Here is a 72,089-nt window from a genome sequence, read left to right as displayed (position 1 = left end):
TGTGGACTACTATGCGGGGTATCATCAGATCTTAATGAACGAAGAAAATGCGGAGAAGACGGCTTTCATTACGCCGTGGGGAACTTACTGTTACCAGGTGATGCCATTCGGATTGAAGAATGTTGGGGCAACGTACATGAGAGCAATGACTACTGTGTTCCATGACATGATACACAAAGAAATCGAGGTGTACGTAGATGATGTGATCATAAAGTCCTGGCATCAGGAAGACCATGTAGCGAACCTAAGGAAGTTCTTTCAAAGACTTCGAAGGTATGATATTAAGCTCAACCCGGCCAAATGTGCTTTTGGGGTTCCATCAGGAAAGCTATTAGGATTCATCGTCAGTCGACGGGGTATTGAGTTGGACCCATCCAAGATCAAATCCATCCAGGATTTGCCATCGCCAAAGAACAAAATGGAGGTGATGAGTCTGTTAGGGAGACTAAATTATATCAGAAGGTTCATCGCTCAACTCACGCCGACTTGTGAACCCATATTTCGGCTGTTGAAGAAAGATGTTGCAGTAGAGTGGATGGCGGAATGTCAAGAAGCATTCGACCAAATCAAGGGGTATCTGTCAAATCCACCTGTGTTGGTCCCGCCTAAGCCGGGGAGACCATTAATTCTTTATCTGACGGTCTTGGAGAATTCGTTTGGCTGCGTGTTGGGGCAACACGACATTACAGGAAGGAAGGAGCAGGCCATTTATTATATTAGCAAGAAGTTTACAGTATATGAGGTCAAGTACACTCAACTCGAGAGGACATGTTGCGCCCCAACTTGGGTGGCTCAGAAGTTGAAGCACTATTTGTCCTCATATACTACTTATCTCATTTCCGGTTTGGATCCATTAAAGTACATTTTCCAGAAACCTATGCCTACAGGGAGGTTAGCGAAATGGCAAATTTTGCTCACAGAGTTTGATATCGTCTATGTGACGAGGACGACCATGAAAGCCTAAGCGCTGGCCGATCACTTGGCTAAGAATCCCGTTGATGAAGAATACGAGCCATTGAGGACGTATTTTCCGGACGAGGAAGTAACACATATAGGTGAGCTGGAATTACCCGAGGAACCAAGTTGGAAGTTTTTCTTTGATGGAGCCGCAAACGCGAAAGGGGTTGGAATAGGAGCGGTACTCATTTCTGAAATAGGACGTCACTATCCTGTTACAGCTCAGCTACATTTCTATTGTACCAACAACATGGCCGAGTATGAAGCATGCATTTTGGGTCTGCAACTAGCTGCAGACATGGATGTCCAGGACGTTTTGGTCTTGGGAGACTCGGACCTCCTGGTGCATCAGATTCAGGGTGAATGGGAAACACGGGATTTGAAACTCATACCATATCGACAATGTTTGCACGATCTGAGCAAGCGATTTCGATAAGTGGAATTCAGACACATCCCAAGAGTTCACAATGAGGTTGCCGATGCATTGGCCACCTTAGCATCAATGCGACACCACCCCGATAAAATTCATGTTGACCCATTGCACATTCAGGTTCGTGATCAGCATGCTTATTGCAACATGGTAGAGGAGGAAGTGGATGGCGAGCCATGGTTTTATGACATAAAGGAGTACCTCAAGATGGGAATATACCCGGAGCAGGCCACCGGAGACCAAAAAAGAGCCATTCGGCGTTTGTCAAATGGTTTCTTCCTCAGTGGAGGAGTGTTGTACAGAAGAACCCCAGACTTGGGATTGCTAAGATGTATAGACGTCGGTCAAGCCACGATAGTTATGGCAGAGGTGCATGCTGGAGTTTGTGGGCCACATATGAGCGGATATGTATTGGCAAAGAAGATTCCTCGAGCAGGGTACTATTGGCTCACTATGGAGCATGATTGTATCGATTTCGTGTGGAAATGCCATCAATGTCAGATACACGGAGATCTGATTCATTCTCCGCCGACAGAATTGCATACAATGTCAGCGCCATGGCCATTTGTCGCATGGGGCATGGATGTCATTGGGCCTATTGAGCCGGTAGCGACCAACGGCCATAGGTTCATTCTGGTGACCATCGACTACTTCACCAAGTGGGTTGAAGCTAAAACTTTCATGTCGGTAACCAAGAAGGCAATGGTGGATTTTGTTCACTCCTATATCATCTGCAGATTTGGGGTCCCAAAAGTGATCATCACGGATAATGGGGAAAATCTTAACAGCAATTTGATGAGGGAGGTATGTCAACAGTTTAAGATTGCACACCGTAATTCCACCCCATATCGTCCCAAGGCGAATGGAGCAGTTGAAGCAGACAATAAGAACATCAAGAAGATACTGAGGAAGATGGTAGAAGGATCTAGACAATGACATGAGAAATTACCCTTTGCCTTGTTAGGTTATCGCACTACAGTCCGGACTTCCGTAGGTGCAACTCCTTATTTATTGGTATACGGAACTGAAGCAGTAATACCAGCAGAGGTCGAAATTCCGTCCCTCTAAATTGTCGCTGAAACCGGGATTGACGACGATAAATGGATCAAAACTCGACTGGAGCAATTGAACTTAATAGATGAAAAAAGATTGGCAGCAGTATGTCATGGCCAGTTGTATCAGAAGAGGATGGCAAGGGCATACAATAAGAAGGTGCGCCCCAGAAAATTCGAAGTAGGGCAACAAGTATTGAAACGGATCCTCCCACATCAGATCGAAGCAAAAGGCAAGTTCGCCCCAAATTGGCAAGGGCCTTATGTTGTGACCAGAGTGTTATCCAACGGCGCTTTATGTCTAACAGATATCGAAGGAAGATGCGTCGACATGGCTATCAATTCTGATGCAGTCAAAAGATATTATGCGTAATTTCTTTGATTATGATAGTTATTGGTTCGTTTGTTTGTACTTGGTACTTATTGGATAATGAAATGACGGAGGCAATTCTTTCTTCTATCCAAACACTTTTAACCTTTGCTTCCCCCTTTGAGCCTTATTTATTCTTTCATACCCCTCTTTTGGAGTCACTAATGAAAAAATATATGAAAAAAAAAGAAGAAAAGAAAAATGAAAACAAGATAAAGGTCATAAGAAAAACAAAGGAATCGTTGGGAACTACGTTTGTCCTGATTCCTCAAAGAAGGATACGTAGGCGCCTCACGGCTCGGTCATAGTGTAACAAAAAATAAAAATCCCCCAAGCAAGAAAATTGGGGCAGAAGTTATGTTTTAAAGTTTCAAAAGAGGTTTTATTCCAAGAGTTGTAATGTTTCACTCATCAAAGTTATTTCTGAATTTTGCTAGCCTTTTCTTTTAACCCCACACAAAAACCTACATGTGATGTCCAAAAAGACCTCCCGATCAGTATCTGAGAGGTGCCAAGTCAGGCAAATAAAAGCCGAGAATAATACACTGATCCCCAGCAAAGAAGAGGATCATAAACTGGAAATGAATTGATAGCCGAAAAGAATCTCCAAGAAGAGAGAGTCATATCGGAAACACTCCAATCCCCCGCTGAAAAAATAAAATAAAATGAGAGAGTTTTATCGGTGAAAACCTTCACGGGCACCATAAGGCGACGAAAGATGAGAGAAATAAAACGAGAGAGTCTTATAGGTGAAAACCTTCACAGGCACCATAAGGCGATGGGAGCTGAGAGAAACGAGAGAGTCTTATTAGTGAAAACCCCTCGAAGGGCACTATGAGGCGACAAGCTGAGATCGACAGAAAGAATCCGCATATGGCAAAAATTAGGCGTCTGGTCATTCCCGGCAAATAAGGCCATCAGGAAGATTGATTGATACAAATAGACTGGGTCGATTAATCCGTGATGCACGACATGATCATTGGGACCAGTCATACCGTCTAGATAAGTTCTTTCCTTTTCTTTTCCTCCAGCATTTGTTCAGAAAGATTTTTCTCTTTTTCTATCTTTTCATTTCTTTATCTAAAAAGACTTTTTCCAGAAATTTGTTTTGAGAAGGATTTTTTCAGAGTTTACTACCAGTGGCCAAAATGGTACAAAGCAAAATGCGAAGGGGACAGGCCAAAGACAAGGCAATAAGACAAAAGGCGTTTGTTGCAAGACCAAATGACAAACTGGCCTAGAAAGTTAAGGGGAACATGGAGAAAAGCGGAAAACAACGGTTGAGGAACTTATGGACCAAGTTCTAAAAGGATCCCCAGCAGAACTTCGATAGATCACTGACCAAGTTCTAGGGTGGTTAGACAACACAGAAAGGGGGAAGGAGAAAGAGAGAATTGATCCGCAGCAAAATAACCCCAACAGTCATATCCTCAATAAACGTTATCCCCAGATGATAACATTTTATCCCCTGCAGTACTGAGAGAAAATAAACTTTTAAGGGAGTAGTTTTGGAGTTGAGAAGACTCCCCCAGCATGTTTTGAAACAAAAAGCAGGGAAGGGATAAATGGAAAAACCATCCCCAGCAGAAATATCATCCCCAGCAAGTAACGTTATCCCCAACCAGTTTTGGGAGCACAGAGCAAGGGAGAGGGAATGAAAAAAAACAATCCCCAGCGGGAGTGACATGACCACTCACCGTGTTTTAAACTAACAAGATTTTTCTTTGATTCTACAGGAAAATAAAGGATGACGATGGCATAAAGACACGCCACAAGGAAGATCACCAAAACGGGAGCAGAAAATTTTCTGCCATTTGTCAAAAAATTTCGGAGGAGAGGAATACTTTTCATGTTTTTAGATAGATAGGCGCCCACCTGTATAACAAGAGGAATACTTCTCATGTTTTTAGATAGATAGGTGCCCACCTGTATAACGAGAGGAATATTTTCATATTTTTAGATAAATAGGCTCTCACCTGTATAACGAGAGGAATATTTTCATGACTTAGATAAATAGGCGCCCACCTGTATAACAAGAGGAATACTTTTCATGTTCTTAAATAGATAGGCGCCCACCTGCATAACAAGAGGAATACTTTTCATGTTCTTAGATAGATAGGCGCCCACCTGTATAACAAGAGGAATACTTTTCATATTTTTAGATAGATAGACGCCCACCTGTATAACAAAAGGAATACTTTTCATGTTCTTAGATAGATAGGCGCCCACCTGTATAACAAGAGGAATACTTTTCATGTTTTTAGATAGATAGGCGCCCACCTGTATAACAAGAGGAATACTTTTCATGTTCTTAGATAAATAGGCGCCCACCTGTATAACGTGAGGAATATTTCCATGTTTTTAGATGAATAGGCGCCCACCTGTATAACAAGAGGAATATTTTCATGTTTTTAGATAAATAGGCGTCCACCTGTATAACGAGAGGAATATTTTCATGTCTTAGATAAATAGGCGCACACCTGTATAACGAGAGGAATATTTTCATGTTTTTAGATGAGTAGGCGCCCACCTGCATAACGAGAGGAATATTTTCATGTTTTTAGATAAATAGGCGCCCACCTGCATAATCAGAGGAATATTTTCATGACTTAGATAAATAGACGCCCACCTGTATAACAAGAGGAATACTTTTCATGTTTTTAGATAGATAGGCGCCCACCTGTATAACAAGAGGAATACTTTTCATGTTCTTAGATAAATAGCCGCCCACCTGTATAACGAGAGGAATATTTTCATGTCTTAGATAAATAGGCGCCCACCTGTATAACGAGAGGAATATTTTCATGTTTTTAGATAAATAGGCGCTCACCTGCATAATCAGAGGAATATTTTCATGTTTTTAGATAAATAGGCGCCCACCTGTATAACGAGAGGAATATTTTCATGTTTTTAGATAAATAGGCGCCCACCTGTATAACGAGAGGAATATTTTCATGTCTTAGATAAATAGGCGCCCACCTATATAACGAGAGGAATATTTTCATGTTTTTAGATGAATAGGCGCCCACCTGCATAACGAGAGGAATATTTTCATGTTTTTAGATAAATAGGCGCCCACCTGCATAACGAGAGAAATATTTTCATGTTTTTAGATAAATAGGCGCCCACCTGTATAACGAGAGGAATATTTTCATGTTTTTAGATAAATAGGCGCCCACCTGTATAACAAGCGGAATATTTTTTTAGTCCTTACATTTCAGGTCTTGAAACCAGCAACGCACCAGAAAACAGAAGGTTGCAACAAGAGATCCCAGCGCAAATTCAAGCGCATGAGCCAAAAGGGAGATAAGAAAAATATCGAGAGGAGCGGCTTTTGAACATCAAATTATTCCCAGCATAACGAAAGATTAATGAAGGAAGCCATATCCCCAGCGGACAGAACCAGATAGTGAGAATTGGTATTCAGAGAAGCAAAAGGCCGGTATCATCCCCGTCAGTTCTCGGAAGAAAGAAGTACTGGAATAGATGCAAGCCAACAAGAGAGCAAGGCATCAAGAACAAATAGAAAATAGATGGGATCTTGTAATCCGTTGTCTAGCCTAGCTTCTTGATTTTTCTTTTAAGCACGGTGTAATAAGGAGATCGGTAAGCAGTAGTAACAGCATGCAGCAGCAGTAACAGCAAATTGTATTCCCATGGTAGTCCCAGCTACCAAAACTTCCCGAACTACATTAACCTGATTCCCCTTTAGCCAGAGATATATAGGAAACTTTTGAAGCAAAGGTTAGGTTAAATCTTTTTCTCAAAAAAAATGCTTCACACGGAGTACTCCAACAGGGCAAAATCGCTCATATCCGCTCACTTTATCTTAGCACGAAAGCTCTTTGTGCTTTCGGACAAAGAGGGGCAGCTGTGAGCACGTGATTTTTGCTTCACAGAAACTACTCCAAAAGAAATCGAAAAAGAAATAAAACAAGTTACCTTCGGGTACAATTTTGAGAATTCGCGTGACATTTTGATAATTGTTTTGTCCCTAAATGCTCGCCTTGCTATAGTTAAAAATGCAAAAATACATGTTGCATGCATTTAGGAATAAATGGTACATTTAGGAATTAATTAACCATAATTTGGTTTTAAAAGCGAAAATCACAAAAAATATGCATTTTATTCTATTTGTTGTCATGGTAATTTTATTAAATGTTTTAATTCGTGCGATAATTGTTGTTAGGTGTTAATTAATATTTGTGTAGTTTAATTTTGGTTTTTAGGAATTTTTGTTTAATTATAAGGAAAGAAAATACCGGATTTGGGCCAAAAATTCAATTGAAAATCAGGCCCAATCCATTGCATTGATCCAGTCCAATCACCTGACCCCTCAGATGCATCAAACGATGCCGTTTTGGCGCCTCAATCTGAGCCGTGGATTTGTTTCAATCAGACGGTCCAGTGCAGCCCCTGCTAAGTTGAAATGACGCCGTTTAGGCGAGTTGATCTGCGTCGTTCATCTACATTGATCCAACGGCTCAGATCACATCTTCCTTACCCATTCCCTAAACCCGACCCGTTACCCAGTTCACACCGACCCCCCTACTTAAACCAAACGATGCCGTGTTGGTTAACTCCCCTAATCCTGGCCATCGATCTTGATAGATCCAGCGGCCAGGATTAAACCACCCACCCCGTATATAAGACCCAATCCATCACCCCACGCCCCAAACCAAACCCCCTCGCCTACTGTTCATCCTCGTCCCCAGAAACCCCCCCCCTCACAAACCCTAGCCGCCTTAGGATTCCCCCACCGTAAACCCGGAAACCACGACTCCGATGACTACCAAAATAACACCCCTGATGCACTTAACCACCCTCGTTCCAAATTCGTTAACCATTTACCTCGAATCACCCTACAACTTCTCGAATCTTCAATCGAAGATTCGAGCAAAAACCTAACTCACCCCAACCAAGCCCAAATTCACACTGTTCATCTTCCTGACCTTCCTCACCCCCTGAATGACCTTAGTTCTGTTCGAATCTAACTAGAAAGGCTCGAACCCCTAATTCGAGCCCCAAGAACCCTAGAACTCAAATCTATGGGGGTCTGTCCAAATCAACAAAAGGGTCGGGGTCTAATAGACTTTAACGAGGTGTTCTCAGTTGAGAACACTTCGATTAAAGTCCATTCGACCCTAAAAATGGTCGAGCCCGAGTTTGAGCTTGGGTCAGTATTGATTTCGAATCCCTGAGGTAAATTTTTCCCTTTCTTTTGTTCCCTTATGAATTCTATCTGTTTTTCATGTTTTGTTTAGTTTGTTTTGATTTTTCAATCAAGTCTGTGAATCCTGAGGTAATGTTTAGTTTATTTTGTGTGTTTTATTGATTGTTTGCTGTCTATTATAGCTTGTATAGTCGTTTAAATAAGTATCGTCAATTAATTTGTTTGAAAATTAGAGGAAATAGGACAGTAGCTCATTAATACCCTCCATGTATGTTTGCCAGCACCACATCTGTATGCTAACTTATAATGAACCTATTGAATATGTTCAGTTTTGTCTTCGAACTAGACTACTCATTCGTTCAGTAACCTCATGATCTTCATAGTCTACTATGGAAGCCTGTTCATTACTGCTTTGGCCTTAGCTTGTTGATTGTTGACCTGTTTGCATTCTAGTTTTGAGTTGGTCAGGATTGGCTCCTAATATGACCAACTCATACCATTTGATTGGCACCCTTGTTTGATTGAGTTTGAATCATTGGTTGAACTTAGGCTGCGAATTGGGTATAACTGTAGAAGTTTAACAGATCAACCTGAAATCAGTGTTAGGCTTAAGTTGATACAGTCAGTTCAGTGATTAGCTAAATTCAGAGGGGTTTATATACTGACTATTAAGAGTTAGGGTAATACAGTAATATGCAAGGGTTAAGGGGTAATTTTGGGAGTTTAGTAGCATGTTAACAGGCTGTAAAGCTGAGGACTGCCTAGGGGTCATTTGTTAAACTTAGTTTAATTGTCAGTGGGGTATATAACATAAGGGCATGGGTTTATTTGAATACTATAACCCCTCCCATGACTCTTGATTAAAACAAATAGGACAAGCATGGGGAACAATATAGTGGGCATCAAGAAAAGACATTTAGGCATGAGCATTGTTGAATAGTTTAAAGGGGTATGGGCAGAGGGGAAAGGCAGCCTGGGGGGGCTTGCCATTTCTGGCTTATAAATAGGTTGATTTAGAGTTAAGAAGGGGCTGGACAGTTTTAAGTTTGGACAGAGAAAAGAAAAGCAAAAACAAGGATGGTTTTTCAACCTTTAGAGGACAGTCTATTTTCAGAGTAATAGAGAGTTAAGAGTTGCTGGATTTTGAACATAACAATCAGAGGCTACTGCTTTTGCATCTGTTTCCTTCTCTTCCTTGCCTGTATTTGTTTTGGGGTGCTGCTGGGCTGCAAACTGGGTTCCCTGTTTTGATTTTAAAAAATCGGACTGCTGGGTTGTGTTGCTGCTGATTGCTGCTTTCTTGTTGCTGTTGTTGCTGTGTATGCTACTGCTTCCACTGATCATTCCTCTTCTTCTCTTGCTTTCCCAAATACCAGGTACACCACTAATACACTGTCAATGTAAGCTGGAAGTTGAAACATGAATACAGAAATGAAGAGCTGAAGTTGTTTTTTTTCGAATCTGTTTCAGTCTGTATATTGAACATTAAAGTTGTATATATAATAGTTCATATCTTCTATTAGGATAATGAAGGCAGTCATCATGTATAATTAGACATCACGTATGGCTACTTAGTATCACCTTATGTATGTATGTTGGTAGATAGAAAAGAAGTGAGAATGTAGTAAACAATATCTGGAATTTTAGCTGTGTTTGTGATTAGCATATCTTCTAACGCATGTTAAGTGTTAAACTGACTGTTGCTAGTTAATCTCACTTCATTTAGCGGGCTGCCTCACTATAACTTGCAACAATACCATTAGAATAAAATAACACCAGTTTCCATTTCAGCCTTATAAATGCTGGGCCTGAGTCGAATGAACTAACAGACCCTTATAGGAAAAGGAATGGCCCAGGTCCAATCCATACAGTGTGTGCTGGGCCTGGGCCCATAATATCTAAACGACTGCCCAGGCACGCGTTCATGTTTTGGATTTGGCAAATCATATTCAGAACCCGACTATAACTAACTTGTAGGCATGTAAATAAAGTTGGACCGTTCTTCTTCTTTCATTATTAGAGACAAACTCAATAGAAAACATAACCACTATAGGACGACCTTTTAAATAAAAAATGAGACGAGCCTCGCCAAATAAATCACACATCGCTGGGGCCCTCAATAAATACATAACCATTGACTAGACTTTGGAGTTGGCCATTTAGTGAATTTTTCACGGCCTTTTTCTAAAACAACAATACGTAGTTTCTTTAGGATGCGTCTTAATTAATCTTACCTTCTTAAATACGGGTGTGCATTTATGTGACCCAAATCCAAATCTCAATGGAGTCGAAATGTGTCTCTAATCACGAGTACATTGATTGTGACGTGGCTCGAGATGCGTTTTCACAACATTGCAAATTCCGCAAATTCCCCCAATAATAATAATAATAATAATAATAATAAATAACGAATGAGACGAGCCTCGACAAACAAGAATACCCAAAGTGCGGGGCCCTCAACGGATAGTTATTTCGAGTACTTAGATTCCGGGACAGGCCGTTTAGCAAATTTCACGGCCCTACCCAAAATAATGATACACTAGTCGCTTTAGGCGCGTATTTAATAATGTTATCTTCTTAAACTCGGGTGCATATTTATGTGACCCAAATCCAAATCTCAACAGAGTTGAAATGTGCCAACAACCATGGGTGCATTGATGTGACGTGGTTCGAGACGTGTTTCCACGATGTTGCAATTCTTGATAAAAATAATAGTAATGATAAAAGCGGTTAAAAGTTAAAATTCGCACATAGGTTCAACATGTATTAAATCAGATAATTAAGCCAAATATGACAGTTGAGCGACCGTGCTAGAACCACGGAACTCGGGAATGCCTAACACCTTCTCCCGGGTTAACAGAATTCCTTATCCGGATTTCTGGTTCGCGGACTGTTAAACATAGTCATTCTTTTCCTCGATTCGAGATTAAACCGGTGACTTGGGACACCCTAAATCTCCCAAGTGGCGACTCTGAAATAAATAAACAAATCCCGTTTCGATTGTCCTTTAATTGGAAAAAACTCCTTCACCCTCGCGGGCGCGCAAAAAGGAGGTGTGACAGCTCTCATTCATCAAGGATGTAGAGATAACCAAATAAGTATCCTTTACCAATAACCTATTTTGTTGTAAGATCTAGAAACAAATAATGATCGGGAAAGAATGCAACACAACAATTAAGGTCTTTGGTGATTTTACTAATAGAAATCAAGTTAAAGGCCAAGTTTAGTAGACTTAATATAGATGAGAGGGTAATAGAGGAAGTTGGTTTAACAGTCCTAGATCCAATACTACTACAAGTTGATCCATCAGCTACAGTAACTGGAGAGGGTGCTTTATGTGAGCGAAAGCTAGAAAAAATATTTGGATTACCTGTCATGTGATTTGTGGCACCTGAATCGATCACCCATTTATTGGAAGAGGTGATAAGACATGTTTTATCTAACCAACAAAGGCAGTCCTTAACTGATTTATTATTTTGAAGAAATTTTAGAAACTCATCTGAAACCAAGATTGCTGGACTAGGAGTTGTTGCACTATTATTCTTTACCATCATTTTTTTCTTTGAATAACAAACAGATTAAATTAACAGAGGTTCCCCAAAGCTAAAAGATACCAAAACAAATCTCTGATAAACACGAAGTCAACAATCTATTTAACAGAACTCCACTCCAATAGTCCACTCAACTAAATCAGAGAAGCAAACAAATCTGTCCCCAAATCAAATAAAATCAGAGACCAACAAAGTTTCTCGTAAGGGAAAACCCAATAGATAATATCAAGTCTCAAATTGTAACAAATCGTCTTACAAGGAAGACTCAACAAATACCAATTCACAAGACAAACAATCAAATGCAAGAATATTGTTCCATGACTACTTCAGTATCCAAAAAACAAATCAAACAATAGAAGAACTCAAACCTGACCAAAATTGGTGTAATACAACCTTGTCCGAGTCTGTTCTTCACGAAAATAAGGTTATGTTATCAAAGGATAACCAACAATCGAAAATATCAAGCTGATCTCGGAGAACAAAGCTGGACAGAGAATGGACCACACACGCACCTCACGTGTCTGCCGGAAAGTGTAGGTCAACTCCGGCGAAGCCACAGATGTGGCTCTGATACCATGTAATTAACAAGGTACGGAAGAATCAAATTGGTATATTATTCTATGTAGTGATACATATATATACATGTACAATCAGGTGCTAACTATATATATATATATATACACACACATTAACATCAGGTGCTAACTAAGGAAAGAAAATAAAAGAGATTCCTACAAATCCGTTATCTATATATGAGTTATGTACACTACTAAGAAACAATCTATGTTCATTGTGTAAATTGTCTAGGTTCATTCTGTAACAGTCCTTTTAGTTGATCAAAAGTTTGATTGCCCTCGCCATTTCTAATCTGATCACCTTATCTTTCGTTGAAAATCTTATCAATTTATAATCATACAAGAAGATATTTAGCTAGTGTTTGGACATAGATTTGATTTGAACTTGAAAAAGAGATTTTGAAGTTATGTTGAAAAATAATTTTTGAAAATTGAAGTTGTGTTTGGATATGCAATTTTATTTTAAGAAAAGTTGAAGTTTTGTGAGTGGAAGAAAAATTGAAAAACTTACACAAATGTCCCAAATAAATCTTAACCTACCACCTCTATCAATTAGTCATAGACTTACCAAAATTAGTCAAGCACATATAAAAATTAAAAAATCAAATAAATAAGGTTCTTTCTCTCAAAGAATCATGTGCAAAAATTACATTTTATGTTTTTAAGCGTGATTAGCAATATTAGATACAAGACGAAAAGGAAATTTTACGGATGAGGTAGCAAATAAGGTGATGAAATACAAAAAACAATATATAATATTCTAAAAATCTAAGCAAAAAAGAAACTTTTTCAATTGGTATAGTTGAAATGTATTGAAAACATATAAAATAAGTCAATATACAAAATTTGAGGAAGATTGGAAGTGATTTGGACTGGTTTCGTATCAAAATTCGTAATTAAATCGCGTTCAAAAAATTCTTCTGCGACACATGTATCAAATAGGTATACATGGATATATATGTGATACACAATTAATACAAATATGATACATATGTGATACACACTGTAATACACATATCATTTTTTTTTCATGTTCATTTTTTATTTCGAATTGTCACATCAAACTGCCTCAAAACTTCACCAAATCATCCCAAAACTGAGATTCAAGTTCCTTAAAATGTACTCAATCTATTCTAATAACATCTACTCAAAAGAAAGCAAAAACTAGACTTTTTTTTTGCTACATATAGCTAATTGGCTAATATCAGTAATATTTGGCTAATATTAATAATATTTTATGAATTGATCAATTTTTATAATGAGCTACTTATAAATGAATATAGCTGGTAGTTTTCCAGAAAATTTTCACCCAAAAACTGTCCTAAACTAGTTTTTGGAAACTTAAACTTTTTTTTTTCAAAAACATGATCATATTTTGATTAAGGGGTGCTTCTTATTGTATCTGTGGTGTGCCCCATTGCCCTAAATCTAAGCGATAGAAGCCTCCCTATCTTTGTATGCTTTCGCCGCCCGTTATCATTAAAACTGTGATTAGGATTTCTAGATGTGGGAGTGTTAACGCCGAGTGTCGCGCGGGCCTTCATTCTTGAAAGGGCTAAAAGTAGTGTTTCATAATCTTGTTTTCAATTTTTATTTTTTTTGAAAAAATGTAGTCAAAATTTATGGTCAAACATGAGCTTATAGATTCAACTCAATTAGACGAATATGATGATCAAGATAATGCTTTTAAAAAGGTTGAAGACAGTTTTAAAGATGTTCGTTGGAAATTTCAGAATTTTCTGAGTTTCCTCCCTTTGGGTGTATAAGGATATGTATAATAAGGTAATATCATTTATCTATTTTTTCTTGTAATGTTATTCCTATTGCATATTTATTGGGAAAATAACCTCTTTTAAAATTTTAGTATATATATATATATATATATATATATATATATATATATATATATATATATATATATATATATATATATATATATATATATATATATTTTATATGTTATATACAAAAATTATATAAATTTTATACACTTTTTCAGCTACCAAATATAAATAGTTTCTAGCGCGGGCTAAAAATGAAAAAAAACACCAGATTTGGCCATATATAAGAGAGGTTTTTTCCTCTTTTGGACTGCAAAAATACAGCAAATGAATACAAAGTTGTTAGTCTAAGGAATAGTATCTGTTATATTTGTTTTTGAATTAGTTGCACCTTAACAGAAAATATAGTTGTTCAACAACTAACAATAGCCTATTATTAAAATAGGGATAATGCATAAAATTCACCCCATCCTATGACCCATTTTCCAACTACACACCTTTTCTTTTCGGGGATCTTATTACCCCCCTGAACTTCTTTTTACCATAATTTATTTGTCATTATTTGATCAATTAAACCCAACCGTGACTACACCTCTTCCAAGCGCGTGAGGCCTTATTTTAAAAGGCTTGTCTGCCATTCATTGGCCACGTGTAATGCCAAATAAGCCATAAAAGGGTCCCCAATGTTAAAATCACCTATTTTAATTTAACCCATTATCTTTATCCCTCTTTCTAAACTAAAAGACTCTCTACCATTGTTGAAGAATTGCTGCTACTGCAGCTGAAATTGAGGTGAGTTTCAATCACATAATTCTTAAAATACTAATTTCAGTCAATTAGATTTCATAATCTTTATGTTATGGTTTGAAATTTCTTCCCCAATTTTTATATTTTAGGAATTAGGGTTATGAAATGGCAAATACCAACTTGAATAGACTATGTATGGACGATGAAGACCCAATGCTGAATGTTTAGGTGCGATGTAAACATGGATTTTTGCTGCAAATGCAGACTTCTTGGTCGAAGCGTAATCCGGGCCGAAGATTTTGGTCTTGCCCTTGCTATGGTGTATGTGTTCATTTCTAACTCGTCTAATGTGGTTGATTATCTTTGTATGTTGTCATTAAATTGATTCCAATTTAAAAAAAATTCAGGTCAAGAGTTGCAAATTTTTTCAATGGAGGGACAATGAAGTTGACGAAAGATCAAAGTTTATTCTTCCAAGATTGTTCGACAAAATTAAAGAGATGGAAGAAGATTTGGCACATTATAAAAGCCTCAAGATGCAGTTGGTTGAGCTTGAAAGTCTGAAAAATACCAAGGATGATGAAAAAGATAAGGGGGGCTGGTGTTGGCTTAATAGGAAGTTCATTTTGTGTATTGTGTTTTGTCTTTGTTGTTATGTGTTGATCAAATGAAGTTGTAATAGCAGTCTTGCTGCAGTAGTAGTTGTTTGTGTTGATCAAAAGAAGTTGTAATAGCAGTCTTGCTGCAGTAGTAGTTGTTTTTGTCATTATGGTATGTAACTTCATTTTAATATATGCTATGTGGAAGTGAATTATGTATTAAACCCACTTGCCATGATCGATTCCTAGATTCTTTCAACTTTTATATATAAGTCTCAATATGTTGATTTATATAAATGGCAAGACACCACTGAATTTCATAGAAATATAGTTACCACATTTCATAAACACCACCAAAATCAGTCAACAAAACATCAAATGTACTAAGGCAACAATCAATAACTAACACATTATCTGTTCTAATAGGATAACAACTGCAGATTGTAGTCAACAAAAACAACCAACTGTGTAGCTTACATATACAAAAACTGCAGATTGCAGTCAACAAAAACAACCAACTGTCTAGCTTATATATACAAAAACTGTAGATTGCAGTCAACAAAAACAACCATATACATTGTTTATGGCAGAACTAAGGATGTGCAGAACTGCTATTCTGGCTTAGGTTTTTTGATACACCAGTCCTTGTTTGAATTCTATGTTGCCCTCTAATCTCTTGCAGCCTTCTTGTTGTGATTGCTGGTTTCCCTTTCCATTTCAGTCCACTACTTGGCTTGAAACCAATGTCACCAGTTACATCAACTGACCTTGTTATCATTGTTGGTCCCGTGGGCTCTATTCTAGTACTTGGTGTGGCTACTATTCTACTACTTGGCATGCCACGGTACAGAGAAAGAATAAAGTAAATAAGTTATCACAACTATACAAAATAAATTAAATACCACAAGGAATATAAACTTACATTCAAAGTTTTTAAGCCATTTTCTGCTTGAAACACACCCATTCCTATCACTCTTGGCCTTTTAAATTGTTTTGTACTTTCCACACCCTTTCCCCTTCCTCTATTTAGTGTAGCAGTAGAGGCATTAGGTGCATCAGATGCATTAGGTTGTGAGTGAATTACATTAGATGATGTATTAGGTGCAGAACATTCAAACCAAGCTGCTAGTGAATGATAAGCACCAGATACATTAGGTTGTGAGTGAGTTGCATTCCAAGATCCTCCTCTTCCCCTACCTCTACTGACTGCTGCTGTTACATTCCTAGATCATCCTCTTCCCCTACCTCTACTAGCTGCAGCAGATGTTGCATTAGGTGGAGCAGATGTTGCATTAAATCCTTCTCTTCCCCTGCCTCTTCCCCTTCCTGTACTAACTATTGTATTAGGTGCATCAGATGTTACATTAGATCCTTTAGCAGCAAGAGCGGCATTAGGTGCAGTAGATGTTGATTTTCTAGGCCTTTCTCTCCCTCTTTTTGCAGCAGGTTCATCTTCTACATTTCTTGGTTTCTAACAAATAATAAACAGTAAGATATAGTGGTTGAATTTACAAGAAACAGTACACTTAGTTATACCTTTGGTCTGCCTCTTGGTCTTCCTGAACCTGATGCTTCTGCAGCAGTAGTTCCTGAACCTGATGGTGCAGCAGCAGTAGCACTCTTATGACACCCCCTCTTGTTGTGACCAACACCCTTGCAGATGCTACACCTCATGACAAGTCCAATTTTAAGCAACTTTCCATATTTTTTGGTTTCAGTTGCCTCTTTTCTCCTAACCTTCTTGGGCCTGCCAGACATACTTTTCACCACTGGTGGTGCAACAGGAGGGTTAGTAGATGCAAGCCATATTTCCATATTGTTGAGTGGTTGAAGGAAGTGAGAATATGTCATCAAGTATGTCTCCTTCATGTAGCAGTTATCAACATAGTCAGCTGGTTCATACCCTTTATAGTACATTGCAGCTATGGCATGTGGACATGGTATCCCTTTCAACATCCAAGCCCTACAACTACAAGTGTTATTTCTTAGGCAAACAGTATGTTGATTTGTTCCCTCCTTAACTTGGTATCCTGTATCTCCATTAAAAAAAATTGTACATCTCATTGACTTTTCAATATTTTCCTCTAAGACCTTTAATGCCATTGGAGAAATGTTGCATGACCAAGTATTTGCAATTCCCTTAACTTAGCTATTCTAGTCATCATCTTGACTCTTATTTATTCAAGCATGGTTATAATGGTCTTGTGCCTAGCAGCTAGGATCCATACATTAAAACTTTCAGCCATGTTATTATCTACAACATCACACTTGACTTCCACATTAAAATAAACCTTACACCAAGTCTCTTTGTTATAGTATAAAAGATCATCAACTATGCTCTTACCAAGCATACTGAGTGCTTTAAGGTTTTTCTTGAGTTCAGCCTCATATGTACTTCTAGCACACTTCCAGAACAGCATCCTCCTCTGAATCCCTCTCCAGTTCTTTGACCAATTAACAAGGATGTGTCTGGCCCACATCCTGTGCTCACATGCTGAAATAATGTCTTGAATCGCTGCTAGAAGTCCCTACAAAAGAGGAAATTAGTGAGTAACAAACAGGAAAACATAAAAAAGAATATCAAACAGGCTGTAATGATATATCTTTTGCATGTCTGTAATCAGGGTGAAACACCTGCCATCTCCTAATCCTAAATCATCTTTAAGCAAGGATACAAACCATGTCCATGTATTTTTGTTCTCATATTCCACTACTGCCCAAGCAAGTGGAAGCATTTGGTTGTTGGCATCCTTAGCTACAGCAACTAATAACTGCCCTCTACTAACTCCCTTCAGAAAACAACCATCTAAACCTATGCATTTCCTGTACCCCATGAATGCATTCTTCAATGCACCAAAACAGACATAGAAACTTTGAAATACTGCCTTACCAGATTCATTAGCTTCACCAAATTTTACCACACAAGTACTCTCAGGATTGGTTCTTAACAATTCATCCCTATAGTCAAGAATTCTTCCAAACTCAAGTATATGGTTCCCCATAATTTCTGTCAATACTTTGGCTCTTGCTCTCCTAGCTGTGGTCTTGCCAACATGCACTTTAAATTTCTTCCTTATTAACTCTTGTAACTTGAACACTCTTATGTTTGGTTGTTCAGCTATTTTATCTTTCAACACTTTAGCCAGGTATTTAGAATTGCACATGTAATTTCTGGTGGCCCTATTACACTTATGAACTGGATTATAAGTCCTAAGCACAAAATTATTACTTGAAGTGTCAAGGCTTGCATACAACGGCCATGTACAACTATCCCTGCACCTCACCCTGACTCTTGTGGGCTCATTCACATATTTTTCCACCTGAACCCTCCTTTGAACAACATACTTGGTTATTGCATCTCTAAATTCTTGAACATCTCCAAAAATCATTCCCAGCTGCCACACAACCTTTTTAGCTGTAGGATCATAAACCACCTTCTTGGTAGAAGATCTTCTTCTTGGTAGATTTTTACTAACTTCTTCCCCATCTTCAACCCAACTTTTATCTTCATCTGTTTCAAAGCTACAAGCATCAGAACTTGGGTAATATGGTTCATCACCTCCTATCCTACCTTCTAAACTTTTTTTACCTGTTTCAGTTTCATCAAACCCCAAATCTGGCCCAGCTACACCACATGGAACATTTTCAGGATCAGTAGGAGCTCTTTCCTTTCTTTTTCTTCTCTGGAAAGACTTTCTCTCAACCCTAAACTCTAAGAACTCTTCATGTATATCACTACCATAATCCTCTATGTCATCACCAAAAAAATCATTGTCTTCATCACTTGAACTATCTTCACTTGACTTATCAGATTCCTCCTCAGTTGAGGATGAATCTGGATCTGGATTTGGTGGAGAAGCTGCTGGATCAGCTGCTGAATCAGTAGGTGTAGGTGAAGTAGCTGCTGCACCATTTAAAGCCTCCTCACCAACCTCAATGTTTTGACTAGCACTTGCTTCAATGGTCCCATCCCCTTTATTAAAAGCTGAACCAGATTCCTCTATACCCATGTGCTGGACATATACTTTCAAAATGGTTTCATTTTGCAAAAACTGTACAATTCTTGAAACCTCCCTATCATTGTTTATATTTTCTATAATGCCACAGTTAGGTGGCCTAACACTAAATGTACAACTGCTGCTATACCCCAATTCTTTAATATAGTCCACCAACTCAAAATAAGATAAAATATCCACATCAACATTCACATATTCTGTCATTACCCTACCCACATATCTTGGTTCCCCACATACAACCTCTAAGACCCCACCATGAAACAATCTCAAAGTAACAAATATAAACACACCCATACCTGAATACAAGTAAAAGGGAACAAATAATCAAATCCCCAATCAAAGTAATTATTCTGCCGAAAATAGGGCAACACTAAAAAACTTACCACCAAGAACACATCAGTGAAAAAACACGAAAAATCAAAGTATAAGTATCATAATCAACATGCAAACCCCTCAGTTTCAAAATCAAAATCTCACAATTTTGTACAGTGATCGATTTTTTTACAAAGCTATAAACTACCAAAGATCAATTGAAGACAATAAAAAACTAACCTTTAGACTTGGTTTATGACGAATAAATAGATAATACTTCTGCGCTGACCTTGATTGTAACACCACAATATCAAATTAAACCCTAGATTGTAACTCCCTGCTGAAATTGAACAAACGAACCCTAAAAAGAGAGATTACATACTTCTTTACATTATGTTAGAGCCGATTTTGCAATAGATTAAAGAGAAAATTATGATTGGGGTGATTTTATGGAAGGAATCGAAGAGGGGATTGTGAGTTTGGACCGTAGAAAATGGGAGTAGGAAAGGAAATAATGAAATAGGGTCGGTTTAATTACTGAAATAAAAGGGATTTGATAAATTAAAAGGGAATTGGGTGGGGCCCATTAGCGCGTGTATACACGAATAGTCTTATAGATGGGGTCGAGTTTAATTGATCAAATAATGACAAATAAATTACGGTAAAAAGAAGTTCAGGGGGTAATAGGACCCCTGAAAAGGAAAGGTGTGTAGTTGGTAAATGAGTCATAGGATGGGGTGGATTTTATGCATTATCCCATACAAAAGCATTTATAGAGGAATGTTTTTTCTATACTAAATTTCTCTATAGAGAAAATTGGAATGTTCATCGTCCCCAAGTCATATTTACTACATTTTCCTTTTTGCACTTACGGAATGTTCTTAAAACTTACCAACTCAAGGAATTATGTGCATAAAATTACATATTTTATTGAAAGATTCAAAATTAACAATATTTTTTGTTTTGATGTATGAAGTAATTGACAAATGTGACTTAATTAAAAACATATTGAGAAATGTATAAGTTTTAGTCGCCCACGAAAATAATAACCGATAAAATGTATATAAGCATATATATGTTTATTATATATAAAAAATATACATATATTATACACTTTTTGGTTACCAAATATAATATATTATATATTTTTAGTTAGCGAATGCAATTAATTTTGATCAATCAACCAATATATTCGTATTCAAGCGAAATTCAAAATAATGTGTTTGGAGCAAGTATTTTGAAAAAGAAAAAAAATCCTAATGATGATGAAAAAAAGAAAAGAAAAACGGAAACAACTACTTTTGGCGGTTCTTCATTTATACCCATGGGATATATAAAGAAAGCGCAGCCCTGAAACCCTCTGTTAAACCCTTCCGCCATTGCTAGTTTCCCTCTTGCACTCTTATAATGTACGGACAGCCACCGCGCAACGGCGGCGGAGGTGGCGGCTGGCGCAGCGGTCCTCCGCCGCAACAGCCACAGCCAGCGGTACCACATGTAGGGTTTCAAAATCATAACTTTATACCTTCTCAACCTCCAAACTATTTCATTCCTTCAAACCCCTTCTTTCCCCAAAACCCAAATTTTCCAATTCATACCCCTAATTTCGCAAACTTTCCAATCCAACAAAATCCTAATTTTCAATTTCAGCAGCCTCTGCAGAGTTCCTCGAGGGGTAACGAGGCTGTTGAGAGAGTTGATCGAGCTGTAATTAAGGCACGAAGAGACCTTATAGAGGCTGGTGAAAATGTATCGGCATGGAAAGTTTCACAAGCTGCTTTGGTTATACTTAAAGCTGATTCTTGGGATTCTTTGGGTCTCAAATTGCAACAAGTTCCCTCTCTTAACCGCCTCATAGTTACCGAAGGGAAGGTACAACAACTTTGTATTTTTACAGATTTTTTGTATTCATTTTTCATAATTTTTGAAGTTGAGAATATGTTTTAGTCATATAAGCACTTTTACTTTAGGTCATGTGCTGCTTTTCTAGGAGTAAATTTATCTGTCAGCAGAAAATATAAAAAGTTTCTAGTGATTAAAACAAGATGCATTGTTTAAATGAGTGAACTTTGTTAGCTCTTTGTATCTAAGTTAGCATATATGTAGTAAGCTAACAGGTGATCTTTTTCTGCTTTTTGAAGCTTCTATGCTTCTGCTTCTTGTAATATTTTGCATCTTCTTGATGACATGAATGAAGCCAATTATTTCATCAAAAAAAAAAAGATGCATTGTTTAAATGAATGTGACTTGCAAACTGCAGAGTTGTGTAAAATATTATTTTTTGTAGAATCATGATAAACCTACCAACATGTCCCAATATGGAATGTATAAATTTGAAGGACCTTTTTTTAAAAATAAAGTATATTTGGTTAACCGATCGAATTTTTTTTGTTGCTCATGGTCTCTTTTTTGTAATTTGACTGAAGATGTTTTAGACTACTATGAACTTTAATCAGTATCCCATGGATTATTTGGAACTTTGCTTATGAAAGTTGAATTTTCTAACCCCGTTGAGCTGTTTGTATGTGTTTTTCTGGAGATTTAATGATTAAAGATGCCTTATGTGGAGCATGAAATGTTCACACATGATAAAGGTTTCAGTTTTGTGTACTTACAAGGGTAAGCATCTGATTTCTATAGTTTTTTTGGTCATGAGAAAATTATGCAAAAAATGAGTATATGATGTGCTTATTTAGAATTTTACTTATCAAAAAGAAAAGTATACGATGTGCTTATTGGTTTTGAAACCGGCAAACGGTGGTTATGGAGATTGTTCAAATGCATTGTTGTTGCTCAACTTGGTCATTTACATTGGTGGCGCTTAACTTTTAGTACTCTCTCTCTCTCTCTCTCTCTCTCTCTCTCTCTTACTTTCTGTACTTCATTTTGCTTTGTTCCCTTCAATTTATTTTTTTGGTTTTGGAGGCTAACCTCAATTCATCATGTGTTGTTTACACCAAGCTCCATCTCATCTTTTAATAGATACACTTGTTTTGTCCTTTTTACATTTTCTTGTTGTGCCTTTTGATCCATCAAGCAGCACTCTATTTCCAACCCCCTTACTTCAAATAGGGGGTACATTATTTACAAGTTGAAGGGAAGAGGTTATTATATCAATCTTCCCAAAGCAATGTGAAATTAGAGTGAAGCTTTGGTGACCATCAACCTTAAATTCCATTTTGTATCTTCTTGGATAATTTTTAGTGGATATTTATGGTGGACCATCTATTTGGTTTCTTTTCATGAGAAGATAATCTTATGGAATTCTAAATTTTCATTTCCCCATCTCTTTTCTTAGATTAATGCTTTCATCCACTGCTTTGTCGGTGTTCAAAGAATTACCACATTGTATGATTTGGAGGTAGCAATAAGCAAGAATGAGGGGATTGAGCAGTTTGAAGAGCTGGAATTGGGTCCGCTGTTGAAACACCCACTTATTATCCATTATTTTTCTGTCAACCCTGATATGTCACAAGTTTCCAGAATAACAACTGAGGAGATAACGTCCTTACTATCTGAGTTCATGGATGCTGATAAACATAGAAAAGTAAATGTAGATGAATTTTTGAACTTCATCGCCGTGAAGAAATCTGCTAAAACCAGAGAGAAGCTCGGTGTGCGGATTCAGAGCTTGGGGTATGTGGCATATTTTCACTCGTACAAGATTTTGTTTATGTTCAATTTAATATTGTAGAATAGCCTCATTTTTTTAATAAGGAGAATAGCCTAATGATTGAAACTTATCATTATAAAATTTTAGATAACTAAATGTGAAAATTAGCTTATATTTTGGCACACAAGGGGTGTCTGCCTTCTCATAAAGTTCATTGTGAACAAACTTTAGAGCTATAATTGTGGTGTAGGGTGTGCGACTTGCGTGGTGGGAATGTCATGACTTAAACTAGGGCCGTGACCAGCACTTGATAGAGTAGACCTTACCAAGCAGACCATCTTGACCTGGCTAAAGTAACTCGTACTTGTCAATTAATATCATAACCAATTTTTTTACATGCTTAGCAAAACTACAGTGCGAGTACATTTTGAATTTACCTTAAAGGCGTTCTATTATCTTTTGAAGTAGTCACAAGACATAAAATCAATTTGGCAAAGAGCAGAATCTTCAATATAAAGTAGATGAGTGCATTGAGGAGTTGGCTGATATTCTGGAATGTAAGGTGGAAAACTTTCCTACTTTTACATAGGGCTTCCACTGGGGGGGCAAGAAGAAATGATCATATAATCTGGCAAGGGGTACTGGACTGGTGTGCTAACAAACTAGTTCCTTGGAAGAAGCAATAGCTTTCTTTTGGAGGAAGAGTTGCACCTTTTCTTTTTGTTGAGATAAGATGTTATTAAAAAGCAGTGTCAAGCTGATACTGAGAAATTACAGATATAGTGCTGGCTCGATAACATTAAAATCCTATGCAATCTAGCATGTCCAGTGTATCATGTAAATTCAACACTACATTTCCATCTCTCCAATAGTAGTACAGTTCAACTTAGCACCATTCTTAATATATTACTCAACCAAGACTTTCCATGGAGTACATGGAGAGAATTCTAGAACAATATTTAAATACTCTTAACAAGAATATGGGTAAAAGCTGAAACTGTTGGCCTCCATGAGAAAGATGTGGGGCTCACCCTTGAATGCTATCTATGGTGCTAAAATCAATTGGTGAAAAGAAACAATGAGATGGGGAACAAGCAAACCCAAAAGGAAAAAAAGAAACAATGAGAAAAGAAATGGTGAGTTCATCAACTCAATTACGGTTAATTGTACCTGCTGAGAATATAACTAAGTAATTAAGAGTATGCTCTCTCTAACTATTTAAGCTTTTAGATGAGATGGTTAAATACTTCAAACTTGGCATCAGATCAGGCAAATGTCCTGGATTCGAGTCTTGTTGCCTCTCGTTACCAAAAAAGAAAAAGATATTCCAACGTGCTTGGCCATGAAAATAAATCAGACCCGCACGAGAGGAGGCGTGTTGAGTATAATTAATAAATAAAAGTGTATTCTCTCTAAAAGCTTAAGCTTTTAAATGAGATGGTTATAGTACTTCAACAATATCCATAACTTTTAGGGACATGATTAGGAGGGTGTTTGGATTTGCTTTTAAAAAGTAGCTTATAAGCCAAAAGCCATAAGTTGGTAATACCCAACTTTTGGCTTATTTTTGTACTTTTCATGCATAAAAGTAAGTGCTTTTAAGCACTTTTTATCGTTGCCGAACACCACAAAAACTAGAAAAGTGCTTAAAAGCCAATAAGCTCATAAAATAAACCAATCCAAACACTCTCTAGATTTGTAAAACCTGCATCATTTGAACAATACAAAGCACAATAACCTTCTCAAAAAAGAAAAGAAAACAAAACAAACTCAACACAATAACATAATCTCATGTGTGTACATATATGGTGTGTTTGATGTAATGGAAATTGTTTTCTTGGAAAACAAGTAGTAATCTTACTCATTTTCCGGTGTTTGGTACGCAATTAAGGAAAGTAACTTTTCTAGAGTATTCATAAATAATTTAGATACAATAAATATGAAGCCATAAACTTTCGAACCAACAACCTTCCAAACCCAAAATTTCATAAACTTCCGAACCGCTAAACTTTCGAACCCGTAAACTTTATAATGTCTAAACCCGTAAATTTCCAAACGCATAAACCTCCGAACTACCTTATAAAAAAAAACATAAACCTTCGAACTCATAACTTTGGAACTTGTAAAATTTCCAACATGTAAACCGAAAAATGAAAAAACTGAAGGGGGGGGGGGTGCAGAAAAACGAAAAAACAGAAATTTTAAAAATATTTTTTGTGCCGGTGGAGGGTTGGGGGTGGGTTTGGTGGTGCAGAAAAATGAAAAACAGATTTGAAGAAAAAAAAAGCCTTTTTAGAGAGAGGGGGTGGGAGAGGTGGGGTAGGGAGAGAAGAGGGCGGGGTTGGGGTTAGATGTGAGGGTAAGTGGAGTTTTTGAAAAATATTTTTCTAACTTTTTCTAGCTACGTCATTTTCCTCCAATTTCAGGAAAATGTGATAGTAGGAAAACATTTTCCAAACTATTTTGTGCAGCCAAACAATGTAAAGTAGGAAAACATTATCCGTCATGCCAAACACTCCCATAATGTCAAAACATTAACCAAGTTCCTCTATTTGTCATGTTTCCCTGTAGTCATTTTTCCTCTGATTCTTTAGCTTTTCGAATTGTAAAGGAGTACACTTTCTTTCCTAACTTAATCAGGTAAGGCTAGGCTCTATTTTCTGAAAAAAGAGGCACATGTTCATTTTGCTGAAACATGTGTAGTACCTTCATAAATGCCCATAAGACCACAATCGAATATCTTAAATCCTAGCTAGGCTAGCATGGAACACCATGAAAATGTGGCATGCGTTATATGTTACTTCTCTTTTATGTTTGATATTCTATTAAAGGTTTTGTCCTCTATTCGTATTTCACATTCATCTGTGGATGCTATGCCAATGTCTTGAGTGTACGTGCTGAGTTCTAATTGGGGCTTTGAGTTTTCCTTCTTTATTCTTAAAATTTTAACCATGAAAAAATATATCTTCCGGTTAGTTAAGGAACTTTCTGTTGTTTAGATGTGATATCCTATTTCTTTAGTGGATTAATTGAGAAATGAAATGACTGGATTGTTCTCACTCAAGTCCTCTATGGCTGTATCCCCCACTTTTGAAGAAGTAGATACTTGTCTTTGTCACCTGTCAGTGTCACATCATTTAGTCTTCAGTGTTGAACATTTGTGGATTGATAAAATCTTGTATATCTTGGTGGGGAAGAATGAGGATCCTTTTTCTTGTATGTGACTAAACCTTCTAATATAGTCTAGCTCATGCTTCTAGTATAGTTTAGCACGTGTTTCTCATGCTTCTACTGCAGATGCTCACTAATTTTGGGACATGTAATAGTTAGCCGTGGCATTCGTGTTCTGTTTTCAGCAGAATCTGATCATTCATATTTCCTCATGTATACTCTTTCCTTATCCTTTTCAGGATGCATATTACATTTATCCAGCAAGCAAGGCAATTCCAAACTACCACCGTGAACAAATATCTTAGTACGGTGAAAAAAGAATCCAGCAAAAATATCAGGAATCGCCCTCTCCTATCTGCAGAGAAGAAGCAGTTAGATGAGCATTTCCGTGCCATGCGTGATCGTGTCAAATCATTTTCCTCAACCGAGGAGGAATTTTGTGGTAAACACACAAGGTTTATATCAAGTTCAGAAAATGAGAGCAGTGATGATGATCAAGATGAAAGTGCTGCACATAGCCAGTGCAAATTCCCAGCTGGAAAGAACAAAAGTTCGGACAGACCAACAACCTGTCCTTACCCATCAGCTTCTGAAGAAATGATGCGGCTGGGTTTGAAAGCTGAAGTTGAGGTTAGCCCACATACTGCTAGTGGCAGTGATAGATACAGTAAGGATACTGGGCAATCCAAGAGTAAAAGAAAACTTGATGATGTTCAGAGTTCCATGGCTTTACCCAAAAAAGCACCCAAAAGAGATGTGGTTCAGGCAGAGCTTCTTACTCGCAAGAATAAAAAGGCATCAAAATTTTCTCAGATGTGGAATCAAGACTCCAATGGTTCAAATGATTTTTCGCATGGTGATGATTCAATTAAGATGTTCATTAACACTTGGAAGGAGGCATGCCGGACAAACAGTGTAGATGAGGTACAGCTAAGCAGTTGCTTCTTATCTAGCACAGAATGAGCTTATCATACATCTCGTTGAAATGATACTGTAGCTGGCCGACTTTCTAAATCAGATTGCTGTTAACATTTCTCCACTTTCCTAAAAAGAACTTATTTAAAATTAAAGACGTGTATCATATTTACTACAAAAGAGGTTTACAGTATCTACTTTTTATACCTAATTCTTTGGAAAGTTAAACTTTATCCAGAGGTAAGTAGCGGCCATCTTCTTTTGCAGTGGATGGTGAAGGCAGATCTAAACTTTGTTTTCAACCTCTTCAACCTCCCTTTTGTCATGCCTTATACAGTGAAGATCTATTAACCAACTAGGGTGTTGGGGGATTGAAAAAACCAGTGAGAAAAATCTAGAAGATTGTGTCAGCTTTTGTGTGTTGGGTCTTATGGAAGGAAAGAGATGCGAGATGTTTTGATGGGAAATCAAAGATTATTCAGAAGATCAATTTCATGTGTTTATGGGTTTTGGGTTTGTGGTGTAAATTACTGGAGGTTAAAGATGAAGACAGCATGCTAGAGTTCATCGACTCATTACAGGAACAAGATGTTGTATAGGAGGAAACCTAATCCTTTTGTTCTTGTGTAGAAGGGTTTCAAGTAATCTTCCTGGTTCAGTCTTAGTGCCAGGTTTATAATTTGTGCTATAATACATTTATGTGTTAAAAAGAAATGAATGCATGTTCTTTTCGTGTTAACTTTTATTTCTTTGTTTGCCTCTTGCAATATTGTCAAATTATTTAGCTAATAGCTACTGCATTTTTTCTTTTTTGGCTCTCTTAAGCACCTATTTTTGGTGTTTGGTCTATGCTTGAGATGCTGACAGTCAACAGTTGTACACACATGCTGATTTTCTGTCAATTTTTTTGTGTTTTAGGTTTTTCAGAGGATGCTTCTGTTCTATAAGGCAAGGAAAAAACCTAAAGTGACAAGATTGTTTTCATCATATCCATTTTGTGGATTGCTTCAAGTTGCTGTAAGTTTACAGAGTATTTTGATAATTAATTATCCATAAGTCACCTGAGTACTTTTTTTTTCCTAATAAAAAAAAATCCTGCTTCATGAGTAAACCTATCTCAATTCAGGACATCTTCAATACTCTTTTACGATAGGCATTCGTTGGTTGCCTTTCTTTTAGCTCTTGAAATCATCAATTAAGTATTAATTTTTACACATCAGCTAGAAGTAAAGTAGGACTTTGCATTCTTCTTTTATATTTATAATGCAAGTGTTTGATTTATCTTCTGCAAGACTTCCTGTGGGCTTGAAATGGGCCCATCTCCATTGAGTTCATTCTACGGCACACTTCGTTTCTTTGAAATACTCTGATGAACTTCTTACCAAGGATATCTTTATTGAAAAAACAGGGAACTACATTTCCTTTGGCAAACTCCTCAAACTGTGTTGCTTTCTTCTGTATAAAAGCGCACACTTTGTTAATTGCTCTCTAAAGCCCAGCATAAGCTTTAAACAACTTGTCCAAGTCATAAATGCACTTCGGTTAATGCCTCATAGGTTCTAGAACCCATTTTTGCTGTTTTCTCTAGTATATTTTTGTCTGGAATGGAAAAAAGGTTTGCTGAATCCTTTATTTTGCTGCGGAGAATGGTTATAAAGCAGTTTTTCAGGGACAGATCTTGCTCTTTCAGTGATGTATTTTTGACCCTTTATCTTTTCCATGTTTTCGTTTCTAATTGTCATTTTACTTATTTTGAACTGAAGGTGTAGGAAGAATCTCTATGTTTCTTTAAGAAATTCACATTACATGCCTTTTTGATCCATCACCTTACATGTCTTATATTGCCTCAACGGTTATATTCTGACGTATATCTTTTGGGTGTAATGCATATTTTTAATAAACAAATAAATGCAGTTACTCTCAAACGACTTAAGCTTTTAGATGATGCGATTCAAAAAAATGATGCGATTCACACAATTCCACAGTGTCAGTGCAAGCAGAGATCTTGCATTTTAGTTTTACCGCCAATAGTCCAACAAAAATGTTTTCACATGCTTGCACCAAGACAATAATTAGGCCTGCTTGTGAGGGGACATGTTGGAGAGCTCTATAGCAGTTTAAACTTTTAGATTGTGTCTATATGATTCAGTGGGTGTATTGCTTGAACCTCCACTCCAACATGCACCATTATTCCAGATAACTTCCCTTCATTTTGTACCTAACGTTCTTGTACTTGTGTGAATTTAATGACTACCTTCTAGACTGAAAATCATTTTCTTAATTTGAGTGTGATGACTTTGCAGGTTACATCTATTAAACGTGGAATGTGGGACACTTTGTATGATAAGCTCGAAATATTTCACCAATATGAAGAGACCAATAGAGGCACTGAAAATTGTGCTGACTCCATCTGCATTGAGGTTGAGTCACCTGAAAGGGATGTTACCAAGCACTCTGAGAAGCTCCTGGTGTGTGAAAGTGGTGAGTTGTACACCATTGAGGTTTTTATTTTGCCTGCAAGGTGTTACAACTTTTTGTCATTTTCTTTTTTGAAAAGGTAAATAATTTTATTAACAATTCCTGAGAACTTGTATATAAGTTGTATACCCAAAAAAAAAAAAAAAACGTACACATAATATGGTTCTCTACAGAGGAGATCCAATCCTCTATACAAATAGGGACCTCAAAGAGTACACCAAAAAGAAACTAGAAACTAGAGACTATTTTGCAATTTTACAAAATCTTGTTCCAGGTAGGGGTAAGGCTGCGTACATCCTACCCTCCCCTGACCCCACTTGTTGGATTATATAGGGTGGTGGTGGTGGTAGTTGTTGTTGTTGTTGTTCCACCCCTTCAAATGCCCTCCTATTTCTCTCTTTCCAAATAACCCACATGATTGCTAAGGGAGTATTGTCATTTCTCTCTTCAACTTCTTGTATGTAACTCACATACTCCTTCAGCCAATACTTGGAAAAAGAAAAGGGAATAGACGTCTAAGGTACTTGAAATCTATAAATGGCTAGCCTGCTTCAGTTGGCTGCAGATCAACAGATTTACATAAGATAATGCATGATTCTCCTAGATTGATACAATGTTTTGAATAGCTTTGCAAAAGCGGGGCCCATTCCCGTTACTGTGTTATTGGATATTGAACCCCCAGATTGTATTATCCACACTCCAGATACCCAACCCTGTGTGTGGTGGTGGTGGTGGTGGTGGGGTATAATAATTCAGCATAACTTTCAATTCTTCATACTGCTAATGAACTAGTATCTAAGCTTTGTTTCTTCACGATTATGCTTTTGGCTTTCCTTTTCACCTCTTCTCCACTGGAAAGCTAACACTTCTATTGTTTTTGTTTAAGTAGGGGTCACTATTGAGGACATACATAGTAAAATTTCTATGTATTTTGAGGGTGATGATGATGCCTTGTCCTTTGCAAGTTCATACCATGAGAAGTTCTTCTTCCTGTTGAATAAGTTTTACAAGCTTGAATCTTGGTTGACAGAGCAGTTTTCTGTGAAGCATTTTGAGTCACTTGGTCATGGGAATATCTTGCCTTTCTTGGAGAAAAATAGGCATTTGCTTAGTCATGTTTTACCAAGGTTCTTAACAAATGACATGCATGAGAAGCCTCCTCTCGAACCCTCAATGTTTGATTGTCAGTTTGATCTATTGTTATCACAGGCTTCACAGTGTTTATGGGAGAACGAAAAAGTAGACAAACGAAGGATTGGTGAGTTACTAATGAGGCAATTCCCTTTAGTCTGTTTAAAAGTAGCTGGAAGTGACGTAATGATAGATATAGAGGGTTTTGTGAAGGCAAAGAAAGGCGATGTGACTTTAAAATCTGTTGTATTCTCTGAAACATTGCTCAAGGAATATACATTTGGTAGAAATAATGAGATTATATTAAATAGATCTGGTTTGGAGAATGATGTAGGTTATACAGATCGTCTAGTGATGTCAAAAGATGCCATAAAGGTCTTGGTCAGTGCTCCAATGTTGATGGATCTGAACTTGTGGTCACATTGGGACATGGTATTTGCTTCTTCTCTTGGTTCTCTTGTGGGTTGGCTGTTAAATGATATAAAAACCGAAGAATTGTTGTGTTTGGTAACCGCATGCGGAAAGGTTGTCCGTGTTGATCATTCAGCCACCATTGATTCTTTTGTAAACGTATTGCTGCAAGGAAATTCTTTTGATACGGCTCTCAAACTGTTATCTTTGCTGGTTTTATATGGTGGTGAAAAAAACGTTCCTAATTCACTCTTAAAATGCCATGCACGTCAGGCATTTGAAGTTTTGATTAGAAATTATGAGGAAATAAAATTACATGACAATCAGGACTCACTCAAGCATGACATATCTCTGTGCAGACAGCTCATACCTGATAAAACTACATCGACTATAAATAACAAGTTATTGAGGAAGGGTAGTGTTGCTAGCATTGTGACCTTTGCATCGAGATTTGTTCTCGACTGTCTGGGATATCTGCCTGTTGAGTTTTGCCATTTTGCTGCAGACATCTTGCTTACAGGGGTGCAGCCATTTATCAAAGATGCTCCTTCAGCTATCTTAGGTGAATGTGAACGGATAGAGCAGCGTCTTATGCTTCATCGTGTTGGAATGTCTCTGGGCATTGTGGAGTGGATTGAAGATAAACACAAATTAAGTGCCTGTTCTACCACTAAATTGTTAATGCCTTTTGGATCAACATGCTTGAAAGTCACAGAGCTTGATTTCAGCAACAAGTCAACCTTCATGCAAGAATCAAACACATATCCCTTGTCTAGAAATGAAATTAGCCTCTCCCAAGATCCAATGCAGCAAAATGAAAATCGAGATGCCAGTTGCTCTGCAGGTGTTATAACCTGTGTTCGTCCTGATAATTTGGCTGATAGTGCCACACAGCACTCATGTGAGCTTGAGAATTCCGCTGCCAGGGTTATTGAATCTATTCAGCGACAAGAATTTGGTCTGCAGCCTGATATTTCTCTAGTTGAAAGTGCAATGTTGAATAAGCAGCATGCTCGCCTGGGGAGAGCACTCCATTGTCTTTCGCAGGAGCTATATTCTCAGGATTCACATTTTATCCTAGAGTTGGTCAGTATACCTCCTTATCTTATCTGTTAAGTGTTTACCTTATTGTATCCCAATTCATTTATATCTGGCTCATTCTAGTGTTGGTTGTATTTGTAAACTCACCATTCAATGTGGAAAAAGATGGAGGACTTTAATGTGGATTTGTGATACAAAGGTTTATCTTGAGTTGGCTCAGAGGAGGAAGTAGATTGGAGTTGGAAAAAAAAAGTTACAATAAATTAGATGTGAACCAACGTGCAACAGATAGACGGCTATAAAATAACTAAAATGAAAATTATTTAAAAAAAAACAGAAGTACCTAAAAGTTTGTAGAGTAGCTGTAAGAAGATAGGCATGGCAGAAAAGTGGAGAGTCATCAGGAAATCAAGGAAAATTTTAATTTGTGTCTCATACAACTGACACTAGTTGTATGAGGCAGCTTTTTTGTCTCACGGTTTTGTGGACCCAGAAGTGTAAGATTGGGGTCCACAAATTTGTGAGACAAAAAGGAGCCTCATACAACTAGTGTAAGTTGTATGAGACACAAAATAAAACTTCTCTTCTTCTAGGTAATCAAGAGACAGGTTCAAAGGTGTATTAAATCAGATAACCGGGATTTTAGTCGATGGAGGAATTGTGTAAATGACGACCTCTGTAGCCCATGTTTCTAGCTGCTCTATATTTCTTACCAATATCAACCAAGGTAATCAAGGGCACATTCTATGCCTTTTCCTTGTAATGCTCTTGGTGCAGTAGAATCTGCGACAAGGTTTCTATCAGATGGAAGGAATAACTTAATAATATGCATATTACAACTTCTAGTCTCGTTAGTAATTGGATTTAATTTCCCCGAAGAGTTCAAATTCCCCAGGAACTATTAGACTGTCTTAGCTTTGCAATGAGTATGAGGTTATTGTTATGGGATTTTTTTGTCGCTGGATTTTCTTCTGATAGGAACTCTAAAACTTTGTTTCTGCTGAAGAATTTTATAAGATGGAGCGCTTTGTGCCTAACTGCCAAAAGGATATAACTGATTGCTCTCTTTACAATGGTACATTGATTCAGGTTCAGAATGCTGATGATAATATCTACCCCGAGGATGTCGAACCCACATTGACTTTCATTCTTCAGGATAAAGGCATTATAGTTCTAAACAATGAGCGTGGCTTTTCTGCTGATAACATCAGAGCTCTCTGTGATGTTGGGAACTCTACTAAGAAAGGACGTAGTGCTGGATATATTGGGAAGAAAGGCATCGGTTTCAAATCAGTATTTCGGGTAATATACATAAATATGTCTGCTAAATTTCATTTAGTTACTTATATTTAGAGACTATGCTTTTACTTTCTGTTAGTTGCACCTTCGTGCTGGATAATTGAGAGTTAGCAATCAATTTCCTTATCAAAAGAGAGTTAGCAATCATTTTGTTCAGTGCATTAAAGGTTTTACTACTAAACTTCTTAGGATCAGAAACCCTCTTTTTTGTATTGGAGTTTTTTCTTTGTTGGTAAGCTAGGAGATGGCTAACTTTAAGTCACCCCTACTTGATATGTTATTAAAGAATAAATGGAAGTTAAATTAACATCATTCCACAGGCACGTTAAATTTTAAGTAGTTATGAGATTGAAGTTTTGCCCCTAATGAAATATGAGCCCAAACAATATAAACCAGCTCTAGAAATTGTACCTTTAATGATAATATCTACATACACACTATTCTTTGAAACTGCAATATTTTGTAACTTGGAGGAGATGGATGATAGGCAGAGGTGGATGGAGCCTTTGAACAATGGTTCCCTTGAACCCAGTATTTTCAACTTCAAATATATTGGGGTGTGTGAAAAATCACTAAATTTAACAAATATTCAATTTTGAACTTAGTACGACAAGTTAAGTGCTAAGAACCTTAAAAGTTGAACCAATCAAGTTTAGCTTACCCTAATTTTTATTTTGTTTTTACAGGTCACTGATGCTCCAGAAATTCATTCTAATGGCTTCCATATTAAGTTTGATATAACTAATGGCCAGATAGGTTTTGTTTTACCAACTATTGTTCCTCCTTGTGACATTGACTTCTATACCAGATTGGCCTCTTCAGGTTCTTATTGCAATCATTGGAATACATGCATAGTGCTTCCCTTCAGATCAAATCTCTTGGAACGGTCTGGCGAAGAGAACATTATGTCAATGTTTGCTGATCTTCATCCATCTTTGCTGCTTTTTCTTCATCGTCTTCACTGTATCAAATTCCGAAATATGCTAAGTGATTCTATTGTTGTTATGAGGAAAGAAGCTGTGGGAAATGGTATCATTAAGGTTTCCTTCGGAGAGGAGAAATTGACTTGTTTTGTAGTATCCCAGAAATTGCGGGCTGACGCTATTCGTCCTGATACCCCAACAACAGAAATCTCCATAGCGTTTACATTGCAGGAAACGCTTGATGGAAGCTACAACCCACAACTGGACCAACAACCTGTTTTTTCATTCCTTCCTCTGAGAAAATATGGCCTGAAGTTTATACTTCAGGCTGATTTTGTACTCCCTTCATCCAGGGAAGAAGTTGATGGTGATAGTCCTTGGAACCAGTGGTTGTTGTCAGAGTTCCCTGGCTTGTTTGTTAGTGCAGAGAGGTCCTTTTGTGATCTGCCGTGTTTTAAGGATAATCCAGCAAAAGGTGTTACAGCTTATATGAGCTTTGTTCCCCTTGTAGGGGAGGCTCATGGTTTCTTTTCTAGTCTTCCTCGGATGATCCTTTCTAGATTACGCACGTCAAACTGCTTGATAATAGAAGGTATGGATAATGAGTGGGTTCCTCCATGTAAAGTTTTGAGAAATTGGACCCAAGAGGCTCGTAACCTTTTGCCTGATAGTTTGCTTCGCAAGCATCTTGGTGTTGGTTTCTTGCATAAAGATATAGTTCTACCAGATTTATTAGCCAGGGCTCTAGGAATTGAGGAATATGGACTCAAAGTTCTACTTCAGGTTGTAAATTCTTTATGCTCTTCGGGCGATGGTCTAAAGTCAATGGGTTTGGAATGGTTATGTATGTGGTTAAATGCGTTTTTCACAATGTCATCAAATGGAAAAAACTCAGCAGATTTTGGGATTGAATCGCATCTCATGAAGGAACTCAAGAAAACTCCGTTTATTCCCCTTTCAGATGGTAGATATGGATCACTGGACGAAGGTGCACTTTGGTTGCATGTTGATTCAATGGGCACTGCAACTAATGATGAGTGTTCACCAGAAACTTTCTCAATATTGTATTCATCTCTTAGAACTGTGAGTCCTGCACTTCTTTCTACGGCTGCTGCTCTTGGCACGTCATGCTCCGAATCATCAATAGTAGATAATGTTACCAGGATGCTGTACAGAATTGGTGTCCAACGTTTATCAGCACATCAAATATTAAAGATGCATATTCTACCATTTCTCTACAGAGAGCAAAATGAACAAGGACATAGAGAAACAATGACAGAATATCTTGCCTTCTTGATGTTGCACTTACAGTCCAGTTGCCCTGACTGTCAGTCAGAAAAGGACCAAATTATCGGTGAAGTGCGCGACAATGCTTTCATATTGACAAATCATGGTTGCAAACGTCTTGTTGAGTTTCCTATCCATTTCAGCAAGGAATTCGGAAATCCCATTGATATGAGTAGATTAATACATGGATTAGATCTTGAATGGCTTGAGATTGATGATATGTTCTTGAAACATCCAATCAATAAATCTTTAACTGGAGGTCTATTAAAGTGGAGAAAGTTTTTCCAGGAAATTGGAATCACTGATTTTGTACGAGTTCTTCAAGTTGAAAAAAGTATTTCTGATGTATGCTCTGTTTCCATGAATGCAACATGGGATAAAGATTTGATTTCCAAAGGATCAATTGCGAAAGATTGGGTGTCTGAAGAGTTTGTCAATTTGCTTTCACGATTATCTTCAGCACGTGACAAGGAAAAAAGCAAGTACGTCTTGGAGGTGCTTGATAGTTTGTGGGATGAATATTTCTGTGACAAGGTTACTGGTTTCTATTTCAGTTCCACAGGAGAAAGGAAAATATTTGACTCTTCATTCACCAGAATCCTCCTTGATGTTCTCTGGTTAGCATCACGTATGGATAATGAGCTCCACCGTCCAAGGGAGTTATTCCATGATTGTGAGGCTGTGCGCTCAATTTTTGGCGACAATGCTCCTTATGCCATTCCAAAGGTCTGTCTGATCTTAACGAACTTTGATGTAGTGATATTAATCAGAACACCTTTGTGCTTTTTGTTGGTGTAAACCCCTACCCCCTCCCTAACAGGGAAAGGACCAAAAAGAGAAACAAGAAAGTTTGACTTCATGCGTGTTTTGCTGGATGTTAGGACTGGTCTAAACCATGGGTTTTGTGTGTTACTTGAAGTAGTTGATTAACCTGGTAGTTTCATGTCAATAAACATTTGTATGAGGAGCTTCGACCTATTAATTTGGCTTGTCCATGATTATTTGTGCAAGAATCTAGTGATCACAGTGTAGTCTGTATTTAAAATATGACGTGGTTGCTTTTTTCATGCCTTATTCCGGTACAGCAAACTACCTCGTCTTATTTATGCAGTATTTTTACTGTGGTAGGAAACTGACTAAGTGGTCAGCTCAAATCCGATCTGGTTTATCTATTTATTTAAAATTTAGTTAGTTCTACTGAGGAGTTTTCACTATGTCAGCCTTCTTTTAGGTTTTAATTTTCTCAAGAACTGTATATTTTAGAAGCAAGTGTGGGTGGATTTGACTTTCAGGAGAAGCTTGAATTTATTATGCTTGTGATTTGTTCATTTACGTTCAGTCTTGTTCTTGTTTGAGCCAACATGTGCTTGTTGAAAAGACCTTTCTTCTTTGTTGGCTTTGTTATTCTTTCAATTTGCTATTTGTAACCATTTTTATTGTTTTTGGTTATTCTCCATGATATTTTTGGTAGTGGCTCAGTGCTCTTCTGTTGTGAAACAGGTGAGAAGCGAAAAGTTGGTAACAGCTCTTGGCTTGAAAACACAAGTTACAGTTGATGACACTTTAGCAATTCTTAAAGTTTGGAAATCTAAAGTACCTTTGAGTGCTAGGTAATTGATCTTCCTCTGCAGAAACGTGTGAAATCAGCTAGATGCTAATTTTTTCATTTATCTGAACAAAAATAGGGTTTCAGCATTTCTTTTCCTGTGGATAGAATTATGAATTAGTTAAGGCTCAAGTGACCCATAATGCAATAGTTGGTCTTATGTATTTACATACTGAAGTTGGTGGATTGGGTCTGGTAACTGGTTTATTGATGTTCATGTTGTTTATTATCTTTGTTTAGGACAAAAAGCGCTAGTCATTGTCATTAAGGTGGTTGCTTTGCTAGAGTCATGTTTATGCTTTTTCCCCATCGTTGACTGGTTATAGTATAAAAAATTTAATAGTCCTACTGAGTTAAAAAAAAAGAACTAACTTTTTTTCAAATGAACTGATGGAAAGATCCAAAGTCATTAATTGTCAGGTACCACCTAGCCATAACATGTCCCCTTGTAATATTCCAACTTCTTGAATGCATAAAAAGTAGGAACTTTTAGAGGTGTCAGGGTTTCCTTCATTGTGAGCTGCTATTTCTCACCATTATTCTGATATTTCATGCTTATCCATTGCTCTTTTTTTCAGTTTATCACAAATGTCAAAGTTCTACACTTTCATCTGGAGTAGGATGAGTACTTCAGAGAGAAAAGTGGTTGAAGAATTACTCGATGGACCTTTTGTGTTTGTCCCTTGTAAGTTGGTTGCTTCACATGAAGATGTTGTGCCTGGTGTTCTTTTGTCATCTAAAGAAGTCTTTTGGCATGATTCAACTGGTTCGGTGGACCAAGTGAAGATGGTATGCCCGAAATTTGATCTACATTCAGTTCAGCACCCTTTCACCAAAATGTTATGTAGCATGTATCCAGCCCTTCATGACTTTTTTGTGAAAGAATGTGGAGTGGATGAGCTCCCTCATTTCCATGGATATCTTCAAATATTGCTACAGTTGTCAGCTGCTGCTTTACCTTCACAAGCAGCTAAGAATGTAAGCTATCTTTGTTGCAAAAAACTTCCATCGTGATAGTTGATGAATGATTTTGATGCTAATGAAACCATTTTCTGCTGAATATCTTGGCTTAAGAATGGATTTGTTACTTGTTTTTTCAGGTCTTTCATATATTTCTCAAGTGGGTTGACGAACTAAATTCAGGATCTTTGAGATCTGAAGATATTAGTTTCTTGAAAGAAGGTCTTTTGAGGATGGATTATCTGGTTCTCCCAACTGCAGAAGATAAATGGGTATCTCTGAACCCATCCTTTGGGCTCATCTGTTGGTGTGATGATGATGAGTTGAAGAAGGAATTTAAGTATTTTGATAATATTACGTTTCTCTACTTTGGGCAACTCAATGATGAGGAGAAGGAGATTCTCCGAACAAAAGTTTCAATGTTCATGCACAAATTAAGCATTCCTTCTCTATCAGAGGTAAGCTAGATTACACTTCCCTCCCTTTGCTTTTGTCTGCATGCATATATAGGAGAAAGGCTTGCTGTTTCTGGAAGAGTCGATCTAAGATGCCACTCTGTATAATTAGGCCCCACTTATTCAACAACAACAACAAAAAACCCAGTGTAATCCCATAAGTGGGGTCTGGGGAGGTAATGTGTACGCAGACCTTACCCCTGTAGAGAAGTTTCCGGTAGAGCCCCACTTATTGGTCAAAGAAAGTTAAATTTTTTGAAAAGTTAAAGTTTTCTCCAATTTTTTGACCAATACTTGTTTTTTTTTTTTTTTTTTTAATGAAGTAATTAATTTCATTGCTGGCATCAAGAAGATGCATAATAGTTACAAAAGAGTTATAGCAAAAAGGAATAATGTCAGTTTCAATACAGATGTTCAGGCTAATACTAAGGAGCTAACAAAATTCAAATAACTATCAGAGGAATCTATGGGGGATAAATAAACCCAAGTGAATAAAAACATAATACAATTAGCTTTGAGAGATTGGAAAGTAGTTTAGGGGTCTCAATAAGCTGTTCAAGCAAAAGGAGTTAAGTAGATTCATTAGGATGAATAAAATTAGCCTATTGGCTATAGTAGAACATAGAGTTACTGCAACAAATGCCAATCAAATACTGAAGAAGGTTGCAGCAGGATGAAGTTGGGCTACTAACTATGAAGCAGATGGTAAAGGAAGGATATGGGTAATATGGGATCCAAATGTTATACAATTTAGTGAGATGATGAAGAGCAATCAGTTTACATGGAAAGGTGTCTATTGGTGCACTCAATTTACAGTTCTATTTACAGCAGTATACGACCTACATACTATTGAAGACAGAAAAACATTATGGCATGAATTAGAGGTGATTCATAGTGGAACTAATGGAGCATGGATTGCAATGGGGGACTATAATGCAATACTGGGGGTAGATGATAGAGTCTATGGCAATCCAGTACAAGAAGCTGAGATAAGGGACTTTAGGAATTTCATGTTGAATAACAACATGAATGAACTAAAGTAAATAGGGAGGAAATTCACATGGACAAATAGCCATGCGTGGAGTAAAATTGATAGAGTCATTGTGAATACAGAGTGGATGACAACAATGAAACAAATGGAAGTGATAGTTATGGATCCATTCATCTCCGATCATTCTCCTCTGAGTATTCAATTTGAAGATACAGCTCAGGGAGGTCCAAAGCCATATCGCTTTTATAACTATGTGGTTGAGATTCCAGAATTCCTAAAGGTGGTGGAGTATGCATGGAACACACCTAGCAAATGGCAGGGGATGCCAAAAGTGTGCTGAAGCTTAAAGAGGTTAAACAAGAATTGAAAAAACTACATACTTAGGAATTCAAAGGGGTCAGGGAGAAAGTACAAACAATTAGAAGGCAGCTCCAAGAGACACAAGAACAAATGAAGGAAACAGATCACCAGACATCTCTTTTTGAAACTGAGAAGGAATTGAGAGTACAACTAGAGAAATGGGATTGATAGAAAAAATTATATTGCAACAAAAATCAAGAACCCAGTGGCTAAAACTTGGGGATTCGAATAGTGAGTACTTCTATGCTTGTTTGAAGAATAGAACATCGCAGAATAATATCAAATCCCTTGTAAATCAAGCGGGGACACTGTTGCAAACAGAACATGAGGTGAAAGAGGAAGTAGTGGGGTTTCATAGAGAGCTGCTGGGCAAAGCTGTTGAACAAATGCCTGCAATAAATCCAGAGATAATAAAAAATGGACCAATGCTGACAAGAGAACAACAACTGAAACTAATAGAGCCAGTCACCACAGAAGAAATATGTACAACAATGAGGAACATAGCTGGCAACAAGGCCCCACGGTGCGATGGATTCAATGCTTTCTTCTTTAAGAAAGCATGGCCTATTATAGGAGAAGATATGATCAATGCAACAAAACAGTTCTTTGCCACTGAGGAGTTTTACAAGCCAATCAACTGTACTTCAGTGACTTTGTTAATGGTCATGGATAGTCTCATTGATGTTTGACAGGCTGCTTTTGTCCCAGGAAGAATCATCTCAGATAACATCATATTAAGTCATGAACTAGTGAAGGATATGAGAGGAAAGGGATAACTCCAAGATGCATGATTAAGCTAGACATGCTAAAAACTTATGACTTTTTGGAGTGGTGTTTTCGGGAGCAAATTATGATTAATATGAACTTTCCAATCTGCTTTGTGAAATGGATTATGAAGTGCATTACTACTGTCTCCTACTCTATTCTGATAAATGGAAGGCCTACTAGCCCATTCCCAGCAAAAAAGGGACCAAGGCAGGGAGATCCATTGTCCCCATTCCTGTTTGTATTAGCCAGGGACTACCTAAACAGATTGCTCAGAACCCTGAAATACCAACCAGATTTTAATTACCATCCAAGGTGTGAGAAACTACAAATGATCCAGCTGGGATTTGTCGCTGACCTACTGTTGTTCTATAGAGGTGATGAAATCTCTATTCACATGTTATACGATTGTTTCATGGAGTTCTCTGGGGTGTCTGGACTGAAAGCAAACAAAAGCAAAAGTTCTATTTACTTTGGTGGAGTAAGCCTAGCACTGCAACAGGCTGTTGTGGATAAACTTGGTTTCACCAAAGGAGTGCTTCCTATTATATATTTGGGGGTCCCTCTAAGTACAAAAAGGATGTCTGTTATACAGTTTCAACCACTGTTGGACAGGATGATAGGAAGAATAACATCATGGACTGCAAAGTTTTTATCATATGCAGGACGAATTCAATTGATCAAGAGTGTCTTATTTTCTATCCAAATCTACTGGTCACAGATCTTTGTCTTCCCAAAGAAAGTTATACAACTGATAGAAGCAATATGTAGGAAATTCCTATGGTCTGGGGGAGTGATATATCAAAGAAAGCTTTAATAGCATGGGACAAACTGTGCCAACCAAAGGTTGCTGGGGGTGGAACTTGCTAGATATATCCAAGTGGAACAAGGCTGCTATATGTAAGTTACTCGGGGATATTGGTCAGAAAAAGGATAAGCTATGGGTGCAGTGGATACACATATACTATGGGAATGGTAGAGATATAAGGAAATTGAACCTAAACAGGCTTTGTGGATGGTAAAGAAGATCCTGAAGGCTAAGCAATACTTGATTGATGCAGGCATAAATCTTACAGAGATTCTCGATATGGAGAACTTATTCATCAAAAACTTATACATAATGCTAAGATGAGAACAACAGAAAATGCCATGGAGAAAACTTGTGTGCAACAGTGGAGGAGTGCCCAAATGGATTTTATCCTTTATCTGGCTATCATGGGCAAGCTGAGCACTAGGGATAGATTAGCAAGATGGGGGGTAACAAATGACTTACAGTGTCCTCTGTGCAACGGTCGAAGAGGAGAGCATTGAGCATCTATTTTTGAAGTGCACATATGCAGAGTCCATCTGGAGAAACTACTACAATGGATTGGTATTACAAGACAGGCCATGGAGTGGAAACACGAGATAGCTTGGGCATATTGCCGTGCAAAGGGTAGATCAGCCAACAATGAGATATACAGAATGGCTTAAACTGGCTGTGTCTACTATGTGTGGTAGGAAAGAAATCAGAGGATCTTTAGGGCATAACAGAGGCAACAAGGGATGATAGTCAAGCTGATTATCCAAATGATATGTGGAAGAGGACTGATACTGCCCAGACTCAGAAGAAGACTTGAAGAGTTAGCTTTTATCCATGACCAGGAGCTCCTGAGGTCTGAGGAGTACCACACTACACTTGTTTAATTGATTGATAGTTAGCTATTAGTATAGGTAGTATAGAATGATACTAAGTACTGGGAAAATGTCCAGCCTTAGTGAATTTTTTATTTTTTTTGAGCTGTAAATTTTCGCTTTGGTAATAAAATTTGATAATTACCAAAAAAAGAAGTAGTTGATAGTCCATCAAAACATCTGCTATTCCTTTTCTTCCAGATACTCCAAAAGATAGCAGCAGGAACCATCTTCCAGACTTTCTTGATGGTGCTCTCAACTTTCCAAAAGCTCCAACTCTCAAAAGCCTCCCTGATGTTATGTGGCATGACCCATCTGAGTTCAAAAAGAGAAATAAACATATTCCAGAGATCTGCTGCAACTGGCAGTGTAGGAAGAGATGGCTATGTGATTCTGCCTCCCTTTGACCAATACTTGCTTAAATACGATAAAACTTCACTCTCATCTTAATACCTGTGCCTAGTCATATTAAGACGCTTAAATTGGGACAGACTGAGTAACATGACTTTCAGGTCAATTTAAGACATTTAGTATGTGCTCTTTTGCAGGTTGTAACTCGTGAAGCAATATATTATGGTCCAACAGACTCTAGCTTGGCAGCTTCAGTAGTTAACTGGGCTCTTCCATATGCTCAGCGCTATATTTATAACGTTCATCCAGACAAGTATTTGCAGCTCAGCCAGTCTGGATTTCAGAACCTGAAATGCCTACAGATTGTTGTTGTAGAAAAGTTGTTCTACAGGAATGTTATAAAAAGCTCTCACATAGCATCAAAGAAACGGTTTGAATGCAGTTGTCTACTAGAGGTATTCGCATCTATGGGTTCTTATATCCATATAGTGCTACATGCTTGAGATATTTCTGAAAAAAGCTCTATTTGAATCTTCATTAAACTGTTTATGAAAAAGCATTGCTAATTATTGGCCAGGTTGATGTATAATAAATGTAAGACCTTTTCCTATGTAGTCCAAAACCTTAACACTTCTATATAGTGATGTACAGTTCTCGAGTTATATCTCCTTTGTGTTTTTATCTTGTTCTTCTTCAATTCCCAGATCTTATAAGTGTGAATATTTCATAAACTTACAAAACATGCGTGATATATATTATTTTTGCCGTTTCCCAGTCTTGTTCATGGAGATCTAGCATTATTAAGAATGTGTAGATATGCTTACTTTTTGTTATGTCAACTTGTATCTCTGCCCAAGTCTTTGTTAGTGAAATCTTATTCCTTATATATGTATATATAATTTATTTATTTTTACTCTGTGACAGGGAAACATTTTGTATGCAACTCGAGAATCAGATTTTCACTCAGTGTTCTTGGAGCTTTCTCGTTTGTTCTCTTCTGGAACTTCTGACTTGCATTTGGCAAACTTTCTTCATATGATCACAACTATGGCCGAATCAGGTTCCACTGAGGAGCAAACTGAGTTTTTCATTTTGAATAGCCAGAAAATGCCTAAACTTCCTGCAGGTGAATCTGTTTGGTCAATCGCAAATTTTCCATCGTCAACAGATAGTGAGAAAGGGCTGCTGATTAGTTCTTCTGGAACAATTAATGGGATTAACCCTATGAATTTCATGAAGAGACCTGGAATCAACTCAAACTGGCCACCTACAGACTGGAAAACTGCTCCTGGTAGTGTAACGAAGACACAGGCAGCCAGTGGCATCCAAGCGAAAGAGGAGGGGGCTGTGGAAGAAGTTGTAATTAAAACATGTGCACTGGCACCAACTGAGATCACTTTTGTGGAGAATGCGGACAATGATCCAGCATCAGCTGCAGCTTTACTAGGTTCACAAGATGCTGATCATGTGTGTAATGTACTTGTACCTGTTACTGTGGAAGTGGCATTTGATCCTCCTCATCCCACAACTGCACCACATGACTCGAAAAATAGTTCATCTGATGTGACAGAAAGAGATCAGCTGTATGTAGGCACAACTGACCCGCAACAGGCAATGTTAACTGGCAGACACGGAGAATTTGTTGCTTTCAAATACTTTGTGGGGAAACTCGGTGAGCCTTTTGTGAAATGGGTCAATGAAACCAATGAGACGGGGCTTCCCTATGACCTTGTTGTGGGGGATGACGAATACATAGAAGTAAAGGCAACTAGATCGGCAAGAAAGGATTGGTTCCACATTACCTCGAGGGAATGGCAGTTTGCAGTTGAGAAAGGTGAATCTTTTAGCATTGCCCATGTTGTATTTTTGCCCAATGATTCAGCAGCAGTGACGGTATACAAAAACCCAATCAGACTCTGTCAGCGTGGTAAACTTCAGTTAGCTCTTTTAATGCCAAAGTCATGATACTTTTTAAGATGTACATTACATTAGGATGAGACACTTATTTCTGTTACTTCATACAATCATACAAGAAGTTATTCAACTGGACTAAAGTATAAGGAGATGATAGAGAATATGGTTTGAAGTGACTAGGCCTTCATTTCGGCTGCCTGCTGAGCAGCGCGTCCTTTTGATAGAGCTGCATTTGAGAATTTGCACTAAATATTATTGGCCTTATATTGTCGAGAAGCTTGAGCTGGACCCCGGGCACCAATAATTTCAGCGAACTGCTTCCAGTATACTGTAAAGTCTCATTTTAGAAACGACAGCTGATAGCATAATGTAGAGGAAGATGTTCCTTGTAATTATATTCTTAATTACATCATTGATTGAACTAAAATTGGTATACTAGATTGCCGATGGCGAATACAAATTGAGCTTATTGTGAATTGGGCCAACAAATTGGGCAGTATTTTTCTCTCTTATAAATTGTGAAAATTTGTAATCTATGCAATTTGTCTTGCCAGTTGATCAAATATTTGATTTCCCTCACCATTTTTATGCCAATCCCCCAACATTTTGTATTGGAAATTTTATCTAATGATAATTGGATAGTACAGATTTAACTCAATTAGAAGGATGTGATGATCAAGGTAATGCTTTATAGAAGGCAGAAATCTATCTTTCAAGCATGTACAGGAATCTATCTCTGGATACAAATTTCGAAATCTTCTAAGTTATCACCCTTTGGGTGTCAAATGGGTAAGTATATTAATATTAGTATATTCTTTTTTGCGTATATTGTTAAAATGGTGCTATTTAGTAATTGGATCTGCCAAATATAATCCTTCGTTTCTTATTGTTCCAAGCAGATATATCAGGTTGGCATATTACATAGGAGTAACAAAGGCCAGTATTTGAAATTTCTGTCTTTCAAATAGTAAATGATGTTACTATTATTTTTGGGACGGATGAAGTATGATTTTTTTGATAACCAATCTATCGATGTTCCCTTACGTTTAAAATGGTCCTTGATTTTTTTAAAATGTCCTAGATTTAGTCAGCAATTTCGGTTCTTTAAGTTTACTAAAGTTACTAGCATTTTTTGTTTTCATCAAATATTTAACAAACATTAGCGGTTAGATTTAATAAAAATTATAAAAAAAAAGAAGTCAAATTCTAGAAAATGCAACATAGGAATAGATCAAAAATATTAGAAATTACTTCCCACAAACTATACAAGATATAAAAATAGACCAAGAAAGCATAAATTGCAAGAGACACAAAAAGCCATTTTATTCACCTTTTTCTTATCTAAGGAGAAGAAGGTGAAGCCATTCACTTCAACCTCGTCCACCACCCACACTTAATAGAAATATTATTAAGAGTGTTAGAATAGTTATGTGAATGTATGTAATTAGTCCTAGTTCCTTATGTAATAGTAGTAGGTTATCTGTTATGTATACATATAAATAGGGCTTATTGTAACATAGAATATTAATCAATAATATTTTCTCCCGTGCTTTCTCACATGATATCAGAGCTTTGGTGAGAATAGATCGTTGTGCGTCATTCCAGCGGCATCCGGGAAGAAAGAACTCAGTCACCGTGAAATTTTTCGGCGACCTAAGTGACTATTTGCGTCAAAGTCACTAATTATCAGTGTTGTGCGAAATCCAACACCACCAAAAGGTTCCCAAGAGATAGGCGACCAAACCCCAGAAAAAACCACCTGAAAACACTCACCCATGCGCCCCCACTCGCCTGCCAGAGTTCTGCCGCCGGCGGCGCGTCTATGCCATGCGCCGACGCGTGAGGGTTGTTCCGGCCAGAATTTGAAAAAGTTTCTTTTGGACAGTGTAATTATCTTGCAATTCCGAGCCTACCCATCCATTTAAACCTAATTCCAACAACTTTTATATTTTTCAGGCGTGAACAGTGATTTCCGGTGTGAACAGTGATTTTCAAAAAAAATTCTGATTTTATTCCGTCATGAACATTATAATGTCATTCTTATTAGAAGCCTTAGACACACAATCCGTTAGATCCAATGCATTGAATCCAATCCAGATGGTTTCTTTACCGGATTATATTGAGTTCCTTCAGTACAAAGCACGTAAATAGACATCTTCAGGATTAGCCTCCGATGTTCCAACAAATAGTAGCATGACATGTGTCTCCCAATCTTCACCTTCTGAGTCTTGAGTCATTGATTCAGGTGCATCTGATCATATTTCTAGTAACAAATCTCTTTTCACTAGTATTTCATATTCTCAATCACTTCCAACAGTCACAATGGCCAATGGGTCTCAAACCATGTCAACTATAATAGGTCAAGCAAGTCCACTTCCTTCCTTACCTTTAGACTCGGTTCTTTATGTTCCCTGTAGTCCTTTTAATCTCATAGCCGTTAGTCACTTAGCCAAATCACTTAAATCTACTGTTTTATTTCTTGATGACCTTGTTTTTATACAGGAACGCAGTACATGGCGGATCATTGGTACCGGACGTGAATCAGATGAACTTTATTACCTTATCCTTGCAAAATCACATGGACTCGTATCTTGTCTTCCTTCAATAACTTGTCCCGTTACTGATTCACCAGATTTATTACATAAACGGTTGGGACATCCCAGTTTGTCAAAACTTCAGAAAATGGTACCTAGCTTATCTCACTTGTCCACTCTAGAGTGTGAGTCATGTCAGCTCAGTAAGCATACCCGCTCCCATTTCCCGCGGCATCTTGATAACCGAGCAGAGTCACCTTTTACTTTAGTCCATTCAGATGTTTGGGTCTTAGTCGGGTCAGTTCTATCTTGGGATTCCGCTACTTTGTCAGTTTCATTGATGATTATTCCAGGTGCAATTGGATATTTTTGATGAAAAATCGATTTGATTTTTTTTCTATTTTCCAGACCTTCCATGCTGAAATTCAAAATCAATTGGGGTTTCTATCCGCACATTTCGTAGTGATAATGCCCTAGAGTATTTGTCTTCCCCATTTCAGCAGTTTATGAACTCCCATGGGATTATTCATCAAACATCTTATCCGTACACATCCCAACAAAATGGGGTAGCTGAAAGAAAGAATATACATCTTATTGAAACTACTCGTACCCTACTCATACAATCTCATGTTTCGCTGCGTTTTTAGGGGATGCAGTTCTTACATCTTGTTATCTTATTAATCGTATGCTATCTTCAGCTATCCAGAATCAAGTTCCATTCTCTATCCTATTTCCCCACTTACCTTTGTTCTCTCTTCCACCCCGTGTCTTTGGGAGTACGTGCTTTGTTCATGACCTTACTCCAGGAAAAGAAAAGTTAGCTCCTCGTGCTCTTAAGTGCATATTTCTGGGTTACTCGAGAACGCAAAAGAGATATCGATGTTATTCTCCCGACCTCCAGCGGTTTCTTATGTCTGCTGATGTTACCTTCTTTGAAACCCAACCATACTTCACAGGTCCAATTAATCACTTAGATATTCGTGAGGTGCTACCAGTTCCGTCTTTTGGAGATTCAATCACTATTCCCCATTCATCTTATTCCACAGCTCCACCACCTATAGCTCTAGTACCACCACCGAGTTCAGTTCCAACAACTATAGCTCCAGTTCCACCACCTAGTCCAGTTCAACCTTCTACAGCTCCACTACTCCTGACTTATCATCGTCGTCTGCATCCAGCATCAGGCCTAGCTGATTCACATCCTGCACCTGACCCTACTAATACTGCGGACTTGTCTCCTCTTGATCAGTCGATTGCACTACGAAAAGGTATACGGTCCACACTTAATCCTAATCCTCATTATGCCGGTTTAAGTTACCATCGTTTTTCATCATCCCATTGTGCATTTGTGTCATCTTTGTCCTCTATTTCCATCCCTAAGTCTACAGGTGAAGCATTGTCTCATCCCGGGTGGCGACAGGCTATGATTGACGAGATTTCTGCTTTACATACGAGTGGTACTTGAGAGGTTGTTCCTCTTCCTTCGGGTAAATCGACTGTTGGTTGTCGTTGGGTGTATGCATACAAAGTTGGTCCAGATGGCCAGGTTGATCGACTTAAGGCTCGTCTTGTTGCCAAAGGGTATTCTCAGGTATTTGGACTCGATTACAGTGATACTTTCTCTCCCGTGGCTAAAATAGAATCAGTCCGCCTTTTTCTATCCATGGCTGCTATTCGCCATTGGCCTCTCTAACAGTTGGACATTAAGAATGCTTTTCTTCACGGTGACCTTGAGGATGAGGTTTACATGGAGCAACCACTTGGTTTTATTGCTCAGGGGGAGTCTAGTGGCCTTGTATGTCGGTTGCGCCGGTTCCTCTGTGGTCTAAAGCAGTCTCCTCGAGACTAGTTTGGTAAGTTAAGCACAGTTATTCAGGAGTTTGGCATGACTCGTAGTGAAGCTGATCACTCTGTATTTTATTGACATTCTGCTTCAAATATTTGTATTTATTTGATCGTTTATGTTGACGATATTGTTATTACCGGCAATGATCAGGATGATATTAGTAAGTTGAAGCAACATCTCTTTCAACACTTTCAGACTAAGGATCTGGGTAGATTAAAGTATTTTCTTGGTATTGAGGTCGCTTAGTCTAGCTCAGGTATTGTGATCTCACAACGGAAGTATGCCTTAAATATTCTCGAGGAGACAGGAATGACAGGTTGTAGACCTGTTGACACTCTGATGGATCCAAATTCTAAACTTCTGCCAGGACAGGGGGAGCCTCTTAGCAATCCTGCAAGATATATACGGTTGGTTGGTAAATTAAATTAGCTCACAGTGGCTAGACCTGACATTTCCTTTCCTGTGAGTGTTGTGAGTCAGTTTATGGATTCTCCCTGTGATAGTTATTTGGATGCAGTTGTCCGCATTCTTCGGTATATAAAATCAGCTCCAAACAAAGGTTTATTGTTTGAGGATTGAGGTCATGAGCAGATTGTTGGATACTCAGATACTGATTGGGCAGGATTACCTTTTGATAGAAATAGAATGTGGTTGCTCGGTCTTGTGTAGAAGCAGAATATCGAGCAATGGCTATGGAAACATGTAAGCTAATTTGGATCAAACAGTTGCTCAAGGGGTTGAAATTTGATGAGATTAGTCAGATGAGACTTGTGTGTGATAATCAAGCTGCTCTTCATATTGCGTCAAATCCAGTGTTCCATGAGAGAACTAAACACATTGAGATTGATTGTCACTTTGTTAGAGAAAGTTACTCTCGGGAGATATTGCTACAAAGTTTGTGAAGTCTAATGATCAGCTTGCAGATATTTTCACCAAGTCCCTCACTGGTCCTCGTATTAACTACATATGTAACAAGCTCGGTACATATGATTTCTATGCACCAGCTTGAGGGGGAATGTTAGAATAGTTATGTGAATATATGTAATTAGTCCTAGTCCCTTATGTAATAGGAGTAGGTTATGTGTTATGTATATGTGAGAAGGCACGGGAGAAAATATGATATATTGATATTGTGTGTAATGCAATACAAGAAGTGCTATTTATAGCTACTCTATACAAAAGGGATACTACTCCTATTCTAATGTGGGACAATTACATAGCTATCTCTAACACTCCCCCTCAAGCCGGAGCATACAAATCATATGTACCGAGCTTGTTACATATATAATCAATGCGAGGACCAGTGAGAGACTTGGTGAAAATATCTGCAAGTTGATCATTCGATCTCACAAACTTCGTAGTAATATTTCCTGAAAGTGTCTTTTCTCTGACGAAGTGACAATCAATCTCCACAAGTTCCATCCGACTGATTTCACCAAATTTCAACTCCTTGAGCAATTGTTTGGTCCAGACTAGTTCACATGTTGCCATAGCCATTGCTCGATATTCTGCTTCTGCACTAGACCGAGCAACTACATTCTGTTTCTTACTTTTCCAGGACACCAAATTTCCTCCTACTAAAACACAATATCCAGACGTAGAACGTCTATTAGAAGGTGATCCTGCCCAATCAGCATCTGAGTACCCAACGATCTGCTCATGACCTTGATCCTCAAACAGTAATCCTTTGCCTGGAGCCGATTTTATATAATGGATAATGCGGACAATTGCATCCAAATGACTATCATAGGGAGAATTCATAAACTGACTTACAACACTCACAGGATAAGAAATGTCGGGCCTAGTCACTGTGAGATAATTTAATTTACCAACCAGCCGCCTATAGCTTGCAGGATCGCTAAGCGGCTCCCCCTGTCCCGGCAGAAGTTTAGAATTCGGATCCATCGGCGTGTCAACAGGTCTGCAACCTGTCATCCCTGTTTCCTCAAGAATGTCTAAAACATATTTCCTTTGAGAAATAACAATACCTGAGCTAGATTGAGCAACCTCAATACCTAGAAAGTACTTCAATCTGCCTAGATCCTTAGTTTGAAAGTGCTGGAAGAGATGCTGCTTCAGATTAGTAATATCATCCTGATCATTGCCCGTAATAACAATATCATCAACATAGACTACCAGATAAATACATAGACTTGAAGCAGAGTGCCGATATTACACAGAGTGATCAACTTCACTACGAGTCAGGCCAAACTCCTGGATAACCGTGCTGAACTTACCAAACCAGGCTCGAGGAGACTGCTTTAGACTATAAAGTGATCGACGCAAGCGACATATTATAATAGGTGAATTTAACTATAATTAGGCCCTAAATAACCACTGTTTTGTATAGTTTGGATGATAAAAGTGATAACAAAATGCTCTTATTAGTGTTTTTCATGCTTTGCAGGTTATATATGACCAGAGAAGGCTATGGAGTACTTTTGGAATCAAATATGGAGAAAAAGAGGCCGATCGTAAAATTCCATCAAGTAAACCATGCGAAACAGCTCAAGTCATAACCGAAAGAGGATTGCCGCGGTTCCATCGCGACCGCGACAAAACCGCGGTAGAAGAGGGCTGCAGACAAAGTGAGAATCAGAGAGCATGTTTGGCCGCGGTTTGACCGCGACCGCGGCAGAACCGCGGCGGAGTCGGAGAACTTCAGGGACTAAAGTGCAAAACACGGGATTTTTAGCCCAAAACCCTATTTTAAACACTAGACTCCGCCCAAGAGAGGCATGTATTGTTTTAGAGAGTAGTTTTGGCAAGAAGAACAATTGTGAGAGATCACCCAAAACATCTTTCTTCTTTTCTTTATTTTTCTTGCAAGTTTTATGATGAATATTGTTTTAGTTTGTTTACCCATAGTTATGAGTAGCTAAATCCTTTGTCTAAGGTATTGGTGGAACCTGTTGGGGGATGAACTTCTTGTTTATGTGAATACAAAGTGCTAGTCTCAATCTTTATTTGTTCAACTTTGTGTATGTTGTAGTTAATTGACAGAATCCTCAATTAGCTGTGCCTATTTAGTGTGCATAACTCGGGAGAGAGTGCATATTTAGGTTATTGTTGAACAACACCACTCCCAAAGTATAAGAGAGATCTATAACTGCGGGTTTAAAGGCGGGATTAGGGATAACGAAGCCTTGAGTGCAATCTAAAGTGAACCTTGTTAATTAGAGCTAGCTAGTGTATCTCGAGAGAGTGCACTGAGTATATTACTGTGATTACTCGGGAGAGATTTACGGTAAGATGAGCGTTCATGATTGATAGAGAGGTGTTGGTCAATTTGTATGAAGCATAAACAGAAGGGATTCCATCAATAGGGGAAGTCATTACCTTAGCGTTTTCTCATTATTGTTTACAACCTTAGCATCCTTAGTTTACAGCTGTTTATTTACATGCAATTTTAGTATTAAAGACACCATCAACTGTGATTCAAATGTTTGGGGAAATTGGCTCTTAAGAGTTTAATGGGTCTAAAGATAGTGATTGATAGGTTAACTCTCTGTGGATTCGACTCTGGGCAGAATACTCAGGTTATATTTGCAACGTCCGCGTTGTCCTTTTTATAAGGCATAGTTGGGCGAGATCAAATTTTGGCGCTATTACCGGGGAGTTAACGGAATTATCAATTACCATTGATTGAAATACAAAAATTCGTAGTGTAGTCAGTTTTCTCTACACCAAGTTTTGATTGAAAATTTTGACGGTTGTTGACGTGGTTGCACAGGTGTATGCCTAGAAACTCTACGAGGACTGGAGAATTACTTGAAGGACTCTCAGACCTCGAGAAAACATTCCGGATATTGAACCGTGCCAACAAAAGACTTCAACAACCTCATCAAACACACAAACTCGAAATTGACATGGGTGACATAGACAACGTCAATGGAAACGTCAGAGATATGGCCCTCCTGTGCCTGAGGTTGCACTATATGACTGGGCACAACCCACAACTGACAATCTGGCCACTGCCATTGTTGTGCCTGCGATACAAGCTGAATCGTTCTAGATTACGAACAACATGCTGCACTTGCTGCAAAACAAGGGACTATTTTCTGGGATACCAGCCGAAGATCCTCAGCAGCACTTGAAGAACTTCCTGTCGATTTGCAAAACTCAAAGGCAACCTAATATAACTCCGGAAGCAATCAGGCTGTTATTATTTCCATTCTCGGTGATAGGAGCTGCTCAGGTCTGGCTAAACTCACTCCCATAAACTCTATAGAAACTTAGGATGAGTTAGTCAAGCAATTTCACATAAAGTTCCACCCGCCCAACAAAACAGCTCAACAAATTGATGAGATCGTGAGCTTTAAACAGAAACCAATGGAGACACTTCATGAGACATGGAGCCGGTTTAAAGGAATGTTGGTTATATGTCCACACCATGGTATTCCAGATCAGATGTTGGGACAACGGTTTTACATGGGACTGTCAGATAGCATGAAGAACATTGTAGATGCCTCAGCCGGTGGGGCATTTTTGAGCAAAACTTGGAGAGAAGGTCAGAGTCTGCTTGACAAAATGGCTCAGAATTCGGGGTGGACGATGAGGAATGCACCTATCACTCCAGTGGTACACTCAGTGCCTTTTGACCCATCAAATTCCATGGCTGAAAATGTGGCAACCCTTTTGACACAAATGAGCATACTCGCCAAAAAGGTGGAGGAATCAGGGCAGAAACAACAAGTGCACATTGTAGATACTACCAATGGGGGCTTGTGCACATCTTGCATTAGTCAGCCAGTTGGTAATCCTTGGAATGCAGAACATGATCATCATCATCAGCACCCTGAAGACATGAACTATATGTCAAACTATGGAGGCTAGAGACAGGGCAATCAGAAACTCAGCAGCCATACAGACCACCTCAGCCATAGTACAACGCTGGAAACATGGGAGGTATGAGACCTCCCAACAATATGGCACCTTATCCAAGGCCACAGGGGTACAACAATCAGCAGCAAGGTATCCCCCACCTCAGCAACAACATGGTGGAAGGCAAGAAGATGGGTTCACGAGACTTGAAGCAATGATGCAGCAGGTTATTGGGTCCAATGCAAAAATAAATGAAAGAGTAGATGCACAGGACGCAGCAATCAAAAATATTGAAGTGAAATTGGGCCAAATTTCAATGTCTCTGAACAATCGTCCTCAGGGGACATTACCTGCAGACACCCAGATTAATCCAAAAGATCAGGGCCCAAAGCAGCTGATGGCGCTGAGTCTCCGTAATGGCAAGGATCTAGATGTAGAACAAGAGAGAGCTCGAGGAAATATACAGGCTGAGACATTCATTCCAGTGCCTATTGAGTTGGATGAGTCTACGATACTGACAGAAGTGACAGTCCAACCTGCTCAGGAAGAAAAGAACATTCAGTAGGAGACCGAGAAAGTAGCTGAGCCAGTTGAAGAGCCAGTAGTTGAAAATAGAATCTGATAAAGAGAAGTCCCAAGTGATTGGGAAGAAGAGACCTCCTGCACCCTTTCCACAGAGGCTGGCCAAGCATCAAAAGGAGGAGCAGTATAAAAAGTTCTTTGAAATGCTCAAACAAATCCAGGTAAATATTCCACTGATTGAAGCTTTAAAGGAGATGCCTGGGTACGCAAAAATGATGAAGGACTTGATGTCCCGGAAATTTGATTTTCAAGACTTGGCTACAGTTACACTTACTCAGACTTGTAGTGCAGTGGTGACGAGACCTATTGCTGAAAAGCTGTCTGATCCAGGTAGCTTTACAATTCTATGCACTATTGGGAATTTCGCCTTTGCTAAGGCGCTCTGTGATTTAGGGGCCAACATTAATCTTATGCCCCTAGCTATCTATAAGAGGTTGGGCATTGGGAGAGCTAGACCCACCTCCATGTTGTTGCAGATGGCCGACAGGACTGTGAAACGTCCATTCGGTATCCTTGATGATGTGCTTATTCAGGTGGGGAAATTTGTGTTCCCTGCAGATTTTGTGATCTTGGATTGCAAAGTGGATGAAGAGATTCCTATAATCTTAGGAAGACCAATCTTGGCCACGGGGAGAGATCTGATTGACTGTGAGACTGGGGAGCTCAAAATGAGACTCAATGATGAGGAAATAACGTTCAATGTGCAGAAGTCTATGAGGTGACCAAGCGAGTTCGCCAATTGCTCTCTTATTGATGCCGTGGATGTAATTGTAGAGTCCGATGATAAGGTGTTGACAATTGAGGACCCCCTTGCTGCATGTTTGATGAACTTAGATGAAGTGAATGGTGAGGATTTGGCGGAATAGGTGCTGTCATTGGAAGGTAGAGGGTTCTGGGAGAGAAATCTAGAGTTTGAGCCCTTGCACTTAGAAAAGAGAGAAACTCCTCCAGCTAAGCCATCCATTGAAGAACCACCAAAGCTGGAGTTAAAGCCATTGCCAGCCTACCTCAGGTATGAATTTCTTGGACCTGACTCCACATTACCTGTTATTATCTCATCTAGTTTGTTAGATGTGCAGGTTCAAAAACTTTTACAGGTACTAAAGGAGTGCAAAATTGCCATAGGGTGGACCATGGCAGACATCAGGGGGATCAGCCCCACCTACTGCATGCACAAGATTCTGCTGGAAGAGGGGCACAAACCTTCCAGGGAACATCAGAGGAGGCTGAACCCCAACATAAAGGAAGTGGTGAAGAAGGAGGTGATAAAGTGGTTGGATGCGGGAATTATTTTCCCAATCTCTGACAGCAGCTGGGTGAGCCCAGTTCAATGTGTTCCTAAAAAGGGTGGCATGACGGTTGTGACAAATGACAACAATGAATTGATCTCAACAAGTACCGTCACAAGCTGGAGAATTTGTATGGACTATCGAAAGTTGAATCTAGCCACCCAGAAAGACCACTTCCCACTTCCCTTCATTGATCAAATGTTGGACAGATTGGCAGGGAGGTCACACTTCTGTTATCTGGATGGGTACTCAGGGTACAATCAGATCTCCATTGCACCGGAGGACAGAGAGAAGACCTCCTTCACATGCCCGTTTGGTATTTATGACTTTAGACGGATGCCCTTTGGCCTATGCAACGCACCTGCCACATTCCAACGGTGCATGATGGTCATATTCACTGACATGGTTGAGGACATAATGGAGGTGTTCATGGATGACTTCTCAGTGGTGGGGAATTCATTTGATGAGTGCCTGATAAATCTGACGCGTGTACTGAAATAGTGCATCGAGACTAACTTGGTTTTGAACTGGGAGAAGTGCCATTTCATGGTACAAGAAGGCATAGTCTTGGGGCACCGGGTGTCAAGCAAGGGGATAGAGGTGGATCGCGCGAAAGTTGATGTAATAGCAAAGCTGCCTCCACCAATTTCAGTCAAAACCATCAGAAGCTTCCTTGGACATGCCGGTTTTTACCGGAGGTTCATAAAAGACTTCTCCAAAATCGCCAACCCCCTCTGTAAGTTGTTAGAAAAAGATCACCCGTTTTTGTTTTCTGATGATTGCAGGGTAGCATTTGAGGAGTTGAAAAAGAGACTGGTCACAACACCCATCATTGTTGCCCCCAACTGGGAGCAACCGTTCGAACTAATGTGTGATGCCAGTGACTATGCAGTGGGAGCAGTGCTGGGCCAGCGGAAAGACAAACTGATGCACCCAATCTACTATGCTAGTAGAACGCTGAGTGGAGCCCAGTTGAACTACACTGTGACTGAAAATGAGATGTTGGCTGTAGTGTTCGCGTTTGACAAGTTCCGATCCTACCTGATAGGGTCCAAGGTAATTATATATACTGACCATGCAGCTCTCAGGTACTTAATAGAAAAGAAAGAATCTAAGCCACGCCTGATTCGTTGGGTGTTGCTATTGCAAGAGTTCGATCTTGAGATTCGTGACCGTAAGGGCACTGTGAATCAAGTCGCTGATCATCTATCACGACTTGAGGGAGCTGAAAATGTAGTTGAGGTTGAGGAAATACTAGAAACTTTTCCAGACGAGCAGCTGCTCGCCACCACTCATCAGGAAGCGCCATGATATGCAGACTTTGCTAATTACCTGGCTAGTGGTATAGTTCCTCACGACCTTTCATCGGTCCAAAGGAAATTTTTTTTTCGTGAAAGCCGCCAGTATTACTGAGATGAACCTTATCTATTTAGAATATGCCTTAATAATATGATCCGGAGATACGTCCCTGAGATAGAGCAATTTTCTGTTTTGCAGGCTTGTCACGCATCGGCGTATGGTGGACACTTTGGAGGGGTTAGGACAGCGACAAAGGTGCTAAAGGCTGGATTCTTCTGGCCGACAGTGTTTAAAGATACGCACCTATGGGTGAAGGGCTGCAATGAATGTTAGCGGACCGAGAACATTTTCCGACGCTACGAGATGCCCATGAACCCAATTCAAGAGGTGGAAGTGTTTGACGTCTGGGGGATTGACTTCATTGGTCCCTTCGTCAGCTCCTATAGCAATAAGTACATTATTGTTGCTGTAGACTATGTGTCCAAATGGGTGGAAGCTACGGTGTTACCCACCAATGATGCAAAAGTGGTGGTGGGATTTCTAAATAAGAACATATTCACCCGCTTTGGGACACCACGAGCAATTATCAGTGATGAAAGCACTCATTTCTGCAACAGGGCCTTTGAAAAGTTGCTTGCTAAGTACGATGTGCGCCACAAGGTGGCTACTCCTTACCACCCGCAAACTAGTGGACAGGTTGAAGTGTCCAACAGAGAAATCAAGAGTGTGTTAACCAAAACTGTGAACGCCACAAGAGCTGATTGGGCGAGGAAGCTAGATGATGCACTCTGGGCTTATAGAACTGCCTTCAAAATTCCAATTGGTATGTCACCATACAAGTTGGTGTTTGGGAAGGCCTGCCACCTGCCAGTGGAACTTGAACATAAAGCGTGGTGGGCATTGAAACAGCTGAACTTAGACATGGAAGCTGCGGACACGTCAAGAGTCACTGAATTGCATGAGCTCGAGGAGTTCAAATATCTTGCTTTTGAGAGCACAAATTGTACAAGGAGAGAATGAAGAGGCTGCACGACTAGAACATTGTTGAGAGAAATTTCAAACCCGGGGACATGGTATTGCTATACAACTCAAGACTATGTCTGTTCCCAGGTAAACTTAAGTCACGATGGTCTGGACCATTTCAAGTAGTTGAAGTTTTCCCTTCAGGAGTTGTTGATATTGCCACAGAGAACAACTCTCGTACATTCAGAGTCAATGGTCAGAGACTGAAGCCATATGTGGGCATGAGCGAGAAAAAGGAAGTATCTGAGCTGCACCTGACTGACCCACAGAGGTCAAGCGAGCCTTAAATGTGCTCATCTTGCGTCGTGCCGCAACGTTAAATCAGGCGCTGCGTGGGAGGCAACCCACAAAATTGTTGTAAGTGTAACACATTATATATATATAAAAAAATAAATTAAAATCAGACAACTGCCCAGACCGTGGTTACACTGCTACCGCGGTTAAACCGCGGTCAGAGACCCCCTCTGAACTTCGTTCACCGCGTTTCCACCGCGACCGCGGTAGACAGAAACAGAACGCCCCCCAAAATAAAACCCAAATCCTCTCTTCTCTTTCTCTCTCAAATCCCTCCTTCACTCGTAAAAATAGCCATTGTTATCTTCTCCACACCTCCTCTCATCACCACCCACCCCTTCCAACCTTCATCAAGTAAGTGTTCTCTTTTTTTTATTCTATTTTCTTTTCTAATTAGTGTAATCTAGTCTAAACTAGTTAGTTAAACCCTAGGTAGGAATAGTGTAGATTTTCTTTCAATCTTTGCTTCTTCTCTGTTTTTATTGTTGTATTTGCTTCTTGTGGATTTGTTTGGTGCTCAAATGATTGGGTCTTTCTTATACTTCGATTGTGGGGGTTGTTTAGATGATTTGGAGGCCTAGAAATAATTTTTATGGTGTAGTTTGGTGGAGGGCCCTTTTTGGCCGAAAATTTGGGGCTTGTGGTGCTATTTTGAGGCATTTTGTGCCTATTCTAGGTTGTGGTGGTGTTGTATTTGGTGAATGGTGGTGTTATATTTAACGTGAATCACTTGAGGGAGTAAGTGTGAGGTGTTGTATGCCAGGATTTGTAAGAAAGTTGTGGGGCCATTGTGAAGGTTGTAACCTGGAACACCTCACTAGTTGGGGGTTTGGCATAGTGTATGAATGGAATAAATGAGGGTTATTATTTGGTGCCATCGGGTGGTGAAGTCTGAGTAACCATCCGGCTGGCCCATGTAGGATATCTTTGATGGTTCTCTTGTATTCTTTGCAGGTCATATGGCTCGTAAGAAACAAAAGAGATCGGCAGGCACGTCCCAATAGCCTACATATGATGCCTCAAGGTTCGAATCAGAATTGGCAGAGGACGACTTTCATGCCAAGGCCTCAAAGAGCTTTATCCCTGAGATTCCGTTTGACAGGGCAGCCCTCCGTGCAGAAAAGGAGGAGATGTATGAGGAAATCCGGTGGAGGGAAATAGAGTTCTTATTTAATGAACCTGAAACGGTGAACAAGATGATTGTAAGAGAGTTCTACGTGAACTGCCCATCACATACATTGCGGGAGGTGACTGTGCGGGGCAAATGGGTAGATGCCTCAGTTGAAACTATTCAACAGGTGTTGCGGCTGCCCCGGTTTACTGGTGACGTCGACTATTACCAGGATGCACCAGGAGTCACTTGGGATATTATGACTGATGCACTCTGCACAGGGGGACAACCAATCTAGATACGTGACCATATCACCCTGAACTCCAATTCATTCACCCATTTGGCTAAGTGTTGGCTCACTGTCATTTGCAGCCGGTTCTTGCCCTCAGGCAACATGACTGACGTGAACTTCCAAAGAGCCCTCTTGACGTGGTTCTTCGTCACAAAGAAAGATTTTGATGCGGCAAGACTTATTGGTGATGAAATGATCATACGGTCCCCGCTGAGGTCAAAGGGATTCTACTTCCCCTCCCTGGTGACTACATTGTGCCTGCTGAAGAATGTCCCCACCCATCCTACTGATGGAGAGTTGCCCCCTAAAGCAGCTTTCAGAGCTTCGAGCATCAGAGTGGGAAGGAGTGCACGCACCACCATTCAGATCAATGATAAGGATGATGACCCGGTTCCCATGGCACCATCCAGGAGATCCTATGATAGTGCCGGACCCTCTTGGCGCCCCCATGTTGGGGCAGGCTTATCCAGATCATAGTCCACCCAGCCTATGTTGCGTACTATGGAGGAAGAGGTCGGGGATCTTCGCACCTCGGTGGAGGGCCTACACACGCGTATGGATGCCATGTCTCAGCGGCAGGCCAGGTCTGAGAGCCGGTTTATGTACTGGTTCCGTGCTTTTGGGAGAGCTTGCCATGTGAACCCCAGCACCATCTCCAACTATGATTGAGGCTCAGGGAAGTCTTCTTACCCTTCTGCTCGTTATTTTTGATATGACATGGGGACATGCCATAATTTTTAAGTGTGGGGTGGGAGACTTGCTCGGGTAATGTATTGTAGTGTATATAGACATGGTGTATGTTGTAGTATTTGATTGGTGTTGTTGTGTATAATTGACTATGCTCACATTAGAAGTAACTGACTTGGCCCAACGACAAACACTTGTCGACAGGTCTCTTGAGGGTCAAAGTCGGATTTAAAAAAAAATGTAAAGGACTCTTCCTGAGGACGGACCACTTGGACAATACTCTTGAGGGAAGTAGTCCATATAGTTTCTTTATTTTATTTTCTTTTTTCTTTTTTTAGGTAGTGTAGTAATTTTCCCTTGGTTTTTATTTTGATCACGGTTCTTTTCCAAGGGCTTTTCTTGAACCGGGTTAGGTAGATTTTTTCATTTGTAGTTTTAGGACCAAAATGGGTGAAGGCTAGAATGCAACCCTTGATATACACACCTGGGAATAACAAAAACGAACATGAGGGTGCAACGTCTAGGCTCGTTTGTAGACTCGTAAATCTATGCCTTAATTTTGCACATGCTGTCTTGCTCGAACGCTCGTATGAGTGTGTTGATAAACTGATTCAGAATGAGTTACATGCCAAGTGTGTGTGAGCTATTACTTGTATTCTGTGCTTGCATGTGATACATAGAACTTGCCATGTGTGTGTGCAAAGCGAAATAGAAGCTGTTTAGTTTTAGAGATGATTGAGGCATTTCTTTGTGTAGCCTGTATATTTGTGAATCCACCTATATATATTGCCATAGTTAACCCCTTTGAGCATGAAGCCTGTTCTTTGATAACCCTATAATGACCTATATCCCTGTGTTTGAATAGTTTGACTGTTTGAACCTGTACCTCCTAGAAGCACTTGAATTACTAAAGAACATACAAAAGTCAAAGTGTGGGGTGGTAAGGAAGTAAGAAAAAGGGGAATCAGGAAAGAAATACTTGAATGGTGCAATGGATTTTAAAAAGAAAAAAAAACAGTTGCACCTAAAGAAAAGTGGGGGTCACCTATGAACTAAAATGTGGAAGAACGAGTGGACTGAGCATGGAAATTGAAATAAAAGGAAGTGTGTATTAAAAGTGCTTAGGGAGGCTAGTCATTATATCCAAATATATCCTACCCGTCCCATAGCCTACATTACAACCAAATAAAGACCTCTTGATCTTTGACTGAATAGTTCGATTAGTAGAGTACTACACTAGGGGCAAGCTTATGGTGTGTCTGTGTGGCATGTGAATGTTCTTTGCTGAGAGTGAGTGAATTCTGCCTATCTTTGGTTCCTTGTTGCTTGAATTTTATGTGTGTGGAACTTCTCTCAGAATTATGATGTGAGGTCATGTGACTCAGGAAGAAAAAGTGAGTTTTCACCTCTGTTAGAGTAACTAGAGTGAGCATGAGTGTGTCATGGTGTTAGAGTCTTCATCTGATGCGTGATTGTTGTACTACTTAGGTTGTTCCTTCATAATGGAGGGTGTGGCGTAAAAAAATGGGTAATGCATCGAACGATTAGGCCTAGAAGTGTGGTTTAACTTGCTCGAGGACGAGCAAAGGTTTAAGTGTGGGGTGTTGATAATAGGTGAATTTAACTATAATTAGGCCCTAAATAACCACTGTCTTGTATAGTTTGGATGATAAAAGTGATAACAAAATGCTCTTATTAGTGTTTTTCATGCTTTGCAGGTTATATATGACCAGAGAAGGCTATGGAGTACCTTTGGGATCAAATATGGAGAAAAAGAGGCCGATCGTAAAATTCCGTCAAGTAAACCACGCAAAACAGCTCAAGTCAGAATCGAAAGAGGATTGCCGCGGTTCCACCACGACCGCGGCAGAACCGCGGTAGAAGAGGGCTGCAGACAAAGTGAGAATCAGAGAGCATGTTTGGCTGTGGTTTGACCGCGACCGCGGTAGAACAGCGGCGGAAGCGGAGAACTTCACGGACTAAAGTGCAAAACACGGGATTTTTAGCCCAAAACCCTATTTTAAACACTAGACTCCACCCAAGAGAGGCATGTATTGTTTTAGAGAGTATTTTTGGCAAGAAGAACAATTGTGAGGATCACCCAAAACATCTTTCTTCTTTTATTTATTTTTCTTGCAAGTTTTATGATGAATATTGTTTTAGTTTGTTTACCCATAGTTATGAGTAGATAAATCCTTTGTCTAAGGTTTTGATGGAACCTATTGGGGGATGAACTTCTTGTTTATGTGAATACAAAGTGCTAGTCTCAATCTTTATTTGTTCAACTTTGTGTATGTTGTAGTTAATTGACAGGATCCTCAATTAGCTGTGCCTATTTAGTGTGCATAACTCGAGAGAGAGTGTACATTTAGGTTATTGTTGAACAACACCACTCCCAAAGTATAAGAGAGATCTATAACTGTGGGTTTAAAGGCAAGATTAGGGATAACGAAGCCCTGAGTACAATCTAAAGTGAACCGTGTTAATTAGAGCTAGCTAGTGTATCTCAGGAGAGTGCACTGAGTATATTACTGTGATTACTCGGGAGAGATTTACGGTAAGATGAGCGTTCATGATTGATAGAGAGGTGTTAGTCAATTTGTATGAAGCATAAACAGAAGGGATTTCATCAATAGGGGAAGTCATTACCTTAGCGTTTTCTCATTATTGTTTACAACCTTAGCATCCTTAGTTTATAGCTGTTTATTTACTTGCAATTTTAGTTATTAAAGACACCATCAACTGCGATTCAAACGTTTGGGGAAATTGGCTCTCAAGAGTTTAGTGGGTCTAAAGATAGTGATTGATAGGTTAACTCTCTGTGGATTCGACTCTGGGCAGAATACTCAGGTTATATTTGCAACGTCCGCATTGTCCTTTTTATAAGGCATAGTTGGGCGTGATCAACATACAAGGCCATGAGACTCCCCCTGAGCAACAAAACCAGGTGGTTGATCCATATAAACCTTGTCCTCAAGATCACCGTGAAGAAAGGCATTCTTAATGTCCAACTGATAGAGGGGCCAATGACGAACCGCAACCATGGATAGAAAAACGCGAACTGATGCCACTTTAGCCACTGGAGAGAAGGTATCATTGTAATCTAGCCCAAATATCTGAGTGTATCCTTTGGCAACAAGACGTGCCTTAAGTCGATCAATCTGGCCATTGGGACCAACTTTGACTGCATAAACCCAACAACAACCAACGGTAGATTTGCTTGAAGGAAGAGGAACAAGCTCCCATATACCACTTTTATGTAAAGCAGACATCTCGTCACTCATAGCCTGTCGCCATCCTGAATGAGACAACAATTCACCTGTAGACTTAGGGATGGAAACTGAGGACAATGAAGATATAAAAGCATAATGGGGAGATGACAAACGATGATAACTCAAACCAACATGATGAGGATTAGGGTTTAGTGTGGTCCGTATACCTTTCCGAAGTGCAATCGGTGTACTAGGAGCAAGAGCCGTGTCAGGTGTAGGACGAGAACCAAATGGGCCTGATGTAAGGCGCGAACGACGATGATAAGTCAAGAGTGATGTTCTTGTGGCTAGGGAACTAGGAGGGATAACACTGGACTCCTCAAAAGTTGGTATGGGTGAAACCTCTGTGGTTGAAGGTGGATGAGGATTGATACTAAACTTCTCAAAAGTCGGTATAGGTAAAACCTCAGATATGTCATGGTGGTCAGCAGAAGGGACGTCAGTTGTGAAGAAAGGTTTAGACTCAAAAAATGTGACGTCAGCTGACATAAGGTACCTACGAAGATCAGGTAAATAACAACGATATCCCTTCTGAACACGAGAATAACCAAGGAAGACACACTTGAGAGCACAAGAAGCTAACTTATCTTTCCCCGAAGCTAAGTTATGAACAAAACATGTGCTCCCAAAAACCCGAGGTGGAAGAGGGTATAAGGCTGACTGGGAAACAATATTGAATGTGGAATCTGATCCTTGATGGGAGATGAAGGCATCCTATGAATCAAATAACAAGTTGTGAGAACTGCATCGCCCAAAAACGCAGCGGAACACGAGACTCAATTAGAAGTGTGCGAGCAGTCTCAATAAGGTGCCTATTCTTTCTTTCTGCAACCCCATTTTGCTTAGGGGTATAAGGACAAGATGTCTGATGAATAATTCCATGAGAAGATATAAACTGCTGAAACTGAGAAGATACATATTCTAAGGCATTATCACTGCGAAAAATGCGGATAGAGACACCAAATTGGTTTTTGATTTCAGCACAAAAACTCTGGAATATAGAGAATAACTCAGAATGATCTTTCATTAAGAAAAGTCAAGTGGATCTTGAGTAATCATCAATAAAGCTAACAAAATAACGAAATCCCAAGGTTGAACTGACTCTACTAGGACCCCATATATCAGAATGAACCAAGGAGAAAACAGACTCTGCATGACTCTCAACACTATGCATAAAGGAAGCTCGGGTATGTTTCCCAAGCTGACACGACTCACAATCTAATGTAGACAAACTAGATAAACTAGGCACCATATTCTGAACTTTGGATAAACTCGGATCTCCTAAACGTCTGTGGATTAGATCTGGAGGATCTGTATCTAGACATGTTGTGGAAGGACTGAGCGAGTTAAGGTAGTAAAGACCTTCTGATTCACGACCTGTACCAATTGGCTGTCCCATACTACGGTCCTGCATAATAAAAGAATCATCAATAAAATATATACCACAATTGAGGGCACGAGTCAAACGACTAACAGATGCAAGACTAAAAGGACAACCAGGAACATAAAGAACGGAATCTAGGGCTTGTCCAACTCCTTATGCCTTAGTTTGACATCCATTGGCTAAAGTAACAGTAGGAAGAGACCGTGAATATACAATATTCGACAAAAGTGATTTATTACCAGAGATGTGATCAGAAGCGCCTGAGTCCATGACCCATGGTCCAAGAGTACTAGACTGAGAAACACAAGCAAAAGAATTATCAACAACAGGAGTATCAGTCTGGGAAACTGAGGCTACTTGTGGAGATGTCTGCTTACTTGCTCGATACTGAAGGAGCTCATTATATTCTTCTTTAGATACAGAAAAGCCCTAGTTACCTGTAGTCTTGCTCTGAACAACGTATACATTTTTGGGTGGACGGCCATGTAGGGAATAACACATTTCACTAGTGTGTCCAAGTTTGTGACAATAAGAACACTTGGGTCTAGATCTCCCAAAACGACCTCCTCCTCGTCTATTCTCCATAGCTTGAGATGCCCGAACATCCACTGTCTGGGATGCAAGAATAGAGGAATCAAGTATCTGGTTCATCACTGGGTGACTTGGTGCTGCAGCAAGGCGAAGTAATCGAGAGAATAATTCATCAACTGTAGGGACAGTCGGACTCGCCAAAATCTGGTCTCGTACTGAATCAAGATCATGAGGAAGTCCAGTGAGTGTACGAACTAGAAACATTTTCTGTCGCTGCTCTTGTTGTTTTGACACACTAGCAAAAACTGGCATCAATGTCTCAAATTCCTCCATGACTGCCTGTACCTGACCCAAGTAAGTAGACATATCTAATTCTTGATTCTTTAAGTTTGTCATTCGTGATATCACATCATAGAAGCGAGATATGTCATTAGTATATAAGGTACGAGCCTTTGCCCAAACCAAATAACATGTCTGGAATGGCCTAAACAAAGGCATCAACTTATAATCAATAGAACGCCACAAAATGCTACATAATTGAGCATCAATTTTTGCCCAAAGCGATATCGCCTTTTCATCTCCTTCGCTAAATTGTTTAATTAGATGATCTTTCACACATTGACCTTTACACCACAACTCGACAGATGAAGCCCAAGCTAAGTAGTTTGAACCTCCCATTAAAGGTTCCGAGGTAATCATAACATTAGAGTTTCCAGAACTCATGCTTTTAGACCCAAAAACATCAATTCCCAAAGACATCTTGTAAATTATTACCAAATAAGAGAAATAATCAACTGTAATCCACTGAAAATAGAGTAAGGAACACTGAACCAGAATAGGAAACTACTGTAGCAGTTGGAAAGTTACTGTTGCAGCCGGAAAATATTCAAAGTGGTCGGAATGAAATAAAAGCAGTAGGGGTAGGATCGGAATTACCAGAAGACCCAACTGTTCTGAAGGAACTTTTTCAAAAAATGGTCGGAAGTCCACATTTGAAATCACTATTCACGCACGGAAAAATATAAAAGTGGTCGGAATTTGGTGTAACCTGGATGGGTAGGCTCAGAATTGCAAGGGGAACAATCTGTCTTGAAGTGTCGTCGCCAAAAAATGTCCGGAAGGTGGCCCACGCGACGTCGGAACTTCATCGGGAAATTTTCTTCGGACAGCTACAGTACCGCCGGAGATTTTCACTGGGGTTTGGTCGCTGGATAGTGACTAATCTTGTTGTAGTGTTAGATTTTTTGCACAATACTGGCCGAGACAAAGCAGACGCAAAACAACTTTGAAAGTCGCTGGAAAAATGGTTTCGGTGACTGATTTCACTTCCCGGAATCGCTGGAATTTATGCACAACGATAAATCTCTCACGATAGCTTTGATACCATGTGAGAAGGCACGAGAGAAAATATGATATATTGATATTATGTGTAATGCAATATAAGAAGTGCTATTTATAGCCACTCTATACAAAAGGGATACTACTCCTATTCCAATGTGGGACAATTACATAGCTATCTCTAACAGTAACACAAAGGAAAATTGAAGTTTACCACTCGTCTTGTGAATTATGTAAAACAGGCGGTGTTAAGTTTAGATCTGGGAAAACTCTTTCATCCGGAACCTGTCCGGAAAAAACTGCTCCGGAATAACCACCCGATGACTGTGGGTTATCCGGAACCTATCTTTTGAGCTCGTCGAAGATTGCAGAGGAACTGACAGATGGTTCGTATGGATAGAACGTGGCCGACGATTCACAAGCCAAATCCAGATAGACGAGGATAATTTGAGATGGGTCTGTGATCAAATGCAGCAAGCATCACGTGGTTATGGTAATCTATACAGAAGATGGAGGAGGAAGATTCAAACATATGTCTATAGAGTATACCAAAACTATAACAGCTATGGCATGTATCTAAGAATTGAAGTTTGGGTAGGGAAGGAAAAGGGCAATTATCATCCCAGAGGTGGTCCATAACAAAGGCTGGGGAGATATATCAGAGAAAATAGTACACTTTCTCGGGGAAGCATCAAATTACAAATTCAAGAAATTCTCAGATTTGCAAAAGAAACCTTTCAAAGCTGCTGCTGAAATATCGAGATGGCCTTTACAGCAGGTGGAAGATAGAACCTCAGGTGGAACAAAAGATTTCTTAGCAAAATGTCTAGTCGGTTGCTTCAACGACCCTTTCAATTCAAGACCCAATCCAGAAGTTATACAGAAATGGTTCCTCACAAGGTGGAAAGTGACGGCTGGCCTCAGAATCACCCCGATTGCGCACAACAAATTCCTATTTGAATTGCCCTCAAAACAAGAAGCTACTAGAGTCAAAGCGGGGGACTGGTACTGGAACGGTTGATGACTATCCCTCGAATGGTGGTCGCCGGAATACGGGTCGTCATCGATGGAAAATAAAGCGGGGGAAAGGTGGGTCAAAGCTTTTGGCATCCCTTTGCACGGCTGGACAACAGACTCTTTTCGTCAAATTGGTGAGCTCTGTGGAGGCTATGTTGATGTAGATGAAGATACTAAAAACAGAACACACTTTACTGGGCAAGAATTTGTGTTCAAAACAAAATAAAAGTCACTCCCAGGGAGTTGGATGTGGTGTTAGATGGAAAGAGATTTAAAATCTCAATTTTGGATGATCAACTTACAAGAATCGTGTTGGAGGGCGAAGAAAAAACTGCTCAATTAAAAGGGAAAAGGGTGGAACCACCGCCGGCGGCAGCCTTCTCAAGCCATTCGAATACGTTGCTGGAGAAACCACTGCTTATTAACCCATCAGTTAATAACACATCAGTTTATTCAAAGCAGCATAGGAGTACGTGCCCCTTTAATTCAAATGGGGTTCACATGAACTCTTTGGATTTCACGCCGAGTAGGCCAGCCCTAATTAAAGAACCAAAGTCTGGCTTAGAGGCTTCAAACAAGCTGGGCCACAAATGGACCAAGTCTATTACAGAAGAGGCCCAAAACCCAAATTAAAATCAAAAGGGAAATAGCGAGCAATTGCGCCTCTTCTGGAACCATATGTTAAAAAAAATAGCCCAGTGTCTACTTCCAATCAATTTGATCCAATAACAACTGAATTAGAAGCCATAGAAGGGCTTCGATATTCTAATCTGGCCAGCGACTTTACAGGCGAACTTGCATCAGAAGCAGACGATGAGGCAGAACTGTTGAAGTCAATTATACCATCTCTGCCATCTCTAAAGCTATTCGAATCTGTGAGTAGCTCTAAAGTTGAAGCTTCCTCTTGTGACACTCTCTCCCTCCCTTGGTATGAACTGGGTTGGCCCAGTTCACAGCCTATTAGTTCCCCAGCAGTCATCAAAACTTCAAGATGGACCAAAGCAGTAATGGTCAAAGCATGCAAGGCATTTGGTATCCATTTTGCTGGGTTTAAGCACGAGTTTTGGGCATGGTATTGCGCATGGAACAAAAAAGACTGTAGCAAATCAATAATCAGAAAGTCTTAACCAAGGCCAACACGAAGGGAAAGCAAAAGCAAAAATTGGAGCTAGAAAGACTAAAATGGGGAATGAATTTGGACGGATCGAAAGAAGGGGTCGGAGGCAGGTACTACAAAGCTCTTTCTGGATGAAGATCAAAATCCTTAGTTGGAATGTGTCAATGAAGCAGAAAAAGGAGTACAATAAAGTCACTAATTCACAAATGGAAGGCTGATATAGTATGTCTTCAAGAAACAAAGATTGTAGAATGGTCACCACTTTTGATCAGACAAGTATGGGGAAATAGATGGGTCAACTGGGCAGCTCTGAACTCAATTGGGCGAAGTGGAGGAATCATCGTGTAAAAGGCAATGGTCCAATAGGGGGTTCATCAAGGTCACTACACAATTTCATATATGCTCTAAAGCTTACAGGATGATTTCAAATGGTGTTTCACAGGAGTCTATGGTCCTCATAACAATTTAGAAAGGGAGGTCTTCTGGCATGAACTTGCAGCTATTAGAGGCATTTGGGAGGATCATTGGGTCATTGGTGGGTACTTTAATGTTTGTAGATTTGAAAGCGAAAGATACAACTGCATCAGAAGGTCCAGGGCAATGAAATCTTTCTCTGACATCATTCAAGACCTAGGCATCATAGATTTGCCACTTCAAGGTGCCAATTTCACATGGTTCAGGGGAGAGGACTCCTTGCAAGCTTCCAGAATTGATAGGTTTTTAATATCACCAGAGTGGAATGATAACTTTAAGGCGATCAAACAATTGCCCTACCAAGAGTTGATTCAGACCATAGGCCTCTTCTATTGGAATGTGGTGATTGGCAATCAAATCCCTCCTACTTCAAATTTGAAAACATGTGGTTTCAAGTTGAAGGTTTCATAAACAAAGTTGAAGAATGGTGGAACAACTACTCTATTAGGGGCAGCCCCGACTTTATACTGGTGCCAAATTGAGAAGGCTGAAAAAAACATCTCAGAATGGAATAGAACTACCTCTGGTCAATTGGAAGCTCAAAGAAATATGCTTCTGGAGGAGCTAAATATGCTGGAACAAATTTCAGAAAATAGACTCTTGACTCAGACTGAAAAGGAACAATCAATGCACATAAAGCTTGATTTAAAAAAGTTGGCAAAGGCGGATGAAGTGTCATAGAGACAAAAATCAAGGAGCTTGTGGCTCAAGGAAGGAGACATGAATACAAAGGTTTTCCAAAAAATGGCCAACTCTCATAGGAGAAACAATTGTATTAACAAATTATTGATTGAGGATGATTTAATTGAAGACAGTGATGAAATCAAAGATGAATCTTAAGATTCTATCAAGACTTATACACTGAGAATGAGCAATGGAGGCCTTCAGTGACCTTTGAGGGATTGGCCAGCTTATCACTAGCTGAAAAAGTATGGCTTGAAAGACCTTTTGAGGAGGAAGAAGTACTGGCAACAATTAATTCCTGCGCACCTGATAAAAGCCCAGGTCCAGATGGTTTCACAATGGCCTTCTACCAACAAACATGGCCATTCATTAAAGTTGAAATTATGGGGGCTCTGTCCCACTTCCATCAACATTGCTTCATGGTTAGATCATGCAATGCCTCTTTCATTGCTCTCATTCCCAAGAAGAAAGGTGCAATAGAACTCAGAGACTTTAGACCAATAAGTCTCATTGGAAGCATTTACAAAACTGTTGCCAAAACTTTAGCCGAGAGACTGAAGACAGTAATTTGGAAGCTAGTTTCTAGCGAGCAAAGTGCTTTCTTGAAGAACAAACAAATCACAGATGCCTCTCTAATAGCTAATGAAATGTTCGATGAGAGGCTGAAAAGAGGGATCCTCGGAATTCTTTGCAAGCTAGATGCTGAGAAGGCTTTTGACAAAGTTAACTAGTCATACCTTCTTTCAATGTTGAAAGCTATGGGGTTTGGGGACAGATGGATCAAATTCAGCATCACTTCAGTCAAGTAATCAGTTTTAGCGAACAGATCTCTAGTGGGCTTTTTCTCTCCTCAAAAAGGAATAAGAGAAGGTGACCCTCTGTCACCTTTCTTATTCATCCTAGCTACGGAGGGCCTGAGTAAAATGCTAGATAAAGCAAAACATATGCAATGGATTGATGGGTTCAAGGGTTGGAAATAATGCAGAAACATCAGTCACAGTCACTCACTTACTCTACGCAGATGACACCTTAATCTTTTGTGGGGCAGAGAGATCTCAGGTGCAATTCCTCAACCTGACACTACTCCTATTCGAAGCTATCTTAGGGCTGCACATCAATATGTTGAAGAGCATGATTTACCCAGTGAATGAAGTTCCAAATCTGGAGGAGCTGGCTAATCTAATGGGCTGCAGTATTGGCTCCCTTCCCACAACCTACTTAGGCCTCCCTCTAGGAGCTAAGTACAAGGCAACAGATATATGGAATGGAGTAATTGAGAGAGTGGAGAAAAAATTGGCAACATGGAAAATGCAGTATCTTTCTATGGGTGGTCGACTGACTCTAATCAGCAGTGTTATAGATAGTATCCCTACCTATATTATGTCCCTTTTCCCCATACCAAACAAGGTGCAGAAGTAATTGGACAAAATTAGGAGATCATTCCTATGGGAAGGAAATAGTGAAGGCCACAAATTCCATCTAGTGAAGTGGCCAAAAGTGATCAAGCCAAAAAATCAAGGTGGTCTGGGAATCAGAGATTTGGCCAAGCATAACAAGAGTCCCAAGCATAACAAGAGTCCGCT

The 72,089-nt window shown here is 39.2% G+C and overlaps 2 protein-coding genes across 2 annotated transcripts; both read left to right on the top strand.

The window, feature by feature from the left end:
* Window positions 1-20,921: 20,921 nt before the first annotated feature.
* LOC107832001 (protein NO VEIN) lies at window positions 20,922-45,485 on the top strand. The gene is made up of 13 exons (XM_016659802.2): window positions 20,922-21,435; window positions 22,862-23,199; window positions 26,587-27,271; window positions 28,181-28,279; window positions 29,566-29,743; window positions 30,630-32,368; window positions 33,413-33,625; window positions 34,309-36,558; window positions 37,333-37,442; window positions 38,017-38,416; window positions 38,539-38,856; window positions 43,192-43,449; window positions 43,919-45,485. Exons 1-13 carry the CDS (start codon window positions 20,971-20,973, stop codon window positions 44,957-44,959), a joined length of 8,094 nt encoding a protein of 2,697 aa, XP_016515288.2. The 5' UTR covers window positions 20,922-20,970; the 3' UTR covers window positions 44,960-45,485.
* Window positions 45,486-54,906: 9,421 nt separating this feature from the next.
* Window positions 54,907-55,416, top strand: LOC107830845 (uncharacterized). Its single transcript, XM_075218273.1, has one exon. The coding sequence runs from the start codon at window positions 54,907-54,909 to the stop codon at window positions 55,414-55,416; it is 510 nt and encodes a 169-aa protein (XP_075074374.1).
* The last annotated feature ends 16,673 nt before the right edge of the window (window positions 55,417-72,089 follow it).

Source organism: Nicotiana tabacum, chromosome 7, assembly GCF_000715075.1.
Source record: "Nicotiana tabacum cultivar K326 chromosome 7, ASM71507v2, whole genome shotgun sequence".
Taxonomy (NCBI): Eukaryota; Viridiplantae; Streptophyta; class Magnoliopsida; order Solanales; family Solanaceae; genus Nicotiana; species Nicotiana tabacum.
The sequence above is the reverse complement of the archived record's forward strand: the minus strand, read 5'-3'. Positions and strand labels throughout refer to the sequence as shown.

What these genes read in the sequence shown, in the direction of transcription:
- LOC107832001 (XM_016659802.2), top strand. Translation starts at nt 20,971, where the DNA reads ATGTACGGACAGCCACCGCGCAACGGCGGCGGAGGTGGCGGCTGGCGC. An exon ending in GTTTCAAATCAGTATTTCGG is followed by an intron (nt 33,626 to 34,308) that starts GTAATATACATA and finishes TTGTTTTTACAG; the next exon opens with GTCACTGATGCTCCAGAAAT. An exon ending in CTTCACAAGCAGCTAAGAAT is followed by an intron (nt 38,417 to 38,538) that starts GTAAGCTATCTT and finishes TTGTTTTTTCAG; the next exon opens with GTCTTTCATATATTTCTCAA.
- LOC107830845 (XM_075218273.1), top strand. Translation starts at nt 54,907, where the DNA reads ATGATGAAGGACTTGATGTCCCGGAAATTTGATTTTCAAGACTTGGCT.